Source organism: Pituophis catenifer, unplaced genomic scaffold, assembly GCF_029215685.1.
Source record: "Pituophis catenifer annectens isolate HBS135680 unplaced genomic scaffold, rPitCat1.0.hap2 SCAF_1, whole genome shotgun sequence".
Lineage (NCBI taxonomy): Eukaryota > Metazoa > Chordata > Lepidosauria > Squamata > Colubridae > Pituophis > Pituophis catenifer.
Genome location: NW_027256881.1, coordinates 285,175,693 through 285,233,451, shown reverse-complemented (window position 1 = coordinate 285,233,451; position 57,759 = coordinate 285,175,693). Strand labels below are relative to the sequence as shown.

General features: G+C 37.7%; 2 protein-coding genes across 2 annotated transcripts; both read left to right on the top strand.

Moving 5' to 3' along the window:
- Window positions 1-4,342: 4,342 nt before the first annotated feature.
- Window positions 4,343-14,074, top strand: KNSTRN (kinetochore localized astrin (SPAG5) binding protein). The gene is made up of 9 exons (XM_070931329.1): window positions 4,343-4,423; window positions 5,889-5,970; window positions 6,932-7,067; window positions 7,367-7,438; window positions 8,599-8,686; window positions 10,520-10,634; window positions 12,048-12,109; window positions 12,721-12,795; window positions 13,871-14,074. Exons 2-9 carry the CDS (start codon window positions 5,901-5,903, stop codon window positions 14,003-14,005), a joined length of 753 nt encoding a protein of 250 aa, XP_070787430.1. The 5' UTR covers window positions 4,343-4,423; window positions 5,889-5,900; the 3' UTR covers window positions 14,006-14,074.
- A 5,117-nt stretch (window positions 14,075-19,191) lies between these two features.
- IVD (isovaleryl-CoA dehydrogenase) lies at window positions 19,192-48,030 on the top strand. Its single transcript, XM_070931328.1, has 12 exons — window positions 19,192-19,346; window positions 25,927-26,016; window positions 30,707-30,758; window positions 30,919-31,088; window positions 35,218-35,311; window positions 36,958-37,094; window positions 38,920-39,016; window positions 41,088-41,181; window positions 43,129-43,210; window positions 44,001-44,105; window positions 45,536-45,608; window positions 46,225-48,030. The coding sequence occupies exons 1-12, from the start codon at window positions 19,200-19,202 to the stop codon at window positions 46,356-46,358; spliced, it is 1,275 nt and encodes a 424-aa protein (XP_070787429.1). The 5' UTR covers window positions 19,192-19,199; the 3' UTR covers window positions 46,359-48,030.
- The last annotated feature ends 9,729 nt before the right edge of the window (window positions 48,031-57,759 follow it).

Sequence of the window (57,759 nt, the reverse complement as noted above, 5' to 3'; positions counted from 1 at the left end):
GAATTAATGCCCATATGTAGTAAAGAGGTTCAGGATTGTAGCAATAAGATGCAATGCACATAAGTATTAGGAATAAGTCCCAATGGTGTGGAGCTACCGTAATTTTGGAATAAGCTATTTATAAAATGGCATTGACTACAAAACAAACAACAAGGTGTTGTATTTGTTTCTAGGCAAAACTCAATATGATTTATGAAGATATGAGTTTCACAGCCAAAAGCCCTAAAATATATGGTGTAGTTATGTATACACAGATATATGGTCCTCATCCTGGCATTTTAAATAATCCTTAGAATATAATCATTTGTCTATCCATGCCCTACATTAACCCATGTTACAATGAATACTTTCACCACTAAAAATATATATAATTTCAAAATTGAGACCCCAGGCAAAAAGGTTGCCACTGGAAAAGAACAACAAAGTGCTACAAGTAGTATAAGAAAGGATGGTGTAGGAGCCTGAATGCTGATAAAGCTTATGACAAAAAGACCTAAGAGAAGAAAATCAAGAAGACTGGGTACCTGGAGCATACAAAACGTGACTCCTAGGAAACTAAGTGATCATCAAAAAAGAAATAACAAGGATCAAAATGGGCATTCTCAGCACCAGTAAGAGCAACTGAAGTGCAAATGGCTATTTCTAATCAGATGGATGTATAGTGTGCTATTCTATAAATGAAAACAGAAAGAATGGAGGAGCACTAATAAAAAAAAAACAAGAACTCAGCTGAAATCTGCCTACCACCATATAGTATAGAATAATGGCTGTTTACATGCAAGATATGCTTCTGAATGTCACAATTTCCCAAACTTATTCATTAACCACAGATGCATCTGAAGAAGAAACAGAATGGTTTTATGCCAACATTCAAGAACATTCGTATTCAACAAATGTGAAAAGGAAATGTTCTGTTTGTATGTATGTATCTATGTATGATTACAGTGCCCAAACTGAAAGCAAAGATGCAGCAGAAATGTTGGCAGATTCAATGTAAATCCAGAGAATGAGCGTTGCAAAGATATGGATGGAAAAGAGAGTTCTTTTTGCCCTAATAAAGAAAACATTTACTATATAAAATAAAGAGCAGAGATTGGGAAAAAACTGAATGAAAAGCAAATGAAAATGAAAAAATACACTGAGGAATCATAGCAACATACTTCCACACGTAACAAACAGAAATCTGAAGAACAGTCAGAAATATTGGGACATGAATTAGCAGACACTGGAACAGCTGCCAGAAAGAAAAGCCCCTGGAGCCAACAGCATGCCATGAAAACCAACATAATAACAAAAATATGAGACAATTACAATTGGCTGGAAAACTGGAAAAGGGTAGTGTTCATTGCAATACAAAGAAGGCTAAAAACACAACTGAGTCAATTAATAGTAGTTAATAGGACTGAGAAGATCTTAAAAACACGGACATTAATCTTATTACCAAGTGGAGGACAATAACTTGTATTGTTTTTCTATATCTTGTGAAAGTTGGACTATAAAAAAACTGAAAGAAGAAAACCAGACTCCTTCAAAATTTGGAGATGGTTACTGCAAATACTTTAAGCAGCTAAAATAAGACTTTAGAAGCCGGACATACTACTATAAACTAAGATTAACAAGTTAAGGCTGTCTTATTTTGATCTTGTTATGCAATAATTTTTTTTTAGAAAATATCAGTTATTGTAGAAATGGTTACAGAACCGTTTACAGAAAATGAGATCAGCAAAGAACATACTGAATAGATATGTTAATCAGGCAAGAGTCTGGTTAAAAGCCAGAAATATTAAATAAAGTTGTAAAACACTGAAAAGAAGAGAGGGAACTAATCTAGGAAATCTGTAAAACATGGGAATGATTGAATAAATGGAAGCTTGATATTTAGAATGTTGAGAGCATGGAGATGACATATGCAACCCATGGTTGTAGGACACCGGTGTCAAACTCACGGCGTCATGTTGCCATCACATGATGTTTTGTGACGTTTTTCCCATTTGTGGAGCTGGAGTAGGCGTGGCCTGCGTGTGATGCATCCGGCTTGTGGACCGCCAGTTTGACACCCCTGCTGTAGGGGAGAAGGGTTGTGTGATCCCTGACCAATCACAGAACAAGCATTTACTAGAATAAAAATTGATGAGTTATTCCATACATCTCTTCCAGTCTCACGTTATGCTCTTCCCTCTTATGTGTGCATGTATGAGGGTATACTGACTCATTTTCAAATAAAGTAACAATGTGCAGCCTCCCACTAATTTTATTCTTTAAGAAATCCCATGTGGTCTCTATTCATTGAAAAAATAATAATAAAAGAATGAAAAAAATTGCAGCCTGTTAAAATTGATGTATGGAATAAACCATGGAATTGGATTGAGGCCGCTCTAGTTTCTGCTGCCATCAGATTTAGAATTTGAAAGGAAACATTAGTTATAATACACAGGGCAAATCTTATGGAACCAGCAACTTTAATGTTGTACTTAGACTGCTAGTATTATTCATTATGTTCTCAGGTTGATTGGAAATATGAAGTAAAACCTGGGCAATTGTGCTGGTTAGATAAGACTGCAGCTTACCTGTTCTTTGAAAGATGAATCCTTCCAACAGTTCTACTGTGATTGATAGCGCAGGGAGAAACACAGTGCTGTATGAAGCATCACCTTGACTTGATGGCAGAAAATAATAACAGCTGTTTACTCACTTTAAAAATTGCTACAAGTACATCAAAGAAGAACAGCTCTTCTTTCCTGCATCCCAGTGAATTTCATACACTTAATATATTATGTCTGCTTATTTTACACTGTCCCCCACTTTTTCCCCCAACAAATGGGTCACCGTTAGGGTTACTGATTGATAGTTGACAATCACCTCTGCAAATTTATGTACTAATGATGTAACACAACAAAGATACTGCACCAACTGAGAACCAATATTTTAGACAACAGACTTTAATACTTGTAATGGGCAAAAAAAAAGAGAACAAGAGTCAGAAGAAAAAACATGAATTTTCAAAGTATTAGCAAAAGAAACAGGATTTCCAAGTGGCTGATCCTTAGAATTTCTTGGAAGTTTGAAATCTCCTGAGGCAGGGAGGTCACAGTCTGAGAAGTCTGCTAAAGATGAAGAAGAGGAATTGAAGCATTTTATCTAGCCTTCACAGGTGACCTCTGATAGATGTCAAACATGATGAAGATAAAGATATATCAATAGCCAAAGAAAAACCAGGAACTAGGTTGACAACAATCTGAAGAGATGTTACACTCAGAATTTACAGAAAGATCTACTATATATAGTAGCTAGATTTTAAAAATCCTTCATGTAAATGTTGTTAGCAAATACTGGAGCCATGAGATTAAAAAAAGTAGATGCTGACAAGGATTGTAACTGGGTTAAAAAATACAGAATAGGAGTAAATGTCAGATTTTACACTAGAGAGATGAGCAAATTGGAATAATCCATAGATCAGTATTAGGACTATGCATTTTAAGATACTCACAAATGGAGTTTGGATAAGCAGTGAGATGGTCAAGTTTGCTGAACATACCAAGACATTCAAAAAAGGATTTCACAGAGCTCCAAAATAATCATGTAATTTAGTATATAATACATAAAATCATAAGCAAAGGAACTGCAAATATAACTGCAGCTAAAACACCAAAATCAAAATCAATCTAGCATTTCTTTACACAATACATACAGTAATTAAAGTATATAGTCTTTAGCATGTAAAAGCTGTAGAGATTCTCGGTCATCCAGGTCATGGTTGTTCCCAAAGGTGCTTTTTCAAGAGGCATCTGGATTTTTTGGTTTTTCTTTGAAGACGTTTCGCTTCTCATCCAAGAAGCTTCTTGGATCAGAAGAAAACGTCTTCAAAGAAAAATCAAAGTCCAGTTGCCTCTTGAAAAAAGCACCTTTGGGATAACATCCCGTTACTTCAACAAAGAAACAAAGCTGTTTCAGAACAATTTTTTTTTTCTTCGAAGAAAAGCCAAGGAATTAAATGACACCCCCCCTCCCACTTTAAATTAATCCCACCCTGTAAAATGATGCAGGTCAGCTTCTTCTACAGCAGTGTTTCTCAACCTTGGAAGCTTGAAGATGGGTGGACTTCAACTCCCAGAATCCCCCAGCCAGCGCTGCTGGCTGGGGGATTCTGGGAGTTGAAGTCCACCCATCTTCAAGCTACCAAAGTTGAGAAAGACTGTTCTACGGGGAATCTCATTTTTCATGCCATTCACGTGCTGGAAGGTTTGGCGGAAGTAATTTTCCCCATCTCGGGACTGGGCGTTTGGGTTATTCGGCGCATGCGCGCGGGAGCCTTCAGCTCTCGCGTTAGAAACGCCCTTTGTGATTCAAATGGCGGCGGGACGCTGTTGTAGAAACAGCCTTTGGTGCTTCTGCTGGGAGCTTCTCTGAGTGCCTTATTTCACAGGTTAGGAGTTTCGGGGATCGAATTGGGGTCTCGCCTGAGTGATGCTGTGCGCAGGCTGTGTGTGTGTGTGTATATGTACGTGGTTGGAAGGTTTTCTGCTGAAAGCCTTTATTTGAAGTTAAATAATTCTGTATTCACAAGCAACTGAGTTCCTGACATGGGTTCCTCCTCAATTCAAATCTTTGTCAGTGGACAACATGTACAATGAGATTGGGTTCCTCCTCATCACTTAGAGACCAAAGGACCACAATGTGCTAAACCGAGAGCTGCTCAAGAAAACGTTTTGAAAGTTTAAACAGTTATAGTATGAAGCTGCTAGCAATAAAGGAGAATATTTTGTAGCTCGGGGTTGAAACGGTGGGTAGTGGTGCTCTCTGAGCTTGGTTGTTTTCTTGCAAGGTTTCATTTCTCAAATTAGGTAACATTATCAGCCTAGCACTGATGACCATACCTAGTGCAAGAAAACAACCAAGCTCTGAAGTTGCTAGAGTATGAAAAGACAGCACAATATGTCAGGCTGGCCCTTGATATCTTTGCTTGGTCTATAAAAGTTTTGGTTTTTTTTTACTCAGAATAGTATGAAGTCTCAAAACACTTTAGAAAAATTTTATTTTCATTCCTTTCTATGAAATGTAATTAAATGAACTTAAAACCCCATGAAATTGGGATGTATTTCTAAACCAACATAGATTACACAATGCATTGCAACAGAATGTGATTGCCTTGTGTATTCCTCAAATGCAGTTTATACATTAAGCATTGTTATTCATAAAGATGTAAGTAAGTAAATCATGGTTCAGTGTGCAACATGAATATGGCTATTTTTGATAAAAGTGAGATTTGAAGGGAAAGGGGTTAATGACCTAAATAAAATTATTGCAAATTACTTTGAAGGTTGCAAAAAATACTTATTTTGCTCCAAAATGGAATAGACTGCTGTTGTAGAAAATAAAATTAAAACAATGGTCGCTTGCAATGCTCATTACTTATCCTAAAACTTGATTACCACTAGCTTTACTAACCTCCTGTTGCATACTATTGTCTTTTAGCATACCTGCTATCTAGAACCAAAACAAAATCTATTTCAGTTTCTGGGAAGTGGGTTTTAAATACTGTTCTGATTGTAAAACTAAGCTTCCAGAAACTCAAAATGATGGCAACTTGGAATTTGAATAGCACACTAAATCAGAAACCTTGGATAAAGTGCTATGCATAGTGCAAACTGTAAAGATTAGGTTCACACCATATGCCCAAGCCCAAACAAGAGCAAAATATATTGCGGTTTCTTGCAGTATAGTATATGAACTTTGCAATAATTAATACAGAAAAGCAAAACTCTTTAAAATTGCTGTTCTCCCTTTTCCTTTACAAGGATATTGTGCCTAATAAACTTTTAGCAGGCTTGGCTTCATGCATACTCTGTTATTGTAGGAACTATTGATCTGCAGTACTTTATATTTTTCAGACTTTAAATATCATGGAGACAGACAAATCTAAGATCCCTGTTTACATTTCCCAACAGTCCAAAACAACTGGTGTTTTAAAAGGTCTGTTAATGTGTTATCCTACAATTAGAGTAATTATCTTATTTCTTCCTGTGTTGCAGTGTCTTTGCAAAGACAACTTCAAATGCTTTTCTTACCTGTGGTAGCTAATCTTAGATCAGCCTGATGTGAATTAGAATTAATTAAACTTATAACTAGAACCATGTACTTAAATCTCATTCATCCTTTGAAGTAAGAGTCAGGTAAGAGTGGAATTTTATATCAAGATAGTAAATATACTGTTATCGTCAAATGTTTGGGGCTGCAACCCTTTATTTATATTGTTTGTCAAGCTAGATTTCTTTGAATAATACTATTTAAAATATCAGGATAGCATCAGGTTCTGTGCATATATTCTGGATCAATATCAGTTTTAGCTTTGCATTTTAGAGAATTAGAAATTCAAATTCAGGCCTTCAAATTTGGTGAAATATAAGAATAAGAAGCCATGTCTGTTGAAAATCAGAAATCAAACCAAGCTTCTGTAAGTGGACTTGATGAAGAAGTAATGTCTTCTCCTGCTCATACAGGGATTTAAAGATAAAAAGCAATAGAAGATTTTTCTGCTGTCTCTTTCCTTATCCAAAGCTGTGCACAAATTAAATAAGAGTACAGGACTTTAGGAAGAAAGATACAATCTTTTTTTTTATTATTTTATTGCCATGAGGATGCAGGTCTTCTAGAAGCAGCTACCTTTTGGCTGATGGAATAGAGAGATGGGAGAGGCAGGTGGATATTGCTTTAATCCATAATATTAAAATTATTTTATTCCTCCACCATCCCATTATTCCTGTTATTGCTAAATCCTGCAACTTTCTCCATTTATTTCCAAATTTCATTTCACTCTTAGGTATTATAAAACTACCCTTTCAGTTTAGAACTCATCCTCAGCTTTTTCTCCTTAATGTTAACCTGAGGGCAGGAGTTTTCATTAACTACTTGCTCAAATTTTCCTTTTTTGCAGAAGTGCAGCCCTGTGATTATTCAAAGCAGCAAAACCAGAACAAAGGGATGGACTCGGTGCCTCTGAAAGATCCTGTTTTTACCTTTAGTGCCAACAATCCTACTGCATGTGCTGCTCTCAAAGACCCAAATCAAAGGTATATATACTTTTGCTATGATTGCCAAAATATCTATTTCTTTGGCAACTCCATTCCATATACCACCAGTTCCATATACCTTCCTTTTTAAAAGAGAGAATTTGCAACTTTTTTTCTTCCCTCCCACCAAAAAAGAAATTTGGCCAAATGTGTCAGGGCGGCTAAAATTAACATCCCTAGTCAAAATGCTTTGCTTCCGCGCTCTCTCTCTTTCTTCTTCTCCATGTTTGTTGTATTGAAATGTTTAGATTTAAAATCCTTAAGCTCTTACAATATCTATTTGCTCTTCTTATATTAAGACTCACGAAGTCAGGGAAAAAAGTTGCACTGCCACCCCCTCCCAAGAAAGGACTGCCAACAACTACACGATCGTGAGTACTTGCAAACAAAATGTCCTTTTTTCCCCCTCCCACTTTGTGGCCGAATGCCTTGGAATGGCTTATAAAACATTTTATGTTTTAAATATACCAAATTTTTAATGTCCTCTTCGAATTTGAAAAAACTATTACAGCCTTGTTTCAACTTCAAAACAAAGTATTCTGATAAAAATTGGAACAATCTGTTTTGAGAATAGAACAGTTTTAGCAAAATTAGAAAAGTCCAAACATGTAGTGAGCAAGAGTACTCTAAAGCCCAAATGTTGGACTCTGAAATGTTTTATAAGCCTCTAATTCCTTACAAAAATGTACAGGTATTCCTCAACTTACAACCACAATTGAACCCAGAATTTCTGTTGCTAAGTGAAATATTTGTTAAGTGAGTTTTGCCCTATTTTATAACTTTTCTTGCTGCAGTTGTTTAAGTGAATCACTACAGTTGCACTTAACACGGTTGTTAAGTGAAACTGGTTTCCCCGTTGACTTTGCTTGTCAGAAGGTCGCAAAAGATAATTGCATGATCCCTGGACACTGCAACTGTCATAAATATGAGTCAGTTGCCAAGAATCTGAATTTTGATCATGTGACCTTGGGGATGCAATGGTCATAAGTGGGAAAAATTGTTATAAGTCACTTTTTTCAGTGACGTAAGTTTGAATGGTCAGTAAATGCATTGTTGTAAGTTGAGGACTACCTGTATTTAACTTGTAATTATTGAAACCTGTGTTTTATTTTGGGGAAAAAAGTGCGATGGATACAGCATTCACTATGTACAATTGCAGGACCAAATTATGAAAATAGCACACAGTGTAAATATTTAGTTAGATTGTATTGTGGATATTGTACCATGTAGATTTGCATTATTAGTGTGGATGCATATTAATAGTTTCCAGACATTGCTCAAAGTTGGTTGATTGGAGCAGCTCACAGTATATAAGCCTTTTACATAAATGAATATTTGGATACTGATATAGGCTAATCAAGCAGTAGTGCTTCTGTATAGAGGCATTATGTGGTGAATATCTTACATTTTAATAATTTCTCTATATTCCTCTTTTCCATCTGTAAAATAATGAGTGTTCTTGAGCCATTACTAAATGCAAGCAAAATTGCCATCCATGATGCCTCACTAATATTTGATTCAATATGAACAGATACAGACGGGAGACTGAACTCAAAAACAAAAACAAGTTGTTGGAAAATGACAAGAGTGAACTGAGTTTAAAAGTGGAGGCAATGCAGGTAAGGAAGCAAACTTGGCTTTTTTTTAATTATGAGATGAAACAAGTAGAGTATGGGTGGTTCTTATAATTTTCTAATTCTAATTAACTTTTTGAATGTGTAAACCCAGTCTTTCCTCTCCTTTGCTATTTTCATCTTTAGAGTAATGAAGGCTGTGCTAGTTGTATAAGAATGACAGGCTGGAACTACTTTAAGGGTTTTATATCATCTCACAATATATCATTTTATAAGAGGATTAAAGTCTTTTTCTTCTGTTTGGTGTGGAAAATATTTGCAGATTAATGCCTTTTTCTTAGAAGAAAAAAAATCTATGTAACTGTATTCTCTAGTATTTCCCTCTATTGACCCTTTTTCAATTATTTCATGTTTTTGCTTAGTACAGAAAAAGAATTAAAATAGAGGGAATAGTCTATGGGCTGTTTTTCTTTTTTTTTTTTTAGCTTATATATATTTTTAAAAAATTGTTTCTCACAGTTTGTTTGTTTGTTTGTTTGTTTGTTTGTTTGTTTTATTAGATTTATATACCGCCGTACTCCTGAAGGACTCAGGGTGGTGAACAGGCACAAAATAAAATACATAAATACAAAATTTAAAAGCAGAAATAAAACCAGATTAAACAATTTAGCCCGAGACAAATTTAAAACATCCCAATAATTTAAAACAGATTTAAAATTTTCAATTTAAAAGAAAAGGGGAAAAAGGTTAGGCCAGGCCAGCTTGCTGGAATAGGAAGGTCTTAAGAGCGCGGCGGAAAGTGCGCAGATCCACAGATGTAGCATTCTATAGATATGGATAAATTCCATGATTTTCCAAAGTCCACATATTTGAAGGGCATCAAGTTTAGGGGAAACTGCAATCTTCTTGCCTCAGCTCTCTTGAGCGCTTCCACTACCAGACATGGCCAAGGACAAAGCGAGGAAACATGATAAAATAGTTTGCCTCCGTACATCTGGCTTTTGAAGGAAGTCATTTGCTTTCTAAGTGCAGTGTCCTAACCTTCCTAGGGTACTATTCAATTTTTGCATGGTGTCCATTTGGATATCTCCCATAGCAGAAGGAAAGAGAATTTGGTACTTTTTTTTTTTTTTTTTTAAATTTGATTTATATGCCGCCCTTCTCCGAAGACTCAGGGCGGCTTACAATGTGCTCAGCAATAGCCTTCATCCTTTTGTATATTTATACAAAGTCAGCTTATTGTCCCCACAAACTTGCGATTAAGAATGCATTTTCTTAACCTGGATCTACCTTCAATGCTTAATTACTCCACCATGAGGAATGGCCATTTCTTGCACTTGAAATATCTCTGCCTGCATATTCAAATATTGTTATGTTCATGGTAATATGTTTCCTAGCACTTCAAGCTAGTTCATGAAATAAGGGAGGAGAGGCTTCCAGATAGGAGAGGAGAAATGGATCAACCTTCTCTTTTCCAGGCTGTGAAACCTATTCCCTAAATTTGCTATCCTACCATAACTAAACAGGAATTGTCTCAAGGTGCACCAAAGTTCCATTCTCCCCCATACATTTTTGAAATGATGGAACACTGGGTAGGGAATGAAATTCACCCATAGAGCCAAATCCAGCCACCAACTGGATTTGGCTCTAAACTACTATTTATGAGATTAGTGAAATCCTACTTCATGTAACACGTTTTCTAAATCTTAAGAAATCATCATTGCTGATATTTATAATAGCCACGAGCAAATAATGTCCCTCCAAATAAAAAGGTTGTTCTATTGCACAATTCTTCATCTTTTCTTGTGTCCTTATTTCTTAAAGACCTAATAAAAATAGGTTCTTTTCTTAATCTGCCTTTTGGTTTGTTCTCTGCAGAAGGAAATGACAGATATGAAGAAGCTGTGTGATAGTCTTGAAAAAGAAAATGAGAAGCTGAAAAACTTTCAGGAAAGCTGCCTCTTGATATTAGAAGCCAAGAATTTGGACCCAGGTAAAGCATTTAATATTCTGTGCTAATTGCAAACAAGATAATCATATACAATACTATTTCTGTCACTATCTTTCCTCCAGCCGAAGGCTAAAACTCCTATGATGGTAGGGCCCTCTTCATGTAATTAAAAATGCCTAGACTAGTGTTTCCCAAAAGGTGATCCATGACCCATTGGTGCGCTAGGAAACTTCACCAGGTAGTCTGACACAGTCTGTTTGTCACTTCTAGCCTGCATCCGCTTCTAAATTGTCAGTCACCTGCTCAATCTTTTTAATAATAATTTTAATATTTAAAGGTATCTATTAAACATTCTCAACCAGTGAATTGGTGCTAAAAGTAGCCATTTCTATATAGCACCTTATACATAAAGCAATTCAAATGATTAATAAATTTTTAAGTTTAGATTTTTAATATTTTAAAAATGGGAGAGGATGGGTAATCGTATAGAAATGCAACTGTAATAATATGCTGAAAACATCCATCTTCTTAGAGATTCAAACAAAAGGAGGAAATTTATTTAATTGGGTGGGCCCCACATTTCCCCACTGTTTATTTAGTGCAGAAAGTTTGTGAAACGTTGACCTAGACACGTGATGGCGAACCTATGGCACGGGTGCCACAGTTGGCACGCGGAGCCATATTGGTGGGCATGCGAGCTCAGCTCTGGTACGCATGCATGCGCCAGCCAGCTGATTTTCGGGCCTTCTGGGCCTACCAGAAGTCAGGAAACACACTGTTTCTGGCCTCCGGAGGGCCTCTGGGAGGGGGGGGGAAGGCCGTTTTTGCCCTCCCCAGGCTCCTAGAAAGGCTCTGGAGCCTGGGGAGAGCAAAAAACGGGCCTACCGGGCTCATCATGCCATCACATGCCAAAAGCAGGGGGAGCTCGGGGGGCGGGGCGCATAGAATTATGGATGTGGGCACGCGTGCGTGTGACCCCACCGCACTCCCCCCACTTTTGGCACGCGATGGCAAAAAGGTTAGCCATCACTGACCTAGACTGTGGTACAAAGTAGAATCTAGGTGGTAAAAAGCAGGGAGATGTTTATTGTACTCTGTTTTGTTATATATGAACTAAGTCACTTTAAAATTCAACCACTGAATGAATTATTAGATAATCAGCAATTCTGATAATTAAGCCAGGACAAAAACCTTTTCCATTTTTGCTGCCCAACTGAAGGTTTGATGGTTGAATGTTTTTTTCACTCAGAGCATATGCTCTGCCTCTGAAATATAATCCCTTTGTATGAAATCTTTCCGATTCATGTGATACTATTTGGAAACAGATGTTTGGGAATTTCTTACCAAAGGAGGCAGCAGAATAACTTAAAAGTTGCTTGCCTTCTATGCTTCCAGTTGAATGAGAATAAATACAGCCTTATAGATTTGAAATACAATAAAATATTTGAAAATTAGTTACAGGTGAGCAAATTTTGGAGGAAGAAGAAACAAAAAAGAAGTTGCAAACTGAGATAACGGTAAAAATGTGATTCTTTTACTATTCCCAATCTGAGGCAGTCTAAGATTTTGTTACTAACCTAGTAGTTCCAAAGCCTGTAAATGCAAGTAGGTAAATAGGTACTACTTTGGTAGGAAGGTAAGAGTTCTACAGGCCTCAGCATATAGTCATGCCAGCCACATGACCACAGAAGCGGTTTTGGACAATGCTGGCTTCCTCAGCTAAGAAATGGAGATGAGCATCACCCCTTAGAGTCAGACATGACTAGCCAGGGAAACCTTTAACTTTTTAAAGCAAAGGACAGGGTACAACAACTAATCTGATAGTTGAATCTTACTTCCACATTGGCAACTGGTTAGTCTTATCAATTGTTTCTGAGGGTGGTAGCTAATTGAGGTAGTGCAGAGTTAAGGCTGTGTGATATAATGTTGTTGAATGCCTTTCTGAGTATGTACTTTTCCAATGTTTGTTTCTGAGGCAGCTTCTGTATTTTATGGCTAGCTGCTGAATTTAGTTTATGACCCTAGTCATGGGTATAAAATATAAAATAAAATAAAATATAAACGTTTCACATTAAATTACAAATTAGAAGTTGATAATAGTGCTATTTCTAATGTCTTTGCCTGTCAGGTTTTATCGGACAAACTTAATGCTGATCTTGAATTGTTCATCCAAATGGCTAAAGAGGAAAAAGAAAATATTCAGGTAAAACTAGGATGGATTTTCCTCTTTGCCCCTTCAGATATATGTATATTAGTACCATATCACATCTGTGTTTAATATTTTTAATGCTTTTATTCTAACCTTATTCTGACAAGTTCTGTATATCTATAGAAGAAAAAACTCAGAATTTGGCATGTGGTAGTTACTATTTATTTGTATGTATGTATCAATTCCAAAAGACTCTCACTTTGTTTTGTGCAAGCAATTTCTGACAGATGTTTTGTACCTAACTGACCCAAGTAAGGAGGGAGAAACCTGTTCTGTTGAAACTAAGGACAGAAGAAAAACCTACAAGTTGAAACTAAAGTAGATTCAACTGAATCCTGTACTAGAAAGAACTTTGTGATAGTAACAGCTTTTAAGCAATAGAAGAGTGTGCCTAGAAGAGTGTGGCACATCCATTTTCTTTCCTGAAAGTTTTGAAAGGAGGTGGATGACCCCTTGTTGGGGGTTAGATCAGTGGATTTGTGCACAAAATAGGGAGTAACTAAATAACATAAAGTGTCTATTCCAGCTCCTAGATTTAGTTTCCTCTACTTACAACCATTCATTTTGCAAATCTTCAAAGTTACATTAGCACTGAAAAAACTTACAACCAGTCTTTGCACTTATAATCATCGGAGCATCCCCACAGCCATGTGATCAAAATTGGGGCAATTGGCTATCCGCAAGTATTTACAATGGTTGCAGCATACAGGGGTCGCATGAGCACCGTTTGCAACCATCCAAGCTAGATTCTGACAATAGAGGAAGCCGGATTCGCCTTAACTATGTCATTACATATGTCATTGTCCGGAGAAGGGCGGCATATAAATCGAACCAATAAATAAATAAATAAATTACCTTAATATGTGATTCGCTTAACAACCATGGCCAAAAGGTCATAAAATAGCACGCAATTCATTTAATAATTCCCTTGCTTAGCAACAAAATTTCTGGTCTCAACTGTGATCATAAATTGAGTACTACCTGTGTATCAATTTTCATAATTGTATAATTTATTAAATGCAATTGTAATAAAGTAGACATTGCTACTTAACCACTTTTGTCTTTACAGAATGCTCAGACCAGATGGAAGCAGATAGAGGAGGAGAGGACCCATTTCTTAGAGGAGCAACAGTCTTTTCATAGAGAAATGGAAGAGCTGTTTGCTGCTTTAAACCAGGAAGTTGACTTCTTAAACTCATCATAGATTTGGGCTGAGATTTATTAAGTTTATCATTGTAATGAATTCAATTAAAATAGTAATAATAGTAATGTATTATTAAAAAATAGTAATGATAGTAAAAATAGTAATATTTATGTTAAGGTCTCTGCTGGACCGCATTTTGTAAACTACTTTATTGTTTATTTTGAAATAAAATCTCTTTGTTTTCACCGATCCAAGTTTCTGTTGGCTGAAGTCATTTCCAACACCATGGATCATTTAAACAAAAACTCATATTCTACAGAATAGCTAGAAATGTAAGAAAATACAAAACTTAAATTTAAACTGAACATACCAGAAGAATTTAAAAATATTGTTTTTCATGTTTTTCTTGTTTTTTTCTTGGCTTTGAAGAAGCTAATCTAGGTATGTGAGATATATTCTCTGTCATCTTACATCTCTCAATCTTTCAGTTTTTTGTTACTGAAAAGAACTCTATTCCCTAAATATTAATTTACAGACAGAAATGTTTATACTCCTATTTATCGGGATTGAAGAGCTTTACGTATGTCGTGTACAGGCTCTTCAGATTGAACTTCAGCTTCCATCAGTCCTAGCTAATATGGATGATGACAAAAGATTGTGGAAGTTGTTTCCAAAATAGGGGGAACAATCTATAATGTATTATAAAATCTTTGTAAGCTGTTCCATTGGCAGGCCATTATAATGTATCAATGGGCAGCAAACAAGAGGTATTAATTAAAATCAATGAAATTGAGTGTTTATATAATTTGGCTCAATAGGTGATGCATTTATGCTGTTTAGTTGACATTTTGAGTAAGTTCTTGATGTTAATGGCAATAAAAATGTATTGATTTATTTAAGTTTTACTTCTAATTGCTTATGTCACCTGCACTTTCTAGGAAAGTATAGAAAACATCTTAGGCAGATTGTTATATTTTAATTTCCTTCCTAATCTATTTTTGCTCTGTAGAAGCTTTCTAGTCAGCTAGGCTAGGTAAAAATACCTCAGCATATTTTAACATGCTTTTTTTGAAGATTTTTTGAAGACTTGGACAATCCACTTTCAATTTCCGTTTCAGAAAGAAAAGTATTTTATTATTAAGCTGCATTAGATTTTGTTATTGTACCTAGAAGCCCCCATGATTATTGCTATCTTCTATAATAATCATTTCTCTGTTAAGCACATTGATTACAAGCATATTCCACAGTTTTCTGTCCGTAGCTAGGTTCCACATCCTTCCATTTAAGACTGATTTTTTCTGATCTTCCTAAAATATTTAGCACCAGGTTTTCTTTGGCTTGCCTCATTTTCTCTGACCATCTGGTGGTATCCAATTGATTGCAGACTTTGCTGGATGTTGCTCATTCATGCAGAGCACATGTCCAGTAAAGCCCATTCTTCATTTTGACACAATCTCAGAGTCTTCAGGAATTACTTATTTGTAGAATTTCCTCATGTGTGACATGGTTCCAATATGAAATATATGAAGAATCCTTTTGAGGCAATGATGTTGATCTTATGAATAATTCTTGTTGTAGATTTCCAGGTCTGATTAGCATAGATGGCAGTCAGTATGGCATTCAATAATCTGATGTTGGTTGCTCTGTTTATGGCAGATGTGGTTCATTCGTTGGAAGACGACATTTGCCTTGCCTATTCGGCATTTCACATCTGCTTCAGTTCCCTTCAGATCTGTATCCATATCACAAAGATAGTTGAATTGTTCCACAAATTTTAAGGCCTGTCCTAATGTTATCAGGGTGTTATACTGAAATTTGCTAACTTGCTTGGACTTGTCTTCACTGGTTTCTAAGCCCACTTTACCTGCCGCTGCTTCAAGTACTAGCATCATATCTTTCAGCTGTATCTTAGTGCTTGCCAGCAAAGCAATGACATCAGCAAAATATAAGTCAATTTGCCTTGTTTATTCCATGGAATGCTAAAGTCCAATTTATTCATTGCCTTTTTCATGGGGTTCCGCAGGGCTCGGTACTCTTTCCGCTTCTGTTCAACATTTATATGAAGCCGCTGGGTGAGATCATCCATCACCATGGACTGAGGTATCACCAATATGCTGATGATACTCAGCTGTATGTCTCGGCCCGTGGTGAGTTAAGTGATGCCGTGTCCCTCTCGCAGTGCCTAGAGCAGTGGTTCTCAACCTGTGGGTCGGGACCCCTTTGGGGGTCAAATGACCCTTTCACAGGGGTCGCCTAAGACCATCGGAAAACACATATTTTCAATGGTTTTAGGAATAATTTTATGGTTGGGGGTTACCACAACATGAGGAACTGTATTAAAGGGTCGCGGCATTAGGAAGGTTGAGAACCACTGGCCTAGAGGCTGTTAGGGGCTGGATGGGGAGCAACGGATTGAAACTAAATCCTTGCAAGACCGAGTGGCTCTGGGTTTGGGGTTCGTTGGCTCAGGGAGAATAGCCACCTTTGGTCTTGGATGGGGAAACACCCTGTGCGTAATCTAGGGGTTTTCCTGGACTCACGACTTCTGCTCAAAGAGCAGGTGGCAGTCGTGGCCAGGAGGGCCTTTGCGCAACTGCGGGTTGTGAGCCAGTTACACCCTTTCCTCGACCAACAGTCAACAGACCTACTCAGTCACTCATGCCCTAGTCACTTCCCATCTTGACTATTGCAACACGCTCTACATGGGGCTGCCCTTGAAGAGCATCAGGAAGCTCCAGTTGGTGCAAAATGCAGCAGCCCGCAGTTTTGTCAGACCCCGGTGTGCACATGTATCACCTCTCCTGCGGGAGCTGCACTGGTTGCTTATTTGCTTCTGGGGGCAATTCAAGGTGCTGGTTATCACCTTTAAAGCCCTTCATGGCTTGGGACCAGGTTATCTGAGGGACTGTCTCTTGCCGGTCATATCTACCCGACCCATCAGAGCGGGAAGGCAGGAAATGATGCGGGTTCCATCCCCGAGGGAGATACACCTGGTGGGACCCAGTAAAAGGGCCTTCTCTCCATGGTGGCTCCCTCTCTCTGGAACATCATTTCCCCAGAGATTAGAATGGCCCCTACTCTAATACTCTTCCAGAAGGTGCTGAAGACCTCGTTCTGCCAGCGGGCCTGGGGAACCCAGAGCAGGATGGAGCCCATTAAATGGCTCATGTGATCTGCTGTTGCTGGAGTGGGGGTGGGTGCGAGATGGGCGGTGATTTTCTTATATTGTACTATATTAATTTATTTGATTCTTTTTGCTAGTTTTTATTGTTTTAAATGGTTTTATATTCTGTAAACCGCCTTGAGTCGCCATGGGCAAATAGGCGGCAATATAAATTAAATAAATAAATACATCAAATATAACATGGGTAGGACACAGCCCTGCCTTACACCAGTATTAAGTAGTCAGGTCTCCCATTTTCAGTTCTTACACAGCACCTAGTGTAAACGTTTCTAAAGATACTAATATATCTCTAGGAATACAGTATGTTTGTAGTATGTTCCATAATTCTCTATTGACACACTCAGTGCTTTTTTAAAAAAATAATAAAGTTAATTGTCATCTGATTTTGGTATTCCTTACTCTCTTTAATGATATTTCACAGTGAAAAGATCCGTTCATTGCATGAGTGACCTTGTCTGAATCCGGCTTGTTCTTCATGTATACATTGTTCAATCTTGTTTTGGAGTCTTTTAAGTATGACAGTGCATAGCGATTTTCCAGGGGCTGAGAGAAGTGTGATATGTCTACAATTATTACCTAGGTTGCCTAAGGATTCATCTATAATGAGACCGTTCAATTATACTTACCAGGATTAGTTTGCCTAAGGATCAACAAAGTAATTAGAAAATTGAAGAACTCTAGAAAAAACAATTACTACTAACCTGCCTTCCATTGAGGACCTGTATACTGCACGAGTCAAAAAGAGGGCTGTGAAAATATTTACAGACCCCTCACGTCCTGGACATAAACTGTTTCAACTCTTACCCTCAAAACGATGCTATAGAGCACTGCACACCAGAACAACTAGACACAAGAACAGGTTTTTCCCGAATGCCATCACTCTGCTAAACAAACAATTCCCTCAACATTGTCAAACTATTTACTAAGTCTGCCCTACTATTAATCTTTTCATCGTTCCTATCACCCATCTCCTCCCACTTATGACTGTATGACTGTAACCGTGTTGCTTGTATCCTTACAAGCAATTTATATTGACTGTTTCCTAATATGATTTGATTGCTTATTTGATTGTACCCTATGACTATCATTAAGTGTTGTACCTTATGATTCTTGATGAATGTATCTTTTTTTATGTACACTGAGAGCATATGCACCAAGACAAATTCCTTGTGTGTCCAATCACACTTGGCCAATAAAGAATTCTATTCCATTCTATTCTAAAACAAACGCTAAGACTTTCAAGTTAAGTGAAGTTGGGTTTTTCTTAGTCAACCTGCATACGAATGTATTGTGCCATTCTGCTGTCAGTAGGGAGGGGCTCTTAACAGAGGTGGGTTTCAACAGGTTCTGACCAGTTCTAGAGAACTGGTAGCGGAAATTTTGAATAGTTCTGAGAACCAGTAGTAAAAATTCTGACTGGCCCTGCCCCCATCTATTCTCTGCCTCCCAAGTCCCAGCTGATTGGGAGGAAATGGGGATTTTACAGTATCCTTCCCCTGGAGTGGGATGGGAATGGAGATTTTACAGTATCCTTCCCCTGCCACGCCCACAGAACTGGTAGTAAAAAAAATTGAAACCTATCACTGGCTCTTAATCAAAACCTATTTTTCCCTATTTATGAGAATCTCTATTTTCCGGATTAATTTCCCCGTTTTAGTTTTGGAAACTTTTGAAGCCGCTGTCTGTGCTACGGGTTACAAAAATGATACTAGGAAAAAAAAAACGCTTTGTTTGCCATGACTAAGGGGAAAGTGAGAGAAAGGAGTCTTAAAAGGCAGGGATGAAACCTCGCAGAAGAATCGGGCTGAAAGCGGAGAAGAGAATGGCGCCAAATCCTCCTCAGCCTTTGGGCAGCGAACTCCTGTTTAGTCCGGCGAGGCAGCCGAAAGAAATAGCGGCTCTAAGGTTATGAAAGGCACAGCGTAGTCTTGCCGTTGATTGGCTGCGCCCCTACATTTCGAGAGTTCCCAGTGGACAGTTAAGCCTCGCCCCCTCTCGCTGATTGATCAAAGAAAGCGGTGGGGCTGCTGCCAGGATCTGCCGGAGTGGGAGGTCGCTGCGGAGTCCGTGATGGCGGCTGCCGGTTTGATCAGGAAGGGCGCCACCAGCTGCTCCCGACGCTGTTTCCTCGGGGGTTTGTCGTCACTCTGGCGGCGGGGCTGCGCCGGGGTCTCGGTGGATGATACGGTGAATGGTTTGAACGCGGAGCAGCGGCAGGTATACCCGGCAGCTTCTTTTAGCGTTAGAGAACAAGCGTCCTCTCCTTTGCTTCCTTCTTGCAGCCTCCGCTGACTCCTGTCCCTGTTGGGTGTTCGCGTAGGGATCCTTTTCCATGAGCGGGACCGGACCTATTCTGGATCCCAGAACTCTGCTCTGGAGCACACGGGAATAGGAATCCCAAAAGAGGCGGACGGGGGATCCTGTATGCGCCGGCGATGAGGAACGCATCTACCCTGTTGAGGCCATTTAGAAAGCGTTGGCAAATAAAATCAGTTCAAGATGTGAGAAATGGTTACAATGTTTGGAGATTTATTTCTTCAGAAAAAAATTGAATAAGCATGTTATAGAATCTGGTGACTAGAATGCTGGTTAGATCTCTACTCTGATTGGCCTTGAAGGTTTAGATCTTGTCCTGGAAGGATAAGGTTGTTAACATTACTAGTCACAATTTAATTCTACAGGCTGTTCTGCACATTATTAGTTTTTTGCTTGAAACCCCCTCTTAAAGAAATTTGAATTGAGCACTGGGGAACAATGCTAGACTACTAAACTGTGGACCTTACTGTGGGCAGATGGTATGAACTGATGAATACTTTAGTTTAAAGACTAAACAAATGCAAAAAAATTAATTAATTAATTAATTAATTAAAAAGTAAATTATTGAGCAGTAAATCAGGATAGTTTCCAGACTGAACTACAAAGTAATGTTATAAAAAGTCAAGTAACAAATAACAGTGTTGATATATAAAACGGATATGTTTTTGTCGAAGGGTCATACACAATTTTTCTGATTTTAAAAGGCTCTTTTCCTGTTTGTTCTTTCAGTTTTAAAAAATCCAAGAATATTGACATACCTTTTAAAGAGAGGAAGTTGAATTTTAGAGATTCATTTTATTCTTCATTGCAAAAGTAGATTTTTCTCATTTGTGCCTAGCAATAGAAAACCAGTTTGATGTAATGGTTAAGGCGCGAGCTGCACTGGCTGCCGGTGGTCCTCTGGATCCGCTTCAACTTACTGGTACTGACCTATAAAGCCCTTCATGGCATGGGCATGGGGTATTTGCAGGATCACATCCTACCGGCCTCCCACTGCCCAGTACGCTCACATAGGGCTGCCCTCCTCCGGGTCCCCTCAGCTAGACAGTGTTGGCTGGCGGTCCCCAGGATGAGGGCGTTCTCTGTGGCCGCACCGACCCTCTGGAATGGGTTGCCCACCGAGCTCTGGACGGCCCCTGACCTACGCATCTTCCGCGCCGACCTAAAGACATGGCTCTTCTAACAACTTCCCTGATCTGCTGCGGATTTTAATTTGAGCATCTGGGGATTTTTAATTTGGTTTTAATACTTTTTAATTTTTACTTATTGTCAAGTTTTTCTATTGTTGTGAGCCGCCCCGAGTCTTATGGGAGAAGGGCGGCATATAAATCTGACAAAATAAATAAATAAATAAGGCATCAGACTGGAAATCAAGAGACTGGGAGTTCTAGCCCTGCCTTAAGCATAAAGCCAGCTGGATGATTTTTGGCCAGTTATTCTCTCATCACTCTAGGAAGAAAGCAAACAACTTCTGAAATCTTGCTAAGAAAAGTCCAGAGACTTGACCAGGCAGTCATAAGGAAACAGTAGTGATTTGAGTTGAATGTACCAAAACAAACAAAACCCATCACTAGCTATAGCCCTTGCAACAGATAAAATTACAAGGTAAAAGACAAAATGTCTTCCGATATTTTTTTTTTTACTCTGTCTCTAGGGCTGATTATTTTTACTCTGTCTTTAGGGCAAGCCAACAAAATGTAACATATTTAAAAACAAAAAAATATTTTTAACATCATGTGATAAAAACATACATGGAGTGACCAGTAAAATAAATAAAATGTTGTAATTACTGTATTTCAAAATGAGTTTTTGGAATAGATTCCGTTGCTTACATGAATGACCTAGATCAGTGATGGCTAACCTTTTCCGGACCGAGTACCCCTGAGCCCCCAAAATGCAATGCACGCGCAGCCCCTGCACATGCCCTGCTCCGCTCATGCACATGCGCCCTTCATACATGCCCGTGCACCCCCACATGCACCCTGCCCCCCGCGCATGCAAAGATCAGCTGGCCGGCGGAAGCTGAACTGGGGCGACTTGCACACATGCACGGCAGAGCTGAACTGGGGTGATGGCTCGTGTGCCCACAGAGAGAACGCTGTGTGCCACCTCTGGCATGCGTGCCACAGGTTCGCCATTACGGACCTAGATAGCAGAGATGAATTTTATAACTCCAAGATAATTGTGAGTTGTCATCATTTATATTCTAAGTTCATTTTTTGGTGGTAGAATCCATGAGTGACATTCAAAATTAGCAAGGTTATTCAATGAAACTTTTTGGTGGGCATGTGGGCAGTGATGATACATACATGTAAAATCCTCTGCTGAGTTATTACTGGACTATAATGTAACATTGGTGTAGTTTGGTTTTAATTTAATGTATTGTCTGAGCCTACCATTGTGGTTTGTAAAACATAGTTTATGGCTTAGCCAGAATTGCTTTATTAATTAAATATGGTCTAAATACTTAATCAGTCAAAGGGCATAGCAGGATATTATAATTTTTCAAGTAGCCTACTTTGAGCCAGGTTTGAGATGTGGTTTGTGTAATAACTAAGCCTGACAAGCTGCACCATTTCATTTTAGCACATGGCATATTTTTTTCTTTTGTGGAAATATCTTTGATTGCAAAGGTATAAATAATAGATTCTTGAATTTAAAAAAAGTTTGGGCATGCCAAAATTATAGATTTTTGTAATTGATGCTACTAAATCTTATTTTACAGTATTGTGAAGTATATTTAAGTGCTTAAACATACTAGGGATTGAACAATAAACCAAATTTCTCCTTTGAAATTTGTTTTGCAATCAGTATGATACTATTATGGATATGTTTAATCCTGTATAGCATTTAGATATAAAGTACTCCAGCTGAGTATCTGTAGTGTACTACAGTAAAAAACAGCTGTCATATATGGATCTTTTGAAGAACTAGCAACTTCATTTGCAGAATTATTTATGTATTTACTTTGGCTTTTATTCTGCTTCAGTCCATAGTCTCTAAGCAGCTGACAAATTACTATTTTCATAATTCATTCTAAAGCATAATAGATAATAGAAGAATAGTCAACAATGAACAAACCACTACAAAATCAATAATACAAATGCAAAGTAGTCACTGTAAACCACCAGTTCATTTTGAAAACAACAATCCCATTTTCAGCTATGTCCAAAAGCCCTCCAGAAGAACCAGGTCTTAACAGCCCTATAAAATTCTGAGTTGGGAATATCCATGTGCATAGGGATAAGCTGCTGTATATGAGTTATTTTCACTCTGTGTATCCATTTGTTACCTGACTTGTGGTGAATGTTGCTGCTCTTCTTGATTAATGGAAACTAATAAAGGAGAGAAGCAACTTGGAATTAAGGAGAAACTTCCTAACAGTGAGGACAATTAACCAGTAGAACAGATTGCCTTCAGAAGTTGTAGGTTTCATCACTGGAGGTTTTCAAGAAAAGACAGAACAACCACCTATCTGAAATGGTATAGGGTCTCCTGCTTGAGCAGGTAGTTGGACTAGAAGACTAACAATGTCCCTTCCAACTCTATTCCGATTGATTGATTGATTGATTGATTGATTGATTGATGAAGACAAATGTTCTTCTTAGCGGACTTGAGCTATGTCTTCACATGCTATCTCTAGAATGGCTCTGTTGATCTTGTTGGCTTGCGTTTTTTTAAGAAAACATTTAAAACAGATTGCTTGCTTTGTTTCATTTTGTTATCTTCATTACTATGATGCATTGATTGGTTATGTTGATCACTAAAAAATCCGTTGTATTTTCTCTCTCTCTCTCTCTCTCTCTTTGGTTTAATGAAACATAAAAATAAGATTATAATCTATACTGTAAGTACTTACTGATAATAAGTACTCAGATACTTGATCACTAGGTAGTGGATAAATTATGAAAGGCAGGATTGAATTATATTCAATGTATCGGTGAATAACTGCTTTGACAAAATATTTTTTGTTCTCTTTTGATTCTATTTACGGTAATAAGAAAAACATACCAACAATATGGTGGTGAAAAGACAATATGAACATAGGTAGTCTGTAACTTACAACCATTCGTTTAGTGACTGTTCAAAGTTATAATTACACTGAAAAAAGTGCCTTATGACTGGTTTTCACAATTACAATGGTTGCAGCATCATGGTCACATGATCAAAATTTGTGTGCTTGGCAAATGGCATGTATTTATGACAATTGCATTGTCCCAGGGTCATGTGATCACCTTCCCAGCTAGCTTCCAACAAGCAACGGGGGAAGCCATATTCACTTTAATGACTGCATGATTCATTTAACAACTATAGTGATTGACTTAACAATTGTGGTTAAAAAAAAGACATAAAGTGGACTAAAACTTACTTAACAAATACCTTGCTTTGCAATGGAAATTTTGGGCTCAATTGTGGTTGTATGTTGAGGACTACTTGTATCAAGTAATATTAACAACCTGATCTAAATTAACAAATAATGGTATAAGCATCCATATATAACAAAAGAGAAAAAAAAAGATCATGAAAATTTCTATCATAGTTGAAACAACTTTAGGAAACCTAGCCAGTTTGTTCATAAAATCTTATTCCTTTGTCCTCTATCCAAAGAAAGTAAGATTTAGTCAATTGTTGACAAATAGCATACCGCAACAATCTTCTACTGCAAATTAGATAAAATTAATCAAGGATGGACAACCCAGTGCCCTTTGCTGGTTAACTCAGGGTAGATGGGAATTGAGATCTAAAACATGTGAAGACCATGTATTGTCTATACTTGATTTCACATGTACTGAACCCGTTGTTATTATTTAACAACTATATATAATTATATATAATTATATAATATATAATTATTATTATTATAAATAAATAAATAAGTCAACACTGTTGGGCTGAACCATCCCGTTGAGCTCTTCAGAATTTCTTATTGAGTGTAAACCTCTAAAGAAAGTAGGATTCTTGCTACAGGGACAGAAATGAGTGTGAAAAAGCTATCTACTGTACATCTCCCTCCTGAACATTTTATATTCATTCATTTATACAAATTATAAAACCGTCCATCTCATTGAAAAAAAAAAACTAATAACACAAAGTATAAAACAAAATACAAAAACAACAGGTTTCCATATGTGACTAAATTCATAAATTTAGTAACATAGATTTTAAAATTAGAAACAATATTTTTTAAAAAGCCAGTGGTGCTTGCTTAATTTCTTAGTCCAAAAGGTTGTCGGTACCTCCAGGTCTTTAATACCTCATAGAAAGACCATCCAGATTTCTGGGAAAACGCATATAAACATTTAATTTTGGAATTGCATAGATTCCTTGATACTTAGGGTATCTGCTGGGAGACCTAGGCCGCTACCCCACTATTCTTTTCTCTATATGCTTTTTCTCTTTTAATTGAAAACTGTCCAGAATCTTTAGGGGCTCAGGCTGATAATCAAATAAAGTAAATAAAAATTGGTCTTTACCTGTTGTCACTTGGGTGGGGGCTTCCTGATGCTGTATTTTCCTTATGTCAAAAGTAGCCAGCCTTGAGGAATACTAGATTATTAGCAATAGCTCTTCAACATAATGTATTCATTAGAGTCTTGCTCTATCCTGAAAACAGGTTAGAAGAAAAATAGTTTCTCCTGTTGTATCTATGACAACATTCCTGAAGCCATGGAGTTGAATCCTAAGGAATACTATGGACAATAATAGAGCTTCTATGGCATTGTCTCATAGTATGCTTGAGCTATCAAACAAATGCAGTACTGAACGCTCTACTAAGACCTTTTGATCATAAGATCTAAATCCAGATTTCCCTCAGAGGAAGTTCAGGTAAACACGGGGACAAAGTCACCCCCCAAGGGATTGTGCAAGGAAACATAGAATATGGGAATAATAGCAAAATGGTTAGGACTATGAAATCATACCTTAACACAGATATGCAGGTCCCATTGGAACTGTTGCTATTCATCACAATTCTTTTTTTTTTTTTAATTTGATTTATATGCCGCCCTTCTCTGGAGACTCAGGGCGGCTTACAATGCGTTAAGCAATAGCCTTCATTCTTTTGTATATTTTATACAAAGTCAGCTTATTGCCTCCACAAACTGGGTCCTCATTTCACCTACCTTAGAAAGGATGGAAGGCTGAGTCAACCTTGAGCCTTGGAGAGATTCGAACCAGCAGAAATTGCAGGCAGCTGTGTTAATAACAGGGTGCACTAAACCACTGTACTATCAAGGCTCTTTTTTTATAAAAAAAATTTTTTTTATTTTATCACAATTCTTATTCTCAATGAGATAAATTTATTTCATTTGTTAAATAATAAAACTGTTCTTGCTTCAATTCACACAAGTACAAAGGGGAAGCCTCCTACTCAGCTGATAATTATCTCGTATTGCAAACCAGATTTTTTTTAATGTTAAGCAAGAAAAGGAAATTAACAATGTTGGTTTCTAATATGCATTTTTCATTGTATTTTGGACAGCTTAGGCAAACCATGACCAAATTCTGTCAGGAACACTTAGCTCCAAAGGCTCAAGAAATTGATCGGGATAATGAATTCAAAGATATGAGGGTAAGTGCTTTCAATAGCTATGCATCTGGCTCAGTAATACAGCCAGTATTTTTAGTAATTTATTTCCTTAGCCTAATGACCTTCAGGTAGATTTCACAATTCCCCTTACCCCATATTGGCCTGGAAAGCATCAACTTTGAGAAGATAGAACTCTCTATTAAATTTTTATAATGTAAATGTACGTAATATACAAATACTGAAGAATCAAGTAAATTGTTATGAAATATTACTTGTTAGAAAGAATGAATTTAATTAAATGTCTAAGTAAAGTCATTCTTGTAAACTCAATTTGAACACTGAGGAAAAAAAATCTGTCCCTGGTTTTTATTTATTTTGTTTGGAATTTACTGCAATTTTAAAAATTTTAAAAATAGATAAAAATAGGGAGGTTCAGGTTATAAAAAAAATAGTATTAAGAGTGTTAATCTAAAACATGGAAAGCCATCCAAAAGTAACATTTTATAAGTTATAAGTTATTTTATGGGATATAATTTTACTGCTGTGTTTTTATTAAACCCTTTAGTATTTAAAAAGTTTATCCTCAGAATTTTGTACATCTTTTGTATTTCTTTATTAAGTTTATTAAGCTATGCTTGTTTGTTTACGAAATCAGTTCTGGGTGTTCTATAGATGCACCTTAAATAATAAGACTCAGGCTCAACCCATCCAAGACCGAGTGGCTGTGGTTTCCGTCGTCCCGATATAGTCAGTTGACGCCATCATTGACTATTGGGCGCGAATCATTGACCCCCACGGAGAGGGCTCACAACTTGGGCGTCCTCCTGGATTCACGGCTGTCTTTAGAAGAGCACCTGACGGCCGTGACCGGGAGGATTTTTTATCAGGTTCGCCTGATTCGCCAGTTGCGTCCCTTTCTTGATCGGGACTCGTTACGCACGGTCACTCATGCCCTCGTCACCTCCCGCCTGGACTATTGTAATGCTCTCTACATGGGGCTCCCCTTGAGGAGCACCCGGAGGCTCCAACTGGCGCAGAGTGCGGCCGCGCGGGTGGTAATGGGAGCGTCATGGCGCTCCCATGTGACACCTCTCCTGCGCGAGCTGCACTGGCTCCCGGTGGTCTTCTGGGTGCGCTTCAAGGTTTTGGTTACCACCTTTAAAGCGCTCCATGGCTTAGGACCTGGTTATCTACGGGACCGCCTACTACCACCAATAGCCTCCCACCAGCCATTACGCTCTCATAGAGAGGGACTCCTCCGGGTGCCGTCAGCCAAACAGTGTCGGCTGGCGGCCCCTAGGGGGAGAGCCTTCTCTGTGGGGGCACCTACCGTCTGGAATGAGCTCCCCCCAGAGATACGGAGGATCCCGGATCTGCGCACCTTCCGCCGCGCTGTGAAGACCTTTTTATTCCATCAAGTGGGCTTGGCCTAATCTCCTCCCTCTTTTAATATGTAAATTTTAATCTGTTTTTAAATTATTGGGGTGTTTTAATCTGTCTGGGCCAAAATGATTTAATTTGATTTTATCTGGTTTTAAATTTTGTGTATTTATGTATTTTATTGCTTGGCTGTTCACCGCCCTGAGTCCTTCGGGAGTAGGGCGGTATACAAATCAAATAAACTAAACTAAACTAAACTAATAACTAGTTCTTAGTAGCATAGAATATGACACTGGTTACCAATAGAGGCCATTGCATTCATTTTCATGGAAATGCATTTACACTGCTTATAGAAGATTTGCTGCATAGTGAGTTTCTCAATATGGCTGAGCCATTAAATAAGGCAAGCCAAGGTTACTATGCTATTCCCCCACCTAGACTCAATCCCACACAAGCTATCCTATTAAGGGTTACAGGGCACTATCCTTTTTCAAATAAGTTGTTGTATTTGCATGCTGGGGTCAGAAGAGAGTTATTACTATTCTATTTCCTTTCTGCAGTTGGTTTTCTCTCCTCTGACCCATACATAGCAAAATAGCTTCTTCTCCTCCCTTTTAAACCAGTGGTCACCACTGAGAAAATTTTGGTGGTCCGCAGAAAAATTATTCCCACTTTTTATATTGCCATTTGCACCATTTAAGAATGTCCGCTTTCCAAAGGCACCTATTTTTTGTAAGTAATGTGGTCCTTTGATCTTAAAAAAATAACTTCTTACATAATGATTTAAATTGTAGATGGAGCTAGGAGTTCAGGGAGATGCTTAAAGTAATTCTAGGAATAGAAGGTCCCAACCTCCCAACTTAAATCAGGGCTGACTGTTCTAAGAGAAAGCAGCTGAGCTGTAACAATACTGTAAGGTACATATCTCAAAAACTGTTCACAGGGATTACCAGTGTGAATAAAGCTACACTGAGTGAGTTAAATCAGTTCTGCCATTTCTTAAGAGTTGCAGTTCCTGTAATCTAAAAAATAATTTCTTTCCTCATTCTACATATACCGTAAGCCAAAAGTCAATCCAAGAATTCTATCTCAAGGAAGGGATGATAACTTCAGTAATAAAATGCAAGTTTTCCTTAAGAGACAGTTCTCGTATTGAGTTACGGGTAAATCCAGCTAAAGAAGTCCAAATAGCAAATCTGGGAAAGGCTTACTGTATAAATCTTACCAGCCACTTGAGTGAACCAGTTGCAGCTTCATATTTGTTCCAAATAATGTTAGGTTGCACTTTGCAGCATCTCTAGGTCTTCCCAAGGGAGCATTTAGACCACAAAAACAATCTAAGAGAAGGCTATAGAAAGAAAATGTTTTTTTAAGAGTAAGTTTAAAGGTTGTAGAAACCCCAAGATCTTCCTGTAAAATTTAATCAGCACAATTCTATTTTGCCTAACACCTTATTTTCTATTGGATCCTTCTGAAAACAATGAATGGAAGAAAACTCCTTTTTAGCCCAAACAATTGCTGCTGATACAGATAGTACTCAAGTTACAACCATTTGTTCAGTGACCATGAATCCAAACTAATGGTTAATTTATGGTTGAGCAGCCATTAGTCCTTAGGAAAAATGTACAGGTAGTCCTCAATTTACAACAATGCATTTAGTGACCATTCAAAGTTATAACAGCACTGAAAAAAGTGACTTATGACTATCTTTCACACTTACAACCACTGCAGTATTCCCATAGTCACATGATCCGAATTCAAATGTTAGACAACTGACTCATATTTATGACGGTTGCAGTGTCCCGGGGGCTTTTGTTCACCTTTTATGATCTTCTTACAAGCAAAATCAATAGGGGAACCAGATTCATTTAACAACTGTGTTACTAAGTTAACAGTGGCAGTGATTCACTTAACACCTGTGGCACAAAAGGTTGTAAAATGGGGCAAATTTCACTTAGGAACAAAAATTTGGGGTTCCATTATGGTCATAAGTCGAGGACTACCTTGACTTAAGAACCAGTGCAATGTAGCAGTTAAGTTGGATTTGGACTGTGGACTCCCTTGTCCAACTTCATCCTCTGTCGTAGATCATTCGTATTGTCTTTGTTCCATCTATCTCATAGGGTGGTTGTTGCACAGTAAAAATGAAATGGTTATGTAAACCACTTTGAGCTCCTGGAGAAAAGGCAAGATCATCATCATCATCATTCATGAAGGCTGTAAAGCATACCTGTTTTTGCAGCAGCAGCTCTGGAGCTCCACTGTTTCTCACTATTTTAATAGTGTTTAGAATGTTGTTTTTTTCAAGCATAGAGACTGGAGGAAGGATTAACCTTCCATTATCCTGTATGTGACAGTCTTGCTCAGATCATTGTGGCTAATGCTGTTTGCAAAGATAGGGGTGTGGGTATAAAACAGCCAGGTGCTGAGATATGACAAAAAGGAGGACATCTGGGCTGCGGTAGCGCAGTGGTTAGATTGCAGTAATGCAGGCTACTTCTGCTGACTGCAATTTGGCAGTTTGAATCTCACCAGGCTCAAGGTTGACTCATGCTTCCATTTTTCCGAGGTCAGAAAAATGAGGACTCAGATTCTTGGGGGAAATATGCTGACTCTGTAAGCCGCTTAGAGAGTGCTGTAAAGCACATCTAAATGCTACTGCTATAGTGCTACTGCTATCTAGCAAACTGCATTTGGTTGCACTTTTCTGTGATATATCGGGTGTGATTCCTGGGCAAATACTTCATCACGTTTCATGTTAAATTGGGCAAACATAGTCAGAATTAGTAAGCTAAATACCAATATTGTAAAAATGTTAGCATTCCACATGCTTGCAAATTAATTATTTGCAGTCCAAAAGGGACTAGGTAAAAGACTTTTTAGAGTTTTCCCTCTTACGGTTTTGGCTATAAATCGCCACTGATTAACCTGGAAAATAACAATTCAGCAAGTAAATTCTAAACCTGAAATATAATCTTAAAAGACAGATTATTATATTAAAATGGTCTTTCAATGCAGAGATTCTACTAACTGTATTTGATAAACAATGTCAGTTTCAAATTTTAATTAATTGGTCTCACTGCATGGAAAATCTCATTTTTTATCTTAGTGAGCTAATGATTACCCACACAATGATGATAAAGTGTTAATTTAGAGTTGTACCAGATGGAACAGCAAATGAACCACTCTTCAACTGACTAATCCTTTGTTTGTAATGTTGGGCAATAGATACTTTACCCAGCATTTTATATTGGTAGAGAGATTAAACTGAGATACTTAAGGACATTTTAAAACCTGAGTGGCCTTACATTAGGTCAAAATCTTGCTTATAGATTTGTTCCACTCTTTGTAGGAATTCTGGAAGAAGCTTGGGGACCTAGGAGTTCTGGGAGTTACAGTTCCAGGTACGTACATGCATTCAGCGTTGAACAAGCCTTTGTGGCCTATGGATTTGCAATATGTGGCGATATGGATATATTGGACTTGGGGAAATTAGTAATATTTCTAGGCTATATTAATCTAATTTTAAACTTTACTACCCTTTTACTCCCCAATTCCTTCTAGTTGAATATGGTGGATCAGGGATGGGCTATCTGGACCATGTACTGATAATGGAAGAAATATCTCGGGCTTCAGCAGCGGTTGCATTAAGCTACGGTGCTCATTCAAATCTGTGCATCAATCAGTTGGTGAGGAATGGCAACGAAGCACAAAAAGAGAAATATCTACCCAAGGTTTGTAGAAATAAGCCAATTACATAGTAGAACAAAAGCATGCAACAACTTGAATTCGATATACAGGTAGTCCTCGACTTACAACACTTCATTTAGTGACCATTGAAAGTTACAACGGCACTGTAAAAAGTGACTTATGACTGCTTTTCACACTTACAACCATTGCAACATCCCCATGGTCACCGAATCAAAATTCAGATGCTTGGCAACTGGTTCATATTTATGACGGACACAGTGTCCCAGGATCAAGTGATCCCATTTTGCGACCTCCTGACAAGCAAAGTCAATTGGGAAACCAGATTCAATTAACTCACGTGATTTACATTTGGATTTATTTATTTATTTATTTATTATTCATATTTCTATGCCACCCACTCTCCAAGGACTCTGGGCGGCTTACAACAAAGACAGTATACTAAATAGCATATTGCCCCCGACAATCTGGGTCCTCATTTTACCCACCTCGGAAGGATGGAAGGCTGAGTCAACATTGAGCTGGTGAGATTCGATCTGCTGATCTGCTGAACTAGCAGTCAGCTGAAGTAGCTGCAGTACTGGATGCTTTTTTTTTTTTTTTTTTTTTAATTTGATTTATATGCCGCCCTTCTCCGGAGACTCAGGGCGGCTTACAATGCTTTAAGCAATAAACAACTGACTCACATTTGTGACGGTTGCAGTCCTCCAGAGTCATGTAAACGCTTTTTGCGAACTTCTGACAAGCAAAGTCAATGGAGAAACCAGATTCACTTAACAGTCATGTTACTAATTTAACAATTGAAGGGATTCACTTAACAGTTGTGGCAAGAGAAGTCTTAAAATGGGGCAAAATTCACTTACTGTGTTTCCCCGAAAATAAGACCCTGTCTTATATTTTTTTGAACCCTGAAATAAGCGCTTGGCCTTATTGCCCTGCACTCAAAAGCCCGATTGGGCTTATTATCAGGGGCTGTGTTATTTTGGGGGAAACAGGGTAACAAACTTTTCGCTTAACAACAGAAATTTTGGGCTCATTTGTGATCGTAAGTCGAAGACTACCTGTATTAATTTTGTTTTGGAATAGAGCAAGTAACATTATTTTGCCTCAATTGTTTAAACTTAATCTTTATAAAATGTATTTTGTTTACCTATGTATTGTAGAAAAAAAATCAATTTAAAAATATCTGGACTAAAAACCATCTTCAACTTTCATGTATGATTTGTAGCTACAAATTATTGAGAAATAAAAAAAATCTTAAATCCGCAAAGGATATTTATCAAGTCCCTGTGTGTGAATGATGAAGTTAAAACAGTTCATTTCTGAGGCCTTCAGTCAACAGTGCAACTTTTTAGAGACCTTGCTTGGTTTTGAAATATATGTCAAGAACCTTTAGTTTTATATATAGCAGTTGTGTTTTTTGTTGTTCATATGCGAATATGGATGGGGTTTTTTCCTTTTTATTGTTTTTTGCTCTTTAAAGTATAAACCACCAAGAGTCCCTTTAGGTAGCCTCTAAATAAAATCAATAAAAGGTATGAGCACAACAAAAACTGAATCTGATTTTATTCAGTTTCTAACTTAACCTTAAAATTTCCCCTAACATATTAAGCATTTCCATTTGGTGGCAACTTTGAAGAAGCCCCTAAAAATATGCCTTAGATATTACATGCCCTTCTGCAGGCTCTTTGTGATCTGGTTCTGTAGTTTTCAGTCTGGGTTCAGCTGCAATTACAATTTGAAATTGAATCTAGTTTTTGCAATGAGGGTCTTGTCCCAAAGGTGCTTATTCAAGAGGCAACTGGATTTTCTTGTTTTCTTTAGAAGACATTTCACTTCTCATCCAAAAAGCTTCTTCAGGTCTGACTGGATGGTGGGGAATGGAAGGATTTATATTCCTTGCAGACAGCTGGTCATTTGCATTCTTTTAGAGAGTCGTTGAGGCCACTTGGAGGTTTGTCTGTGTCCTCAGGGTCAACTGAGTAGTGCAAATGGGCGTGGAGCCTTCTTGGAACTGTGTTATGGAGCTGTGTTTTCTGCCCTGTGTCCCTTCACTATTGAACACAGGTGCAGGCTGTTGGGGATGAGTCTGTGTTGTCTCCATCTCAGACTGAACCATTTGCACTTCAGAACTGAAGAAGCTTCTTGGATGAGAAGCAAAACGTTTTCTAAGAAAAACAAGAAAGTCCAGTTGCCTTTTGAAAAAGCACCTTTGAGATAACCATGACTCTGAGAATCTCCATAGACAATGAGGGTATACTACCTGTCTTCTGTTGTTCTTAGGCATCTATGAAAATATCCATACAGTTCTGAAGTAGTTACAAGATGTTGCTCTTCTTAATTCATCAGAAAGGACAGTTCACAGCTCTCATATGTATGCTGCCTACAGGAGACCTTGAAAAAGATGACAGTTTTTCTCCTTATTTAGAGAATAAAAGAATGGATTTCTGATATGAAGAGGCTTTTGACTTGATTAGCCTCCTATTCTTACCCCTCGGTGCTCGTCACTGATATTGCAGTGAGAACAGTGCAATCACTGCCCAATTGATGCAAAATGAAGTATCTTCCATTTGCACCATTACATTTTTCACTTAGAGTAGGGATATTCTAATTTTTATTTTTATTTAAATTATCTTTCTCCAAGTGAATACCCATTATTACAAGATAGTATTTCGTTTAAATCAACTTTGCATTAAATAGGCAAGTGCCAGAGCTGATGAGCTAATAGAGCTTTAAATACAAACTAAACAAGGAAGAATGACAGTTTCCATATGGTGGACTTGCTGATATTTTTAAAAAAATGCTCTGACTGTTAAAATTTCGTAGTTGTTTTCCATTTATTAAAATCTAGGCTGGAACATTAAGGGAGAGCCCAATTTCTGCATTCTGATTCCATGAAGAAAATTTTCCTTATTCTGTACTACCCTTTCTCCAATTAGTGAAATTATTTTCACCCATAATGCTGTTAAAAATGGGTAAATTGTACGGTTTATCTATTTCATTCTTCTTGAGAAATGTACAAGTTTACCCAAGCACCTCACTGTCTTAAATTGAAAGACTGAAATAGTATTAATCTGCAGAGTGTAACTATATTGCTTCATTCCAGTGTACTGAATGAGCTTGGAAAAAGAATAGATGTACTGTATTTTTTGGAGTATAAGACACACTTCCCCCCCACAAAAAAAAGAGGCTGGAAATGTTGGTGTGTCTTATACATCGAATATAGCCATTTTTGGCCTCCCGAAGCCCCACCCCACGCATCCCATTTTTATAAAAAATGGGCCCGTTTTTTGCAAAAATGGAGGCGTTCTTACCCTCCCTCAGCCCCCAGGAGCACTATGCAGGCCTCCCAAACCCTCTGCATGTCCCATTTTTTGCAAAAATGGGCAAAAAATGAGGCAGACACAGGGTTTGGGAGGGCAAAAACGCCCCTGTTTTTGCGAAAAACGGGATGCACAGAGGGTTTGGAAGGCCTGCAGAGTGCTCCTGGGGGCCGGGGAGGGCAAAAACCTTTTTTTTCTTACTTACCTCTTCAAAATCTTTGTGCATGTTAAACACCGGTGCATCTTATAGTCCGAAAAATACGGTAAATATGAAGATGGCAAAGAGAGAAAGAACAGAACGCAAGGGAATGAGAGGGCTGTTGTGCCAGGGAGGCATAACTGAATATTATCTACAATTCTATTGTGAGAGTTAAAGACTATTGCAATTTTAACATATGGGCTGAGATTTTGATATCTTGTTCCAGACTCATGGCTCCTTTCAGATTTTCAAACTCTTGTTTTCAATGATCTGATCATTTCTCAAGTTTACAGTACATCAATTTGGTCCTGTTTTCAAAAGGCAATCAGGGAGAAGACATCATGCAAAGCTACTAATGCTTTTGTGTTGGTACCATTCTCCTAGCTATAAAGTCCATTCCAAACAATGTTTCACTCATTTGCTATAACGGGATGACAGTATATTTTCTTGTTTAGTGTGATGTTCTACGGTGTCATTAGTAAAATTATTTGGAGAATTCTGCCAGTGATAACACTTGCTATTGGCAGTTCCCCAAAGCATGAAAACCAGGTTCTTGTAAACTTTTTATAAATTAAAAAAATAAATAGTAACGATAGCAACAAAATAGACTTCTTTTTCATCTTATCCTCCCAGTTGATTAGTGGAGAGCATATTGGAGCACTAGCAATGAGTGAATCCAATGCTGGTTCTGATGTTGTCTCCATGAAGCTGAGGGCAGACAAAAAAGGTAAAAATTATTGCGTATACATGGAAAAAAAATGTTCGTAAAAGATACCTAATGCCCCCTGGACTTCTACTTTAACACATCAAGCTTTTCTAGGTGTTCTTTTACTGTATGTCCACACATTAACTTATGCTAGTTCTGATGTATGTCTGAGCAATTCCCAAGCCAAAGGGCTGGAGAACGAATAATGCTGCTGCAAAGCACAGGTGAGCAAAAAAGGCTGATGAGCTGCCACTGATGTGAATATAACAGTTCTTTCAAAAGCGACTGTTGCCAGGCTAAATGCAGCTCACAATGTGTTATCCAATGTGGATCCTTATTGTCCTATCCTTTTTCTCAATTTTTCTTGCTGATCACTGCCAATCAACCCACATCCATTGATTGTGAGTGGGAAAATGTGCCCATGATTTCCCCTTTCTGCAATTCTACCCTGTACTTGTTGCATTTTTGTTTAAATAGCTCTATCAAGTTTCAAGCTTTAGGTACAAAGTAAGCAAAGCCAGGAAATCCTCATTGCTGATGTAGAATTCCATGTGTCCTTTTCTGGATTCAAACCCTCCCCTCCACATCTCCCAATTTTGGGCCATCATTGCAGTGGTGTAGAAGGAGTGGTGTGGTGGCCTAGAGGTGGAGCTCTCACCTCACAATCAGGAGGCTGTGAGTTCGATCCTAGGCAGAGCCAGATATTTCTCTCTCTGGGCACACTGAGAATATATCTGCTGAATAAAACTCCACATTGGTGACAGGAAGGGCATCTGGCCATTGAAACACTCTGCTAACTCCATTCAGTTGCCCAGACTCCACCCCGCAAGGAATTATGGGGTCGTTAAAAGATTATGATTGCAGGGATGTAGGATCATCTAGTTGAAGTTCATGTAGACTCAGCTTTATTATTTTATTTATTTATTTTATTAATTTTATTTCTATACCGCCCTTCTCCCGAAGGACTCAGGGCGGTGTACAGCCTAATTAAAAACACAAAGACAGACAAAATTTAAAAATAATTAAAATTATTAAATAATAGGCCCAATTTATAAAACCCCAAATTTATAAAACCCCAAAGCTTTGAAAGATATTGCATCCATCCAAGTGTGTATTGATATATAAAATAATTTCTGCATCTTTCTGATATTTACATTTGCTTTCTCTTGCTTCAGATTTGAGGATTGGGTTTATTGGCAGGGATGGGGAGCACAGAGAACACAGGTTTCTGATTGTTTCAACCACTTTAAGCAAAAATTGTGTGGAGCAGAGTTGCGAGGTGAAAAATATAATATTGAATAGAGGTATGATTGAGTCATAACTTCATACTGTCTGAGATGCACTGACCTGTGGGCCAATCTTTCTATCTGACTAATCCTTTGAAGAATGTGTTGTTTGCGTAGGACAACTCTGCTCCTTTTTTCCAAGGAAACCAGCTGATTATGAAAAGAGCCAGCTCCAGAGCTAAGATATATAGTAATTCTCTATATCTAACTATAAAAATGATCTCATGAACATAGACATAAAAGCAAACAGGTATCCAGAATTTGAGAAGAAACACTTATGGAAATTTCAATTGTCTTGAGAAGTACAAAACTTTCTCGAAATACAATGACTTTGGGTGTTTTGTGAACCAGACAATTAAGCAGTTCATCTTTCCTTTCCAGGGGATTATTTTGTTCTAAATGGGAACAAATTTTGGATTACTAATGGGCCAGATGCTGATGTTCTGATTGTTTATGCTAAAACAGACCCCAGTGCTGTTCCAACTTCTCACGGTATAACAGCATTCATTGTGGAAAAGGTACGTTTCCAGGGTTGTAAAAAAGCTTGCTTTCATCTTCCATGTAAAATATTTTACACAGATTTATGGATATCATGTCCTTTCAACTGGATGGGAAAGAACTTATTTGTTAGAAAATAAAACAAGCCATGCTCCTGAATTCATTGAAACAACATTGTTTCCACAATAGAGGCCAGCAGTTCCTTCTTCCATGGCCAATCTTGCATAAGAAACTGAAAAGACCAGACATTCTGCTGGCCTTCCTTGAGTGTTCTGAGCAACAGTGTTAACTTTGGCAGGGATAGAGTTGCCTCTGTCCATATGGTAAGAAGAGTTCCTTAGAAACAGCTCTAAACCGGCAAGATTAGGACCTTAAAATAATGATTTACCTTGTGATGTTTAACTTCAGTGAGCTCAAGGAAGTTCTTTTCTGAGTTTCTGAACTGGAACAACATATCCTACGTGATGATGTGAGAAAAGGTATAAACCTATTTGATGGCATTCTTATTTTTAAATTATTTTTACAGTCATTCCCATGTCCATCTTTGCGTAAATTAAGAACTATCTTGCCACATCCCATAGCAAACTCCTGTTAGAGGAATTGAGCCATTATGATTTTCTGTATGCATATTCATAATTAGTGAATCATCCTGAAGCCTCAGCCAACTATATATTGTAAACAGTTTAATAACTAGTAAGAAAAACTGAAATCAATAACCATCCCCACCTAAGCATTTAAATATTTCAGCAATTGCAAAATAAGGACAGTTTAAGGAGCACAGAGTAAATATGGAAACTCAGTTCTACCAAAAAGGATATAAGCTATAATAATAGAATTAGCCATACTCATAAAGCCACTTGATTGTGCATAGGCTGAATCTGTGGTTTCACATTTCTTGAACAAGTTGTTAAATTTTTGGAACAATTATATTTGGCAGTTTAATTGTTGTCACCTCAATAAATGTGGAAAAGAAGAACATTTTTTAAAGATAATAAAGATCGAACATTGAATGAGTAGAAGGCAAGTGTATTGAATGGAACATCAGAAATCAGGAAACTGGAGCAAGATTCCTTCATTTCATATCAGACCCATGAGGCCAGAGTCTTTATAGTTTCAAATCTTTCAGAAATTTTTTTTTTTAAGTGGGGACAGGCTGTTGTGCAGAATAAAAGGAAAAATTCTGCTATATGAACTGTCTTCTGACAGTTCTGTCTGTCTTCTGACAACCCTGACAGGGTTGGATTTCACTCACTAGTAAGCCATTTATAGCCATTGTAAAACATCTTATGAAAAAGTGACAGGTTAACTGCCTGCCAAATAAAGGAATAATTGTTGTTGTTAGTTGCGAAGTCATGTCCGACCCATCACGGCCCCATGGACAACTTTCCTCCAGGCCTTCCTGTCCTCTACCATCCCTCCCCCCCTGGGAGACCATTTAAACTCACGCCGACTGCTTCAGTGACTCCATCCAGCCACGTCAACCCCTTCTTTTTTTGCTCTCAATCGGTCAAGGGAATAATTACTGCTTTTCATTCAAATTATATAACAACCCTAATTTATTTAGAGAGCTATGTTACCTTGGGGTTTGGAGCAAGAGTGACGTGAACTCAAACTTAAACTTTACTGGGTACATGTATGTTGATTTGTGGTCTCTGATTTGCTATCTCTGTAGGTGTTAGCTCTCTTTCTTTACCATGTTGCCATTAATACACTTTGCATGAGTCATTTCTGTGATTAACTCCTATTCAGTACAGACTATTCAGTTAGAAGCTTTAAGAATTGTGTTTTAGTCTAGCTTCTAATGGAAGAGGATTTCCCTGTGTATTTTCTATCTCATTTCTTCAGAATATGCCTGGTTTTAGCACAGCACAAAAACTGGATAAACTGGGAATGAGAGGGTCAAATACCTGTGAATTAATCTTTGAGGATTGCAAAGTTCCTGGTGAGTAACACAGTAGCTGTGCTACTTCCAGCTGTAATGACAACTCCCCTGTTTCTCTCTCCTTAGGTTTGTCTTTCTGAATGTTAAATAAAATATTTTTAAAAACTGAAAAATCAAGTCAAAAGTTGCTTCTCTACACTTAACCTCTTTTTTTCTTCTGAATCTCATTTTTCCTCCATCATTTCCTTTCTCCTTCTCTCTTTTCTAACAGCAATGGTTTGTTTAAACAGACTCCATTTTCTGGACATATTACTGACCCAGCAATGATTTATTGACCTTTAAGATAACAGTGGACAATCTACAAGGTATTTCTCAACTTTGGTCACTTTAAGATGTCTGGATGTCTATTCCTAGAATTCCTCAGCCAGTTTGCTGGTTGGGGAATTCTGGGAGTTGAAGTCCAGACATGTTAAAGCAGCCAGAGTTGACAAATGCTGCCTACAATTTATTTATGGCCATTCTAGTAATTCTGTCTCCTGATTTCCATAGCAGTCCTGCCTATTCCCATTCCATTTCCTTGTCCTCTAATTCATCCATGTATACATAAAATCTCTTTGTAAATGGATCTTGCCTTCATCTACCTGATGAAATTAGGTAGAGTAAGTTTTAGAGTAAGGTATGTCTGAGTAAGTTTTAAAAGTATTAATAATTAAGGTGCCACTGTCGTCTTTATGTTAAAAACATTCAATAGAAACAGCTCATGGTTAACATCACCCATTTTATCTTAATGAGTATTCAGCATAGGATTCAAGATTGTAATTTCCTGTATTGGATTTTAGGAGAAGAAAAGAAACATCTTTTACTTGGTTTTCTCTGTGGATCTATTCTTTCCCATATTTGCTCACTATACATGTTGTTAATAAGGAACTGTAGGAGAGGCCATCTTTACACTCTTGAAAATGCACCTTCTTATTTTTCAAATTTTATTGGCAGTAAAGTGGATTCCTGGCTTCCATCTTTTTAAGTAGAGTTGAGATCTTATCATTTCTTTTTTGTAAAAAATAGATTCTTTTTTCTCAGCTCAGTGGAAGACAACAGCAGTACTACTAAATGCCAATATTCTTGTTAAGCTTCCCTGAGCTCCAGGGTCACTACCATTGTTGTCCAACATTGACCTGTTCCAGTAATTTTCTGAGCTTTTAGAGTTCTTTCACTTGGATCAAAATGCATTTTAGAAATACAACTCTGTCACACATGGCTTTGTTCACATATACTCTAGTGTCGTGATGGCGAACCTATGGCATGCGTACCAGAGGTGGCGCGCTGCGCCCTCTCTGATGGCACGCAAGCCATTGCTCCAGTTCAGCTCCGCTACGCATGTTTGCGCGCCTCCCTCCGGCCAGCTGGTCTTCAAGTCTCTATCACGCATGTGCATGGGGCGAGGCAGGGCGCATGGGGGCGAGCGCATGAGTAAGGGGGGGGCGCATGTGGGAAGGCCATGCATGCATTGCATTTTAGGGGTTTGGGTGTGCACGCACACAATTATGCGCACACACATGTGCTTTGGGCAATCAGTCCGGAAAAGCCATCACTGCTGTAGTGGGTGTAACACAAGCTCCTTTGATCCCCATAAGCATCCACAGAATTATATGTTTAGGCCATATAGCAAAGGCCATTGCTGAGCCTTGTCTTTGATTCCACAGTTGTATATCAGCATAAACAATGAGTAAAGGTACATTTCCTTCACTATCGCTGCTTTCTTTGGTATGTTTTTAAAACCAGGTTATTAGTACTGTAGTTTTTAATATTGGAACTGACTGATGTCATATTAGACACAACAGGTTTCCATTATTGCTAATTTATTTACAATTTGATTTTATCACCATGACAATGAGATCAAACTTAGTTATGCATGTTTAATTATTTTTTGTCAAGATATGTAAGAAAGTGGGTTTGTAACAGTAGTTTTTCTTTGTTGCTAAACAATAGTATTAGTTAAAAATGTAATTCTCTCTATATCGTATACTGCTGTGTATATGTAGACTTACACATAACCTATCCGTGGTGCATTTTTTTATCTGAACCAGTGTTGAAGTTATGTAAGTAACCAACTTCCCTTTGTCTCTTAAAGCTGATAATATATTGGGACAATTAAGCAAAGGAGTCTATGTGTTGATGAGTGGCTTGGATCTAGAGAGACTCATTCTGTGTGGTGGACCACTGGGGTAAATATGAGTTTATTTTATTATTCTGAGAACATTGTGATACTTCATCAGTTCTCTCAGTTGGTGGTAATAATTCCTTATGTAAAGTATTATTCACATGAGAAATTATTCCTGCATTTCAATTAGTCTTTTTACTTGCTTTTCTTACATTAAGTTTCCTTATCTTTAAAATTATTTTTAAGCAACCTGTTTATACCCCTCCCCTCACAATTGTCTCCAGGAGCAAAGGGGCCTTTGTGATTTTTATTGCTTTGAGGTGATTTATTCAAAGCAATGACTTACAAGTGCAGTTGTTTTTTTTGCTATTAAGGCACATGAAAACAGTGGCTGAGATAATTGTACCATTACTGGTTGTTGCCCATCTGTCAGCATAGAATGTCTGTCTCTGTAATAATTTGAGGGGAAATTCAGTTCATGAATTGCCCATAAATATTGTCCATTACTTTTTAAGGAGAGTGACAACATTGAAGGACTGCATTTTACATTTTTTAAAAAAAAATTAATATTTTGAGGGTTACAGAACAGTATGAAGTAATGAAATGATCATCACCAGACTGAGTTTCCACCAAAACAACATTGTCATTTCTAAGTTTTATTTTTAAAAGTTTGAGTCAAGAGACTTGTGCGATTATGTTACTGCTTGATTTGAAACAAAAATAATTCTGTCAAACATAGCCTCTTTTCTGCTGAATTTTGGCAGCATAATCTAAATGTTTGGCATCATAATCTGAACACCAAAATAAGGGTGTTCAGGGAAGAGGATACCAGAGCGACAGCAGGCAGTATGCAGGTGGGGCCCCTAACATATTAAAAGAGAAGTGATGTCTAATTTTTTTAAAAATACAGCTGCACAATACAGAGCACTGTTTCCAGTACTGGATATCTTTATGCTTTCAAAAAACCCTGCATAAGACACCATAACAAAGTATTTGGGTCAAATTTGAATAAGATAAGGTTAATCTAATTTATCTGCAGAGTAATGCAGCCTACCATAATTTCTTGCTGCCTAACCAGCGAATCATAAGACAGTAATACTGCAGTTCAGCATTCCATGAACAGAATGGAAACCACAAGAGACCAAGTCTTCTAATGAGCCATTATATAGAGAAGCTGGAAGCTATAATTCCCTCCTCCTCCACCTTGGCCCCCAGCATTTGTTTTGTCTCATTTTCCAAAAATTACTTTGTGTTGCATAATAGTTTTATGGGTAAAATTAGTTTTTAATGATGCTTACTTAGCAGATATAGAAATCTTCTTTGGTTCCAACTTCATAATCTTTTTTAATTACTTGAAATATTTTATATTAAGTTTCGATGATAAAAATGTTAATTATTTGAAAACAAATATCATTATTAAGATTCCTTTCATCCTTCCCAATATACTATACTATTTCTATTCCCCTAATTTCTGTTTTCAATTCCCCTAATTTATCATGAGGAAATTGAAAGTTTGCTAATTTAATGCATTATTAGCTAATTATAGGAAAGAAGGGTCATACTATCTAGTAAAAAAACTGTACGCTTAAGTCTTTTGTTTTATAGCCTGATTCAGAAGACTTTCCCAACATGGGCTAATTGCTTTTCTTTTTTAATTTTAATGAGGTAAAGGTTATCCTAATAGCCTCCATCCTGTTACAATCACTACACTTTCAAAATGGACCAACACAGTTTTGTATAGCTCTGTCGCTTACAATTCTTCCTTTTCCAGAATATACTATTTTACTGAAATGCTTAAGTGGGCATGGTAGGTTCAAGGCATTTCTTAATATTTGGTCAATTTCTTTTAATCACTTTCTACTGCTTATCTATCTTGTTTTTCTTAATGCCCTTTTAGTTTCATGGTTTTCTGGATTCACTGTGTTTTTCATTGAATTTTTATGGGCCACCTTTTCAGAGATATGCTATAAATTCATAAAATCAATTTTAGTGCATTTTGTTTCCCTTGCAGAATTATGCAGGCAGTGCTAGACCATGCTGTTCCGTATCTGCATATCAGGGAAGCATTTGGGCAGAAAATTGGCCACTTCCAGGTAAGCATAATGAAAGTGACACCAATTAACTTTCAGGAGAGAATTCAATAGTTGGCTAGTATCTTATCATCAATAAGAACCGTATTAAATAGATTTTGAATTAATTGGCTTTTAATTGTTTTCACCCTAGTTACATTGTTGTTTGCATTCTAAGAGACAAAATGCAAAACCATTGTACTTTTCCCCTTACTTCAGTTGCTGGGTGATTCAGGGTGAGAGAATATGGCATTTTACTGCTAGAATATCAAGATATTCTTAAAATTGAAATTTAATATCTTTGGGAAGCAACTTTTGGATTAGATTTGCTCATTATATTACTTCCATACACTCACTGCCCAGGATAGCTGGGAGTTGTGGACCATGTAAATTTAACGAACAAATAACTATTTTAGTTTGCAGCTTCCTTTTGGAGAACAAGTAGGATTTGGATTTTCAAAGTACTTTGGCAGTATAAAGGCTACTGTGATTCAAGGGATGTTGGATTTCATCCAATTACTGTTATCATTTTCCTCCAGTAATAACTGTTCTTCCAGTGACATTTCACTAAGGCTTGCTAATCCAACACAAGTAGTTCTTGCTTCTATTTCACTTTGCACTTTGATTTGTGGACAGCAGCTGGAAATGTATGTTACTTCTGTCATATTTTTAATTCTTTCTTTACTGCTATTATAAGTCTGACTATAGCGATGTTCAGGAATGGAAGCCAATATAATACAGGTTTTTAGACATAACATTTGAAAATAACTTCTAACATTTTGCTTTCTTCACCTTTTTATGCTGCTGTATATAGTTGATGCAGGGTAAAATGGCTGATATGTACACCCGATTGATGGCATGTCGGCAATATGTATATAACGTAGCAAAGGCGTGTGATCAAGGACACATCAATGCAAAGGTGAGTTTGCAGGAGAATATTGTGCTGTTTATATTTTATTTTAGATTTTCTATTCAAAGCACTGAAACTGAGAAACAATAATTTGATTTTAGGGTTAGTTTTAAAATTTTAATATTGATTTTAATTGACAAGTTTTAAATTATGGGCCAAATTTATAAATTATTTTAACTTTATTTTTTAACTGTGATGTTTTGTATAGATGTTTTTATCTTGGCTGTTCACCGCCCTGAGTCCGAAAGGAGAAGGGCGGTATAGAAATTTGAATAAATAAATAAATAAATAAATAAATAAATAAATAAATAAATAAATAAATAAATAAATAAATAAATAAAAGCACAGCAAAGCAGTAAAATTCATAAGTGTGCAACTTATCAGAAAATCAGATTTTTTTAAAAAAACAGATAAAACAATTTAATGTTTGATTCAGTAATTACTAAATGGATTATCTGTTCAAAATAATAACCACTTTTACCCATCTTTCCAAATCACATACTGAGTTTCCCAGACTGTGAGCCTACTTATAAAATATTTTTAATTTCCACACAGCTTCTGTATTTTGTTTTGCCAGGAGTATGTTAAGATTTAGAGATTTAGTACTACTGGAAATTAAGAAACAAAAAGTATAACATATTTTAAATATCCTGTTGTCCATTTTAACTGCTAAAATATGTTTTCACCTATCTACAAAAGATTTATTTGTAGTGTAGCATAAGAAGTCACTGTAATAAGTTTAGTGTCCTTTCAAAGGCACTAACCATGGCACGAACAACATGGCTATTCCCTTGTTTTCCATTGCTCAAAACTTGCCACAGCTTGTTGCCTTGCTCCTCATGACTACCTGGAGCACCCATCCTGTCTTTGTCCAGAGAGATTCGAGCAGCTGTTCTGCTCATGTAATGGAATATGTGGATGACCTTGAGAAACGGGGGAAAGAAATGCTCCCTAGGAAACAATCAGAAGAGACAGGCAGGAGCCCTCAGGGGCTTAACAGTCAGAAAAGGAAATTTAGGAAGGACCTGCCCTAATGTGTCAAGCAGTTAAAAGCAGCGGTGCGAAGTCTGTACTTTGAAACTTGCAAAATTCTCTTAATGTAGCCTTGCAATAAAGTATATTTAGTTCATTTTGTATTTCCCATCTGCTTTAACTGGAATGTCTGACAACTCACTGGCTGTTTGTTTTTTGTCTTAGTCGTTGATTTCATTTTTTACAGAGCTGCCTTTTATCTGCCATTTCCTTTTTTTGGAAATTCAGCTCTTATGATTATTTTTTCATAAGAAAACAATAAATTTTGCTATAATAATTATGTATACCGTATTTAACTGTATAATGGGACATGGAAATAAATATGCAATTCTGCTGGGTTATTTTTCAAATTAGGATTGCTCTGCATCCTTCTATTTCAGTGCAAGTGATCTTGTCTTCTTCTTCAGGACTGTGCGGGAGTGATCCTCTATTCTGCAGAATGTGCTACTCAAGTTGCTTTGGATGGAATCCAGTGTTTGGGTAAGAGCCAAGATATCTGACTGTTCCATTAAGAGATCAACTAATTAAAAGTTTGCATATCATTATATAGCTACTTCCGTCTCATCTTTACTGATTACCGCTATATCTTATAATTTCAGTTTCTTTTCAAATGGATTTAATATTAATTAGCATGCAAGCTTTCTTTGCATATGAATACATTATTATTAGTAGTAGTAGTAGCAGTAGTATTATTAGTATTAGTATTATTTAAGATTTAATCTTCAATTTACCAGTCTCACAGTCTGAGACTGGTAAAAACTTAACAGTTCAAGTTCTAACCAAGGACGTAAGAGCTAATAAGGTAGCATCCGAATATATATATTTGTATCCTGCCTTTATTATTTTTACAAATAACTCAAGGTAGCAAACATATCTAACACACCTTCCCCCTCTTATTTTTCCCATAACAACCACCTGGTGAGGCGAGTTGGGTTGAGAGAAAGTGACTGGCCCAAGGTTACCATTTGGCTTTCATGGCTAAGGCGGAACTAGAATTCATGGTCTTCCACTTTCTAGCCAAGTTGCTTCTCTTTTAACCCACCATCAGGATTTCTGTCCCTCATTTAACATTTAGCTTTTTTTCCTTTCGTTTCAGGGGGAAATGGCTACATCAATGATTATCCCATGGGACGTTTTTTGCGTGATGCTAAATTGTATGAAATTGGGGCAGGGACAAGTGAGGTGCGCAGAATAATAATTGGTCGGTCATTTAATGCTGCTTTTGTTTAATAAGACTGTTGTAAAGAAGAATTGAACTTCAAACCAGGATGCCTTTTCTTTCCAAATCTTCAACCATGCACAACTGTTGTTCTGCACCTGGATAGTAGGATATCCACTCCATTTATCCTTTTTAAAATTATTATGCTGCTAAATTTAAGAACATGTGACTGTTACAGTGGAACAAAATAGGCAGTTCAGGTAGAAGATGTGAACAGCTGCTATCAAGTCTTATTGTAGAAGATTGAGATTTCATCCAGTTTGAAACGTTGCCTGCGTGAGAATCACTGAACTACGTTTTTCCACCTGACATGTCACTTTTATGAATGAAAATAGTGGGGTTCCAATGCATCCTATTTCCAAAATGCTATCAGAATGCATGGAGATCTTTGATTACCGGGTTTTTTGTGAAATTTTAGGTCTATTTGAATATTAAAGAGGCTATTAAAACATTGTTAAAATGTGAGGTATGTAATTTCTGTGTATTCTGTCTCAGTGTTAACTGAAGTATATTAGCACCACATGAAGCTTGCAGTTATTGATAGACTGCCATTTCATGTTTGATTTGTGTCAGAGTGTCACTATCTATCACTCCAGGAGCAATTAAAATATTAGGCAGCTGCTTCACTGAGAGATTGTTGGTTCTCTTGAAAATTTCCCCTTGATTAATACAGGATATATTGCAAGTAGGAAAAGGACCAAATGTTTTGTGCTATGCCAGAGTTTCTGTGGAACAGGCAAGAAAAATCTATATTAAACTCAAGAAGGTGGTGCAAAAATTCCATGACAACACAGCCAGTCTGACCAGAGGGAAAAAAAACTAGTAATTCTTTTTCCAAATTCAGGAGGCATCTTTGACCTAAACCAGCAGCACAGAGTATACATTTTTTTAAAAATACCCGTATCCAATTTTTCCTTCTTAACTAAGTTGTACATAAAAAAAGGATTGTTGCTTCTGAACTAACCTATTGCAATGCAATCCACACAATTGAATTAATTCTACATTCCAGAAATCAGTGCCTGACTTAAAAATGCATTTGAAAATCTCAATGGAAAAATTATATATTTCACAGACTGCATATAGGATTCCTGAAAATGTTAATTTTTAAAAGGGAGAATTACATTTGAAGATGAGAACTTCCAATACAGTACTCTGTTAAATCGCAGCACATATATATTCCATAACAATTCAATTATGGTTTTTCCATATCACATATTAATTAGCCTGTAAACTTTGGTTTCATCTTTTTAAAGTATTAAATATACGGCATGGAAGCAATGACTCAATGTAGAAATGAAGTTTTAAAATGCAACAGTATAACTTTCTCCTATGTGTTGAGCTCAAAGATCAATTACAATATTTTTTCTTAAAATCATGAAGTGTTATTATAATATAATTTTATCACTTCTATTGTAATACTGTAATTAATATAGCCAATCAAGTAAGGGATTATTAATAATTCAAATCAAGCTGGAACTTGGTTCCAAAACTTGCCACATGGTATCTAGAGATAAAAAAAAATATAATTTTCAAAAAGCATTTAATCAATCTTATGAGATTTTTCATAGGTCACTATAAAGAGTATATTGATCTTTTTTATACGAAGGGTTCTCTCTATTCCTTTTAAGCTGCTTTTGCTGTAATAAAACATGGGGAAATTGCTGGTTAATTAGTAGCTTTGTAAGATCACTAGTATTAATAAACAATTATAAAACAAAGTTGTTGCTTCCCTGTTTATGCATCAACTGTTAGCATGTCTGTTTCCTCCAGCAGAAAGTGGGTAAAACTTTCTACATTCATTTACATTATACGATCATAAATAAAAGCTTGAACCCCATCTCATCTTCTGGAGGCAAAAAATGTACCTTTTTAGCTATAATAACTCTTCCTTCAATATTGTCTTACAACCATTAAAAGTTATTGGGATATTGGACAGATTATGAAACCTATAATTCCTGTGGAATTTCAACTATTATCTGAAATTACATCAGATCAAAATAATGTTTCTATTATTGTATTGTTTACAAGGGATACATGGCATATTCATACATTTAACTCAACCCCTTTTATTTAGATCTTTTGTTTTTATTTTATGGATTGAGGTTTGGCTTCTGATTTTCTTGTACTTTATCTTGAAAGCTATTTGTTATAGAGCAACCAATTTTAGAATAAATATATAAATTTGTGGTTAATTTGTGTCATATTCACATAATACTCTATAATAATTGCATTCAAGATTATAGGAAGGAGCATAGGGAGTTGAAAACATGTACTATGTTTAATATTTTTTTATTTTATACCTGATGTTATGCAACATTATGCAGCAAGTCTGTTGGCCTATAAATGCATTTTCAGGTGCAGGTTGATGTTGGGTTATTTGCTAGTTCACAGGCAAAGTTTGTAGCCTGTCACTTGAATGAATGCCTTACTTGTAATTTAGTATAGCATTAAAGACCTTAAATAAGATTCTGAATCAGTTTTCCAGAATATACTGTAGTACCTAGCATATAAAAATGACCCATGAGCTACCAGAATTCATCAATGAATTATGTACTTCATAAACCGATCACAAACTTAGTATTTAGAACACTGTCTAACCAATCAATTTATATTGGTATAATGTTATCAACTTAAAAAATACACACTTACATATAAATCATAGTCTTGATTCTACTGTAGAAATGTGAGATAGAAAAGTCCTAAATCAAAAAGTGGGTGGAATATTGTCCACCCATTATTTAATCTAATGCCTTGTCCTACAAGAGCTTTTAAAGCATGTAATTATAGTTTCAAAAATAGTAGCCTGATCCTAACCATGTAAGGCAAGCTGTGCTTTGTTTTGTTCCTCACAGCAACTATAGTTATCCAAATGACAATCTTGTATAACTCCTGATATACCAAATATTTGGTACTTCAAGGTTGGATGGACAATCCATTCTCCCTCAATTATACAAAGAAAAAAAACCCAACAACTAAGAACCATATTTAGACTAGCATTTTATTTTACTCACAAGAGACCTATTTAAAGAATTATTTAGAATTTTAGATTGTACAAGTTTTTCCTATTATGAAAACTGATTTCAATAATGTAATGGAATCTAGTGTGCTTTGTTTAATTAAGCATTTGTTTTGATGGAATTTCTTCTGTTGTATGTGCACATTTTTAAAAGACAACTGGCAGGCACAGGTTGTGGTTCTCCTTACCCAATTTTTGCAGGAGCAGGCTTGTTCTTTAGAGCAGGGTGCTTACCATGACCATAGCTTGAAAATATCACACAGTATCTTTTCTGAGGAATCACTGTACAGAAAGTTTGGGAAGACATGTCACTTCAGTGTAACGGAATTAACAACTGTGAAGAGCAAACAAAAACATCTTTCACGGAGCAGACCATATTGTGGAGGTGGGAGGTGGTGCAAGGATTACTGTTAGCAGAATTAGGATCTTTCCACTTGCACCTGCTATTCTATGAAAGGCTAATACTGAGGCCCAGTTGTCAGACTGAATGAAAAAGCCTGACCGGTTCTCCCGATGAAAAAAGCAGAAGTCATGCATCCTGTCTGCACATGCAGTTGTGCAGCAGAGGAAGGGCAGGGAGATAAATTAGGTGAAGATGAGATGACCAGCTGAATGATACACACTACTGTATTATTAAGCATCAGTCATATGGAAAATAGTTATGGAAAGGAGAGAGGCTGGTATTTGTAGCAGGATCTTTAAGCAAACAAACTGCTCCTTTTGTGAAATTAACTAAGCAAACAAATATCCTAATACCTTTGGCATATAAACATAAATGAGGCTGTTGCCATGAATTCTCTTAGAGAAATTTACACATACCAGTGCAAACATGTTAATTTGCTACACATAGAGCTTGCTTTCTGCCTAAACTTGATGGCAAGCCAGAGTCCAACTTGGTATATGCATTTGAACACAAGAGATGCAGCAGATTCTGGTTCAGTGACCCAAACCTTTCCAGTAGGAGCAAGCATAAGCCACACATCTTCCTCTCCCTCATCTCCATGCCTGTGATCTCTCTTACATACTCCCCATTTTTCAGACCACATTACTGTAGAAAGAAAAGTGCAACAATGAAGCTTCCCTTTTCTGTCAGCAGGAAAAAAGAAAACAGCTGTGTTCTCAGTGGCTGCAGTGGCAAACAGCTATTCTCGGCTTCTCTCTTCCCCCTTTTCTCCAGTAAAGGCAGTTTGGAGGTCATTGGAAGGTCAAGAAGAGGTCCCACCAGCAATTGTTTGCAGCCTGAGAATTGTGCATTCTTGATAAACCTTTTAAAGGAATAAGGTTTTACAAAATCTTCCCATGTACACAATAATCTGAATGGATGATACACAAGTGCAGAATGAACAACATCCCTCTCTAGAAGGGACACAAGATCTTTTTGGTATAACACAATCTTAAGTACAGATCATCCATCCACCCAGTGTCCCTGCACAACTAATTTCTATGCTTGAAGCAGGTAATAGATACATAACACAAATTCCAATTTGTTACCTAATAGTTTATCTGTTATACAGTATATGCCACTTTACTTCCAGGAGCTCAAGCTGGCTTACATAGGGATCTCACATTTTATCCCTACAACAATCCAGTCAGGAGTTCAGGCTGAAAGAGAATAACTAGGCCCAGGAATTGCCCATAGCTAAACGTACAATAACATACTGTAGTCCTAGTTCAGCATCTTAACCACTATTACATCTTGGTTCTCCTTTCTTTTCTAACGGTAAAGTGATAATTAATGGAATAAAAACATGTGGCCACTACTCTACAGGTGTAGAGTTTTTATGAAAACAAGCACTGTTCCAGTATGCATTTGACCCCTATTAATTTAACCATGTCTTTGATGCCTGTTTAACATTTATTATGATTATTGTCCACATATTTTTAAAAGTATATTTCTTTGGGCTTTAGTGTATCCTACCCAAAGTCAGTTGGAATTAAGCTATACATTTTGAAAAATCAATCAAGTGAAATACATTCATGAAAATACCAATTTCAAACTTTATTGCTAACAAAGTGCATTTCTTTTTTAATAAATAAGTCTCATAAACTCAATTTTTACAAATTGCCAACTGCATTCCATTAATACTCTTTAGGAAGAAAATATATACAGTAGGATAATACATTTCCTAGTACTAGGAGACACGTTAACAAGGGATCTAGATAAATTGAAATTAACCTTAGGTTACAAAAGGAGGTAGCACTGTTTGTCAAACCATTATTTAATTTACAAACACACATACTAAAAGTCATTATATTGCTACATAAATGGTAGAGGCTGTCACCTATGAAGGATGGGCTGTTTAATTCAGCTTTTAGCAGGCTATTTATTATCATTAATGAGTTATTCATTTAGTAGAGCCTTGGTAGTACAAGGGTTTAAGGCACCCTGTTATTAAGCTGGTTATTAAGACCAGCTGCCTGCAATTACTGCAGGGTTCGAATCTCGCCAAGGCTCAAGGTTGACTCAGCCTTCCATCCTTTCTAAGGTAGGTGAAATGAGGACCCAGTTTGTGGGGGCAATAAGCTGACTTTGTATAAATATACAAAAGGATGAAGGCTATTGCTGAGCACATTGTAAGCCGCCCTGAGTCTTCGGAGAAGGGCGGCATATAAATCAAATTTAAAAAAAAAAAAAAAAGTAGTATTGTACTGGGCTTCAAGGGGATAATTTTAAATAGCCATTATCTCACAGACATTTCAGTTTTTCTAACTGTCAAGTATGTCTTGTACAAAAAAAAAGACCTGCATACCTTCAGCAATGAACTATAAACTTCCTAAAATGTGGTATCAAAAATTGGAGCAATGATAACAAATATGCTATCAGTTTGATGCCACAAACCCTAGGTCAGTGATGGCTAACCTTTTTTTCCTCAGGTGTCAAAAATGTGCGATAGCACCCATAATGCAATGCCCCCCACACATGCCCCCCTGCACATTCACGCACAACCCATGCTGCCCCGCCCCCTGCGCAGATGTGCGTGACCCCCCCATGCTCCCCCACCCCCCACGCATGCACACGCGACACCCCTGCACCTTGTTTTGGGCCTAGCAGGCCTCCCTAAAGCCTCCAGAGGCCGGAAACGGCCCGTTTTTTTGCCCTCCCCAGGCTCCAGAGGCTTTCCTGGAGAGGGTGAAAACGGTTTCCCCCGGCCCTCCAGAGGCCCTCCGGAGGTTGGAAATGGCCTGTTTCCGGACTTTCAGTATTTCCCACATGGAGACTCCTGGGATGGGATGGGCGGCATGGCCATGTGCACACGTCTCCTGAATGCGCGACAGAGACCTGAAAATCAGCTGGCCGTTGGGAGGCACGCGTGCATGCGTGGTGGAGCTGACCTAGGGCGACAGCTTGCGTGCCCGCAGAAATGGTTCCGCATGCCACCTCCACGTGCCATAGGTTCACCATCACGGCCCTAGGTTATCCAAAAAACTGAGTGAGAACCAAGGTCATATGGAATATACTAAACCAAAAGCCGTATCTTGTAAAAATCTACATTAGTTGTTTGCTGTTTTGTGTTGAAAGTTAGTTTGTATTGTTACACATTAGTGTTGGGAATGCTTAGTTAACATGAACTATGAATTCAAAAGATTGGGATGCTTTATTTAGTTTTGTGCTATAAACTGTTCAGTTTGCGCTACAATCCTTCATTGCATGTGCTCAATGGATCTGAAAATATTTTAAAGGTTCACTATCATATCACAAAATTGTTACTTTAGTCAGGATAAGTTTTTCTATACAGTAGAAGCTTAATGAACACCTCCATATTCAGTATGAATTATTACTGAAGAATATAGCAACTTAAGTTACAAGAAATCAATATCGAACAAAATCAATTAAATAATTTGCCCCCAAGTGTTTCACAGTGCTAGAAAACTTGCAAGCTAAGCACTACAATGGAGTGTGCCCCCCTGGAGCTGAGCTTCAAAATAATCATCTGAATCAGTAGGGTTTTCTCAATGACTTAAATTGTACGTGTGTGTGATATATTCTAGATCAACATGCCTTTTCTTGAAAATTCTATCCATAAAACTTTCTTCCATATACAGTATTATCCGTTGTTTCAATAGTAATATCTCTTCAATGATAGTCCTTTGTAAGGTCACTCTCCCAATTCTTCATCATTCATTCATTCATTCATTCATTCATTCATTCAATTAAAATATATCAGTCCTTCTGTTTCTCAGATTAATCTACTGGCATACTTTTTCAAACTCCAGAATTCCCCACCCCCATAAAGTATGCCAATAATTTCCTTTGATTTCACAGTAGCCAACTTTATTTACATGACAGTCTTACGGTTACAAATTAAAGGAAATGTTTGAAATGTATTTCATCTCTAGGGTTAGAGATTTCTTAATCAGTAATTAAAGTTACATTCTGTTCCTACCCTAATAGACAAATTATCAAACACTACTTTGAACAAAGTTTGAGACATTGATGTCTAATGAAGACCATATTGCAAGTATGAATATACATAATTGTTAGTAGAACTGTTTTTCCTGGACATATAAATAAATAAGACATTAAGTCTTAAAACCTCTGCATAGCTCAGTTGACATTTTGATTATAGCAGAGTTACACCCTGGCTTGTTGCTAGCATAAACACAGAATGAGTGTATGACGACCTAGATGAGGGTTTGGCTTTCACAAATTAAAAGTTGCCTAGCCAGCTAGGCCAGAAATAATTTTCTCCTTAGCAGCCAGCTCCTCTTTAATAATTCTCCAGATGCAAAAGCATCTTGATTGCAGTGAGCTGAATCTTGCTATCCCACTGGAAAGACACTGCAAGAGAAAGATCTGATGACAATGAGGATCTTTTTATCTATTTTCCCTCTTTAATTCAGGCTTTTCCAGCATTATGTCCTATATGCTGACTGGAAATCCTGACAGTTATATATATTTCTATATATCTGGAAAGCACATGGCTAGGAAAGGTTGAACTAAGTCAGTTACATGGAAATACTCAATGATCTCCTCTTCATTACCCCCTAATTTGACAGATCCTTTTTGATATCTTGTAGCTTATTGCGCAATACTGCTGCTTTGTAAATAATAGCTTTAAATGCTAAAAGGAACACTTGTATATTTTAAGGGCAAAGAGATTTTAAGGGCAAAGAGACTTGAAGGAAATGTGTTATTTACCCTAATGGAATGGCCCACATTTTGACCCAGGTTTCCCCCCCCCCTTTTTAGATTTATATCCTGCTTTTTTCTCCAGAAGCCAACAACGGCATTCACAACATTCCTTCCTCCAGGACTTTTCCCCTTGGAGAACAAAAGTAAAAACAAAAACAAAAACACAGTGATGAATAACAGCAGACGAGGGTTAATTATCAGGGCTCCACTTCTCAGCCCACAGCGAGCGCATGAAGAGGCGGCCTCGAGCTCCCTGAACGCGCGCCGGCATCCAGCCGAGCTGCGTAGCGAGGCTCTTCCCTGCAGGCCAATCCGCCCCTCCTGCTGGGCAGCCACCGCTGGGCGCCTTTGAGGAGCGGCCGTAGCTCGCGCGCCTTCCCAGCGCTCGCGCTCTAATCCCGCCTCTGCCTGCCGCTCCTTCCCAGCGCTCCGGTTTATAATCTGCGTGGCGGCAGCAGAAGCCTGGAGGGCACCGCTGAAGTAAATGCCGCCTCCTGGAGATTGCAGGCGGCGGAGGTGGGGGGTGGGAATCGGCTGGCTCATTCGGCCTTGAGGGAGAAACTGCCCACACACACACATGAAAGCTGGACGCTTTTGCATCCCAGCAGGAGAAACAGCCAGACGTCCGTTTTGCCCGGAGGCCAATAAGCAAAGGGTGTTGCGGAGCCTGGGAACGGCCCACAGCGGATTTCAAACGGTCATACGGACGGACGGCTCAACCTTGTTGGGGCGGGAGGATTCGAGGATGTGCGATAACACTCCGCTCCGCCCCTAATAAACGAACGGAGGTGGTGTTTAGGGGTCACTTGCCTCGCCTGCGAATTGCAAAGGCCCTCGACGGTTTGTGCAAGAATCTACCTAGCCCCTGTTGTCATTTCATAAGAATCTGACCCCGAGTGTTGTGTGAGGTCCAGGGCACCCACAGTCAGCAGCCATGCATTTGATCATAGCGTTCAACAGATTGGCTGGATCAATCGATTTAAAACACTTTCTAGTCGACTCTGAGTTTGCCCCCATTAATCAGGAAGCAGTTTTAAATGTTTATTGATTCATAAAAGGACATTGAAAGGTAAGGCTTTTAAAAGAAAAAAGTACTATTTTTTTTCCCTCTCCTTGCTTTGAAAGTAACATTCACAACACTTTATCATCAATAACATATGTAGGCTTTCTTCATTTGCAATTTACACCATGCTGGTCCCATTAAACTCACAGCGCTTACACACAATGCTATGAAATTAAGGAGGAATGTGGGTCTAGCAAGTGAGTTCTGGAAATATTCACGCCGCCACCATTTAGGACAATAAGGGGCAACAAAAGTCAGGAGTTAAGACATCATTACTCCATTAAATAATAATATTGATCCCTGCAGTAAAGCGTGAGATAGACCACAAGAGCCTAGTGAGCACAGACTCTTAATAATGCTTCAGAAATGGTTTTATCCATTTGTTATTTCAAGAACTGTTTGGGTGAAATTTCAGTTTCAATCTAAAGACAGGGCCAGTTTGGTGTAGAAGATATGCTACCAGAATGGAAACAGACTGAGTTCTAACATGCCTTAGACACAAAGCCAGCAGGGTCTAACATGCCTTAGACACAAAGCCACCTTAGGCTACTCATTTTCTCTCAGCCCTAAGAAGGAGGCAATGACAAATCATTCCTGAAAAACCTTGCCAAGAAAACTGCAGGAAGTAGTCCAGACAGTTGCCAGGAGTTAACACTAACTAGAAGAACATATACACATATACACTTCTATTTAAACAGCTTGGAACAATATAATTAATATTGTAGAGCAGGGGTGTCAAACTCAAGGCCTGTGGGCCGGATCCAGCCTGTAGGGTGCCTAGATCCGGCCTGCGGGGCTGCCCTGGAAACAGTGAAGGACTGGTCCGCAGCACCTCTGCCAGCGAAAATGGAGCTCAGGAGGGCTGCGTTTAGCCCTCGTGAGTTCCGTTTTGGCAGGCAGACGGTTGCAGGAGGCTATCGCAGCCGGAAACGGAGCTCGGGAGCCCGTTTTCACTGGCAGAGCACTCGGGCCACCACAGGCACCCCTGACACAAGTGACGTCGAGCTGGCCATGCCCACCTAGCTTCCCCCCCCCCGAGATAAAACACAACCATGATGCGGCCCTCAATGAAAACAAGTTTGACACCCCTGTTGTATAGTTCTAGACTCTGGGTTTTGTGTTTTGTAAGTTTCTGTAACAGTAACTATAAAATAGTATTTAATTGTCTGTTATTTACTTGTGCAATGGAGTCTAAAAGAAAAACCAATCTAGGCTTGCATTGAAGATGAAAGTAAAATCACTGGAATCATGGTGGAACTTTATCAAGCTGCTATCTATATATCCTTTTAATAAATATATAATTTTTACTAATATTTCAGGTAAAGAAGCTTTTAGGGACAGAAGTTGAGAATACATTTTTTCTAAATCAGCCATAATTTGACATTATGTGAGTAAATACAGTGGTGATACTGATCTACAGAAATATTTTAAGTGACTGGGTTCTTTGCACTGTAGAAGTTCTGCCAGGTGGCAGACTATGTAGACTCATAACTAGGTGTGCAATGGAGAGGGGTACGAATTATAGGTTACAATACTTCAGATCTTTCATTCTAGTTCTTATTTGGGGTTAAACATATGATTGGTTTTTTTGCACAAATATTAATTTGAGTTAAGTATTATCATCTAGAAGATCAAACTATCTCAACATGTTCATTCAACTCTCCACTGTATGTTAGTTCCATGTCACTTACTGAATTCTCCTGCAACATTTCACGGAAATAAGCATCCAGAAAGTAGGAACCAAACTTTACAAGGCTGTTAGAAAATATCATAGGCCACATTCCCCCTTCCATTTCACCAGGGAAAGAATGTGCCCTGGCAACCTTTTTATTCATATTATAATGTCTTTATCTTATCTTCAGCCTATGAGTAAGACAAGCGTAAGACGTCATTATCTGTTACAATTTAACCTTAAGCCAGCAGGAACCCACAGCAATGGCGAAGGCAGGTAAAGCATGAAAAGCTTCCTTGGCTATTCTGTCAATGGCACATTCAGCTGACAGGCAGGCGATGAGGAAAACCCATTATCATACCCCTTTCCCTTGGATCCCAACTCTCTCTTTTACGCCCTTCCTTTTTTTTATCCCTCCTGGCAGAAGATGCTAGGCATATCAGCCAGCCATTTTGTTCAGACACATGCATAGAGTTTTGAGAGGATGAAGTTTTGAGGGGGTGAGGGATCTGGCCCCAGGCTGCTCT

Excerpts from the sequence above, each read along its gene's own strand:
- KNSTRN (XM_070931329.1), top strand. The coding sequence starts at position 5,901 with ATGGAGACAGACAAATCTAAGATCCCTGTTTACATTTCCCAACAGTCC. Across the intron at positions 8,687-10,519 it reads TAAAAGTGGAGGCAATGCAG|AAGGAAATGACAGATATGAA; the intron begins GTAAGGAAGCAA and ends TGTTCTCTGCAG. Across the intron at positions 12,110-12,720 it reads AGTTGCAAACTGAGATAACG|GTTTTATCGGACAAACTTAA; the intron begins GTAAAAATGTGA and ends TTTGCCTGTCAG.
- IVD (XM_070931328.1), top strand. The coding sequence starts at position 19,200 with ATGGCGGCTGCCGGTTTGATCAGGAAGGGCGCCACCAGCTGCTCCCGA. Across the intron at positions 31,089-35,217 it reads AAGAGAAATATCTACCCAAG|TTGATTAGTGGAGAGCATAT; the intron begins GTTTGTAGAAAT and ends TTATCCTCCCAG. Across the intron at positions 35,312-36,957 it reads GCTGAGGGCAGACAAAAAAG|GGGATTATTTTGTTCTAAAT; the intron begins GTAAAAATTATT and ends TTTCCTTTCCAG.